This window comes from Euprymna scolopes, chromosome 46 (genome assembly GCF_053919585.1).
Source record: "Euprymna scolopes isolate OS-2025 chromosome 46, ASM5391958v1, whole genome shotgun sequence".
NCBI lineage: Eukaryota > Metazoa > Mollusca > Cephalopoda > Sepiida > Sepiolidae > Euprymna > Euprymna scolopes.
Window position 1 is genome coordinate 38862892 of NC_136527.1, and position 72089 is coordinate 38934980.

The 72089-nt window shown below is 34.3% G+C and overlaps 1 protein-coding gene across 2 annotated transcripts; it reads right to left on the bottom strand.

Moving 5' to 3' along the window:
• Positions 1–22114: 22114 nt before the first annotated feature.
• Positions 22115–42124, bottom strand: LOC145270516 (uncharacterized). 2 transcript variants are annotated; one of them, XM_080126177.1, is made up of 2 exons: positions 42001–42095; positions 22115–27124 (listed from the first exon to the last, which is right to left on the bottom strand). In XM_080126177.1, the coding sequence occupies exon 2, from the start codon at positions 26952–26954 to the stop codon at positions 25902–25904; it is 1053 nt and encodes a 350-aa protein (XP_079982303.1). In that variant the 5' UTR covers positions 26955–27124; positions 42001–42095; the 3' UTR covers positions 22115–25901. The 2 variants fall into 2 exon arrangements, 1 of the variants encoding a protein (XP_079982303.1); XR_013865409.1 differs by lacking the exon at positions 22115–27124 and adding an exon at positions 40046–40231 and having other exon boundaries at positions 42001–42124.
• Between the last annotated feature and the right edge of the window lie 29965 nt (positions 42125–72089).

The window sequence follows — 72089 nt, forward strand, 5'->3', positions numbered from 1 at the left end:
GGCTGATGTGTGTGCACTCAAATTAAGGGAGTGGCGACAGCAGGGATCGAATGTGGCAACTCTGGACCTACGCAGGCCTATCTGCAAATACGCATTCAGAAGAAATTGTGGCCATTGTGGAAATTGGAGGAACCTGATATTGTCTAACCAGGCAAGGGTTCAGTCTAAATGTGGCACCAGGCTTTATGACAGCAATCATGCATGCTATCCGGCAGCAAGATGAGGCAGTGCAACAGGCAACATCCTCATACATCGAAGATATATTCGTCAATGAGAGCCTCATGTCAGCACAATCGGTTAGAATGCACTTTGAGAGCTTTGGACTGACATGTAAGGAATCAGAGCATCTGTGTGATGGAGCAAAAGTTCTCGGCCTGCACGTGTGCAATAGCAAGGAGGGACTTTGCTGGAGAAGAGGAAGTTGTGTCCCCAAGGTCCCATCAAAAATCATTCGATGAACAGTGTTTTCGCTTTGTGGAAAGATGGTAGGCTATTTCCCTGTGTGCGGTTGGCTCAGGGTGGCCGTGTCGTCTGGATGGGATGATGCAGTACACGATGTCACCCTAAGGAGCATGCTGACAGAGACTGTGTCCAGGGTGACCAGTGATGACCCCGTTCAGGGAAAGTGGTGCATCAGCGGGAATGAGTTCACGGTCTGGGTGGATGCTAGTTCACTGGCCCTTGGAGTTGCCCTTGCAGTTAATAATTCCATTATTGAAGATTCCTGTTGGCTTTGGCCAGAGAATGATTCGAGGCACATAAACCTGGTCGAACTTGATGCCACATTGAAGAGCGTTAACTTGGCGCTTCAATGGCAAGTCAAGGTTCTACATATCATGACTAACTTGGCATGCACTCATTGGTGGATAACCGATGCATTAAGTGGAAGAGCACGACTGACGACACAAGCATCGAGTGAGATGTTAATTCGAAGACGGCTTGCCACCTTGGTTGACACCATCACAGAGTATGACCTGACCGTGAACGTAGTGTTGATCAGGTCTGCACTCAACAGAGCAGATGCTCTTACAAGAGTCCCTCAACAGTGGCTTCTGGCTGGTACTCGGAGAGATTCTGACAATCTGCAAAACACATGTTCAGCAGTTATGTGTAATGTGGATGAAGCGCGCATCATGGACATTCATCGACAGTGTGGACATCCTGGCATCAAGCGGACACTGTACTTTGTCAAGATGATTGATCCAGGAGTAAGAAAAAAAGATATTCGAAGAGTGGTGGAAAGTTGCGAGGCCTGCCAATCCATCGACCCAGCTCCAGCACGATGGAAGAAAGGGGAGTTGGGAGTGAGTGGTAAGTGGCAGAAAGTGGGCATGGACATCACACACTACGGTGGTAACCACTTCCTTACCCTCATCGATTGTGGGCCTACACGTTTCACAGTCTGGAGATTCCTCGGGCGCCAGGACTCTTGCAACATCATTCGCCAGCTGTCATCCGTGTTCTGTGAAAGAGGTGCACCCGATGAAGTGCTGACGGTCAGCCTTTTGCAGCCATCAGATGAGGCAGTTCTTACAAGAATGGGATGTGCGACTGCGGCTTAGATGCGCTTATGTGCCTTCTGGCAATGGTATAGCTGAGAGAAGCCATCGCAGCATCAAAACAATTGCAGCCAGGAAAAAAGTGCACCATCGCAGAAGCCGTGTACTGGTATAATCTCATGCCAAAGGATGGCGTCTCTCCAGGAACAGCACCTGCAAACACAATCTATCAGTACCATGTCCGAGAAAAAGGAATCCACCCCAATACAACTGTGGCCACTGAGATAGAATGAAATCGATATGCCAAAGGGGACGCTGTCTGGGTGAAGCCGCCAGGAAACCGATGTACTGACAAGTATAAACAGGGCACAGTCACCAATGTGGTGAGTCAGCAGTGTGTCCAGGTTGATGGCATACCCTGTCACGTTAGGGACCTATGGCCGGCGACACATGTACCACCTCCAGTGGATAGAGAGTGATTCTGACTCTGAGACGAGTGGGCCATCGCTTTGGTTTGCACCATCCCTATCAAGCAGTGACTCTGATATCAGTAGCCTCCACAGAGATGAAGCCTTCCCCGACCATCAGGCGGTGGATGAGAGCGCACGTAAAGACGAGAGCAGCACTGTCCCCCTTCGCAGAAGCACCCGACGGTGGCAATCACCACCCCCCTGCCGTCTCTGTGATCATGAGATCAGGGGGGAGTGTGGAGAAAGAAGTGGCTTACCATTAAAGCGGCTGCGCGTTTGTGCATGCAGAGCACAAATTGAGAATCAAGATGGTGCCCGCATGCGTGTATGTTGAAAAAAAGTCTCGTGGAATCTCGGGGAATCTCAGAGAATCTCGTACCCTGATTCCATAAATAACGAGGAAAGGAAAGCAGGAGGACAGACGATTTTTAGTCACTAAAGTGAACGGACGTGTGTAAAAGAAGAGATAGAAGAAAAGAGTGTGGTGAACGAAACAAACAATGACTCGGTTGAAAGTAGAGTTGTAACGAACACATTTCTTATTAATGAAATTGAAAATAAAATGAGTAAAATTTTAATCAATACTGGTGAATTAACAAATCAATTTGTTTCTATTTTCAAATATTTAACTAAAAATTACATTCATTCATTGCAGAGAGGAGTATGGACTATTCACATTATTTGGATTCTTCAGAATACTGTTCTCATCTTTGATGTTATTTTCACAACGTTTCTATGTAACCTCCGATCTTATTCAGCTGTATTTTGTCGAACTTGGCAATCTTTCTCTTGAACGTACAAATCTATACAAAATGCTGATGTTTATTTGTTTAACCAGAAGATCAACATTATTTGGGTCATTTAATACTATATACACGGGTTAAAATGTTGGGTCATTTAATACTGTATACACGGGTTAAAATGTTGGGGTAAATTTGGAGTCGATTTTCGCTGGGTATATTTGTGTAATGTTTTGGAATAGTTTTTATGATGGCATTTATATTTTATAGTAAACGTTTGCTCTTTTTAGGAAATTTAGAATGGTTTTAGTGTTTTAGGGTTTTCTTTTACGAAAAATTCTTTTAAGTTTGTGGCCTTGTAGTAGTGTTGACGGATTTGTGTGAGGTCATAGCAATCAAGTAAAAGGTGTTGCACTGTATAAGGTTTGTTATATGGTATACATTTGGAAGGTTCCTCACTTTTTGAATGTAGAATGAGTTATGTGTTCTTACAAGAAAAGGTTCCCTTTTCTTGTAAGAAAAATATTAGATAAGTAAAAATGAGATTAGATAGACCTTGTAAGCAATGTTCAGAAATAGAATTTAGCATTGTTCAATTTAACATAAAATAGTTTAGAGATGTTTGTTTAAAAGGAATTTTGATTGTTCAATTTTTTTATAAAAACTGAATTAGAATAAGGTCAGATAGAAAATAAAGAACGAGGAAATTTAAATATGTTGAAAAATGTCAGAAAAAATCGGATAGTAAGTATTCTTTGTCTGCAGAAATGGGTGGACATGTGCTAACCATGCATGTTCAGGCCACGTGGGTTCGATCATGTTTTTTGGACACATGTATGACGTCATAGCAGAAACTGAATTCTCAATATAGTTTGCTAGTTTTAGTGAGATTAACAGACGGACGGGAGATAGAGTTGGAGACGAAGATAGGAGACAGAGCTGACATAGTCAGAGAAGGGTCCCTTTGAAAGCGAAGGAGGAAGTTTTAATCATATAGTCGACTTTGAATTCTTGGATGTTATCAGCATTGCAACCGGTCGAATGTAATAAAAGAACAAATCATATTTTGTAACAGCCGTCTTCTACCGCAAAAGTAATGTGAAATCATTTTATATGGACATTGTTCCACTCATCGTTTTAATGAACTTTGTTTATAACTCATCGTTTTAATGAGCATTGTGTATAACTCATCGTTTTAATGAGCATTGTGTATAACTCATCGTTTTAATGAACTTTGTGTATAACTCATCGTTTTAATGAACATTGTGTATAACTCATCGTTTTAATGAACATTGTGTATAACTCATCGTTTTAATTAACTTTGTGTATAACTCATCGTTTTAATTAACTTTGTGTATAACTCATCGTTTTAATGAACATTGTGTATAACTCATCGTTTTAATGAACTTTGTTTATAACTCATCGTTTTAATGAACATTGTGTATAACTCATCGTTTTAATGAACTTTGTTTATAACTCATCGTTTTAATGAACATTGTGTATAACTCATCGTTTTAATGAACATTGTGTATAACTCATCGTTTTAATGAACTTTGTGTATAACTCATCGTTTTAATGAACATTGTGTATAACTCATCGTTTTAATGAACTTTGTGTATAACTCATCGTTTTAATGAACATTTGTGTATAACTCATCGTTTTAATGAACTTTGTTTATAACTCATCGTTTTAATTAACTTTGTGTATAACTCATCGTTTTAATGAACTTTGTGTATAACTCATCGTTTTAATGAACTTTGTGTATAACTCATCGTTTTAATGAACTTTGTGTATAACTCATCGTTTTAATGAACTTTGTGTATAACTCATCGTTTTAATGAACTTTGTGTATAACTCATCGTTTTAATGAACTTTGTGTATAACTCATCGTTTTAATGAACTTTGTGTATAACTCATCGTTTTAATGAACTTTGTGTATAACTCATCGTTTTAATGAACTTTGTGTATAACTCATCGTTTTAATGAACATTATGTATAACTCATCGTTTTAATGAACTTTGTTTATAACTCATCGTTTTAATGAACTTTGTGTATAACTCATCGTTTTAATGAACTTTGTGTATAACTCATCGTTTTAATGAACATTATGTATAACTCATCGTTTTAATTAACTTTGTGTATAACTCATCGTTTTAATGAACTTTGTGTATAACTCATCGTTTTAATGAACTTTGTGTATAACTCATCGTTTTAATGAACATTGTGTATAACTCATCTAAGTAATGTGTCGCACTCTCTATCATAAGTAATGACTGTCTTCTCCTGTGCCATAAGAACTGATAACTCTCCTCTCTAATATTTGTGTTAAGAAAAATCCACAAACAGTAAAAAGTATAAATGTCTCTCTTCTCTCCCCCTCTCATCATGTATTACATGTTCCCGCCTCGCTTTAAAATGCACCCGATATATCTCTCCAATATGAACACTTAACTATACAATATTCGTCATCTTAAAAAGACCCCCACTATATAACAGTATGTCCTATCCAGGTACGTGGTTAGACTACTTCTTCTTTGCATGATTTTCTGAGATTTAGTAGGGGTTTTTTTAAGTATAGGTATAATTAGAAAGAGTTTGTTGTTTTGACACTTGGTCCAGTCATCGCTAGCAACCCAAGACCATCTTACTCTCATGTACTAAACAAAGGGTTTCATTCAAAAGTCCTACAAATTTTGAAATTCTATTTTAAATCTCAATGTTCAGGAGCATGTACCTATTTACTATGCCTCCCCACGGGACAGAGTTAGACACCAGGGTCGTTTTTACAATTGAATTTTACCAAGTACTCTAACCATAGCATAACGAGGTGCTCTACTACTGAGCCATAGACCCTACTATTAACACTGAGGGATTAATCACATTTATATTTTTTCTGTGATAATTGAAATATATATTAATTAATTGGAATTCATTACTGAGATGAGTTTTATTTATAAATTTATTTATTGCAGAATATTATCCTCATCTAAGACCAAAAACATCCAACCTTGATCGCCTTTCGGGGCCCGTGGCACAGTGGATAGAGATGTTGAATCTCTACAGTTCCAGGTGAGAATTGTCTGAAGATACTGATTTTAATCCTACCCAAAGCCGGCCAGTGGCTTACTTGGCCAAAACCGTGGTGAGACAACAACAACTATGAATGGCAGTAATTGCTGAGAATGCAGTCAGGAGATTAGGAGTTCCTATCCCATCGCGGTTACCATCTGACAAAGGCCAGAGAAACAACAATAAATTAAGAATTGAAAGTATTCAGTTATTTTTATACAAAAGCAGCGCCGCAAGGCTAGGTGGAAAGCATTAGATCTATATCAACAGCAGCAACACCTCAGGGTTTCAGATTTTGAATATTTGGTTTATAAGCTATGCTGATTGCTGCTAAAACTAAACTTCTTTTCTAGCTTACTAAATAAAAGGTAATTTCTAAATGAAGCTGAGCACATGACAAATGCAGAACATCCAGTTATGAAAACCTCATTAATAAGAATTCCAATATTTTCTTCTATCACACTTAATGTTCCTAAAAATACAAAATAGTTTAAATTTAATTTTAATTACAATGTTTGCATAATAAATAACACTCAAGATGAGAACAGTTATCTTAATAATCTAAATAATACAAAAAATTCAGAACCTTTACATTGTAATTTGTTTAAGAATCATGATTATTTTTTTTAATTCAGTCAAAGCTATTTGTAAGGTTTATTGTGTTGGTCAATATCGAGAATATTTCTGAACACCCAAAATCATTTTCAATGACAACTTTTATAAGTTTTCGAGTGTTCTGAAAACGAATATATACTTCAAAAGATGGTGGAGAGAAATAGTTTTAATGATATGAAAAATTTACTGTTTCAAAAAGTGAGGATCACATTTAAATATACATTAAACGTAAAATGAGCACCCAAATGATGGCCACCATGCAAATTCGCACATATATTTGCCATGAACAAGTAGTTTTCCAAATATAAAGCAATGTAATTCATTATGTTATCAGTGGTGGCCAATTCTGTATGTGCAAGTGCATACTTAATTGGCCACCACTGATGACAAAGGATTACATTGTTTAATATCCAGATACTTATTTGCAGGAAATTTAAATGCGATATTCGTTTTCAGCATACCCAAAAACCTATCGAAGTTATAATGTTAAAGATGATTGTTAAGATGAAAAATAAATAACAATTTACCAAAACGGCTTTAAGGCAGGCCAACAAAACAAATAAAGCAAATTATAACCATGTGGCCAGAAAGTGGGTGCTTATTTTACATTAAATTTATATGAAAAACTGATCCCCACTTTTTGAAAAAGTAATTTTCTCATATCATGAAAAATAATTCGCTGCACAACTTTTGAAGTATATATTCGTTTTTAGCACACCCAAAAACCTATAAAATAATGCGCTGAAAAAAAATGAAAAAAAAAGTTGTTTTTACTTTAAACTTGTGAAACAGTTAAACCCATTTAAAATTTGTAAAATTATTTTTTTCTGTGGTAAACGATAAAGAAGTTATCTTTTTTTGTCAGTATTGAAAACAAAAAATCATCGATAGCGAAAATAATAACGACCAACATTTTCATGAGTAAATGTAGTTATCTCCCTTACATTTTTAACTTATTCTGCAAATGCGATTAAGTCGATACTAAATTCATGTAGTAATACTTACGTTTTTGTTTTATAATCTGTTTTCCATCAACTTAATCTGCTTTAATAAAGGAAACAATTTTTCAAATGTGATTGACTTTACAAGCTCAACTTAAAATTCAAGATGACGAACGGAAGAGCAAGTTCGCAGAAAACAAAATTGAATGGAAAAATTAAAAAAAGAAATCATTTCTATTTGGTGAATATCACAGATAAAATTAGTATTATTTTATTTAATATTTTAATATTTACATGAGAGAGAACAGATTACAAGTTTCATCATTATTAATTCTGTAATTCGTTGTATGGTACATGCACTTTAATGGTGGAAACTGAACATAGTTTAGAAAGCCGTCTTATATTTTTATGTCTTGATTGTGTTTGAAAGATTTAAGTCTAAAGTTAGTCTCTATATTGGAAAATATTACACGTGAAAAGGTTTATAATGAAAAATATTTTCATGGCAGCTTCAAAGATAATTAGTAAAGTCTTAAGATATTGAATTTAGAAAAAGGATAGTTTTATTAGCCTCTTCCCCTAAGTGAGGGTTTCGTAACAGATTTAGCTTCGCACAATAAAACAAGAGACAACACGTCGCACATAAGTTCTACAGAAGCCCCAGAATGTAAGAAAGTCGATTGTATTTCATACCTAGTGGGGGAAGGCGAGGCTTTGCCAAGTCCTTAAATATATTTTAAATTTGTCCAGATTTTGTATATATGATTATAGAGTTGTGAAAAATAATAAAAACGTATTTAGCTAGAATCGAAACCAAAAGCAAAACTGTAGCATTCAAAGCTGGTGACGTTACCACTGTACAAACGTAACATGCATATTAACTGATTAAAATAAACTAAGATGAATTTACAAAATGTATAACAACTTTTAAAAAAATTCTGACCCTATAGAACTCATGGACGTGGTGCAAATTTGTAAAAACTGACTGTGGAGTCACTAACTTCTACTGAATTGACTCTGTGTTCACCCATTCATAATTGGGATCTATCAATTTTTAAGACCGAGGTTACAGGTGCATGAATCTCTTGAAGTCGAAAGTAGTAGAGTATCTACAGGACCGTTAAAAGTAAATTTAACGAGATCACCGATTAATAGGTGTCCACCAAGGCACATCCTCACATAGATAAAATAAAAATATAGAAATAACTCTGGAAAATTACGACACTTGACAAAGAACTCGAAATCACTTTATTAAGATGAAATAACATTTATTTATGTGTAAGACATATTAATTTTTATGAACAGAATGCCACACGTGACTTGAAATGAATGTGAATATTTTCTGAGAGAAAAATGGTCATTAAACCAAGTAAGCAAAATTTCTGTGATAATTTTAATCATTAAAACAACATTACATATTTTTTTGAAAATATTAAATGAATACTGCTTATCGTAATGTTCCTGTAATATATTCGAGTAGTATTTCATTCATATAAGAAATAAGGTCCTTCTTTACTATAGCACTCTGATGTAAAAACAAACTCTCACCTGTGACATACGGAAAAGTTAGCACAACATAAATTATGTAAAATGATCGAGCAGTTTCAGCTATATTTTAGAAATGACGTACTTGTACATTATCCTACCCAAGAAATAAGGTACTTGTGCAGTATAGTACTCATATGAAAAACAAAGGAAATCCTACCTGTGACGTGCATAAAAGTTATTAAAACCGAAAATCACGTTATATATTTGGGTAGTATGACTTTTAAATGAAAAATAACGTGCTTCTTCACTATAGCATCCAGATGAAAAAATAAAACAGCTTCTTACACTAGACGCACAGAAAATTCAGCACAACAGAAAATTTCTTAAAAGTATCGAGTTCTTTCATTTTAAAATTAGAAAAAATGTATTTGTACAGTATCCTACCCAGGAAATAAGGTACTTGTACAGTATAGTACTGATATGAAAACCAAAGAACATCTTACCCGTGACCTACAATAGTTATCAAAACCAAAAATCATGTAATACATTCGAGTAGTATAACATTTATAAGACATAAGGAGCTTCTTCACTATAGCACTCTGATGTAAAAACAAACTTCTACCTGTGACACACAGAAACGTTAGCACAACAGAAAAGAATTTAAATTATTTTAAATATGTGTTGTATATTACTCGTCCTAGGTAAGGAATTTTTATCCATATACGTGTTGTAAATGTCCTGTCCTAGGGAAGGTACAATTATTTCATACATATAATACCAGTCCTAGGGTAGGTAAAATATGCTTTTGCTCTAGATGGCAAATGATACATAGGCATCCAAATATTCTATCCTAAAAAATAACAGGTATGTTCAAAATTTTTCTCATTGTCTTATACGGTCCTGAGCAACGCTGGGTGGTCTTGCTAGTTTTTATATAAACACAAATAGAAATTCATGCGTTATTTTTAATTTAAAAAGACAATACTTTGCGATTTTAGTCATCATATCGGTGTCACTGGACACATGTATCCATAAAAATAAAACTGAATTTTTAAAGAAAAGGAAATAATAAAATCCATTTAATAATTGATATTTTAAAGTTTATTATCGATTTTCATATTAAGTTAAATGAAATGACAAAAAAAATAAATAATAAACCACGATAAAATATTTTCATATTAAGTTAAATGAAATGACAAAAAAAAAAATAAATAATAAACCACAATAAAATATTTTCATATTAAGTTAAATGAAATGACAAAAAAAAAAATAATAAACCACGATCAAATATTTTCATATTAAGTTATATGAAATGACAAAAAAAAATAAATAATAAACCACGATAAAATATTTTCATATTAAGTTAAATGAAATGACAAAAAAATAATAAACCACGATAAAATATTTTCATATTAAGTTAAATGAAATGACAAAAAAAATAATAAACCACGATAAAATATTTTCATATTAAGTTAAATGAAATGACAAAAAAATAAATAATAAACCACAATAAAATATTTTCATATTAAGTTAAATGAAATGACAAAAAAAATAAATAATAAACCACGATAAAATATTTTCATATTAAGTTAAATGAAATGACAAAAAAAATAAATAATAAACCACAATAAAATATTTTCATATTAAGTTAAATGAAATGACAAAATAAATAAATAATAAACCACGATAAAATATTTTCACATTAAGTTATATGAAATGACAAAAAAATAAATAATAAACCACAATAAAATATTTTCATATTAAGTTAAATGAAATGACAAAAAAATAAATAATAAACCACAATAAAATATTTTCATATTAAGTTAAATGAAATGACAAAAAAAATAAATAATAAACCACGATAATATATTTCCATATTAAGTTAAATGAAATGACAAAAAAAATAAATAATACACCACGATAAAATATTTTCATATTAAGTTAAATGAAATGACAAAAAAAATAAATAATAAACCACGATAAAATATTTTCATATTAAGTTAAATGAAATGACAAAAAAAATAAATAATAAACCACGATAAAATATTTTCATATTAAGTTAAATGAAATGACAAAAAATAAATAAATAATAAACCACGATAAAATATTTTCATATTAAGTTAAATGAAATGACAAAAAAAAATAAATAATAAACCACGATAAAATATTTTCATATTAAGTTAAATGAAATGACAAAAAAATAAATAATAAACCACAATAAAATATTTTCATATTAAGTTAAATGAAATGACAAAAAAAAAATAATAAACCACGATAAAATATTTTCATATTAAGTTATATGAAATGACAAAAAAATAAATAATAAACCACAATAAAATATTTTCATATTAAGTTAAATGAAATGACAAAAAAATAAATAATAAACCAAGATAAAATATTTTCATATTAAGTTACGAAGTGACTATTCGCAGCCGGATGCGGCTATTCTAAAATGCTATTCGCAGCCGGCCGGCGGCGAAACCGGAAGTTGTCGAGTCGACGGTATTGATCTTAAAATTATATTAAAAAAACCATACCAGAAATTTATATTCACTTTATTGAAAAGAGCATAAAATTTCACATTGAACCTGAAAATTACGTAAAAATTGAACTAATAGAAAAATTTAGATCGATTTTTAAAGTTAAAAAAGTTAAAAAAAAGTGAACTCGTAAAAATCAATGTATTTGTACACGTAAAAAAATGGCTGCTTGTAACATCGGAGAAACGCGCTTAGAAATTTTGTAAACATTGTTTTTAAAAAATAAAAAATAATACTTCTATTATGTTTTAAACGACTGTAATAGTTTATTTTGGAAGTATATTTTATAAGGAAAATAAACAACCCACTTTAAAAACAGAGATTACGAGTTTTATATATTTTATTCGCAGTTTTTTGTTGGGGGTGTCAAAAATTCCGCCTAAAATTCTGATACACCTAGCGGGCGGGCAACGAAGCCTGTAAAATGGCGACAGGTAGAGCCAGTCTCCAGGGGTTAATACCATCTAAACGGTAAATTTGCTGTGGGGTTGATTATCAGATTCGTTGTCAGCGACCCGAAAACCTGTGTAAGAAGGCAGGACTAAAGTGATCGGTGTTATGAAAGAATGGTAATATCGCGGTTCAAAAATATCAGTAAATACGCTAATTTTATTAAAAATAAACTTTGCCAAAAAACACAAATTATTTACTAAAAACAAAAATATTTCGCAACTGAGCAAGTGATAAGCCATGCCCATGCCGTTCTCTGCATGACTGAGTACCCCAAATTCTCCGTTGTGTTAGTAATGAAAAACTAAAACAAATAATTAAAATGAAAAGACATGTTAAATTCTCCGCTCAGAATAAAAAATGGGAGAGAGAAAAATTAAATTCGCCACTGTGTTGTAATTAAAAATTAAAACAACTTATTTTTTACTTGTAAACTGGTTTATTAATTGTAGAAAACAAAAATAAACGGGAGAAAAAAGCAGCTCAAAATGAAAGAAATTGTTAAATTCTATTACAAAAGAAAACAAATTATTTTTACAATTCTAGCCAAGAATTTACTTAAGATTTGTCTGACGTCACTTCCGGTCAGCTGATGCGACCGGCTGCGAATAGCATTTTAGAATAGCCGCAGCCGGCTGCGAATATCAACGGCCTTAAGTTAAATGAAATGACAAAAATAAATAAATCATAAACCACGATAAAATATTTTCATATTAAGTTAAATGAAATGACAAATAAATAAATAAACGTCATTTGATTTACTAGATATTTTTTCCAGCATTCACCGGAAGTTATTATCTCCCCTCGTAATAATAAGTTCGATTTGTTTATATTTTTAACCCTTATATATTTATATATGTTTAGCAAAATACACAACTATTAAAAAAGAAAAATCTTTTATGATTATTGTAAGTTGTCTATATTTCTTTAAATATGTTTTTAAGCGAAAAATTAAATTAACGCATATTGAGAGTCAAAACGATAAAAAAGAAAAGCAAACTGAAAGAAAAAACACAGAAAGTTAAAAAATTGAAAGAAAAAAAAAAAACAAACAAACAAAAAACATTGTTGAGAACACAAAGAGAAAAGATAAGAATCGAGAAGTTATAAGAAGGTTGAATGGGGAGTCGTATGCGTAAGGAAATGAACAACACAGCTAGAAGTAAGGGGGTCGGATATGTGGGTAAAGAAAATTAACAAAGTTCGTAGTTAAGATGAAATAATATTAAAAAAATAACGTTTAAAAATATTAAAAAGTGTCTTTAAGAAGGAAATATATAATGTTTCTTACCGGAGATGACTTAAAATGGCGAAGGACAACAGAAGATAAAAGACAAAGACATGTGGGTCTAGAAAGGCTACTGACTACAATTCGGGAACAAAACACCGGTCAACCTGCCGGTGTCGAGTCAGGGGAAACTCTATAAGAAAAATGATCGGCCAAGGGAGATAACTATTGAAAGGACTCAACTAAGAGACATAATGCATGTAAAACAGACAACTTTTATAATTTATGTTTATATTTTTAAAATGTTTTTTTTTAATCTTGAAACTTAACTCTGATTAAGTAAGCTTCTTTTAATTTATTCGATTTCGAACTTTCCCTTTAAAAAATATACACACAGACAGACACACACACACACACACACACACAAACACACACACACACACACACACACACACACACACAAACACACAAACTTTACAATCTGGTGATGAAACGATACTTTTACTTAAATCGATTTCGACATTTATTTTTAATTTTCTTAAAAAAGCCAAACATTATCGTTAATTTCTGATTATTTATATGGATAATCCGGCATATTCCCATAGATAGGTACTGGCAATTAATGGCTGTTTCGGCAGGGGCGTATGGTTTTTAACGCCGGTTAATCATAATCATTTCTTTTTTAAATTTTCGAGTGCTTTTTTATTGTATTTGAAAGATTATAATTTAAAGTTAATTTCTCAAAGAAAAAAAGTCTGTGAAATCTGAAAAACACTAAATTTAACGTAAAAAATCATCATAACAAAAATCGCGTTTACATTTTTCTGGCAAGTAAAATATAAGTTTTTTGGAATTATTTCCAAGTTAAGTATTAAGTTAAAGTCTTAAGATAATGAATTAATGCAATAAATGTACTTAACTTTTGCAAAAAAGTAATAATTATCCAAAAATGTATCAATGGTAGCAACGAGACTCGTCCATTCGCATCAAATTAAACTCTCGCGGCAAAATTGAAATATGTATGGAAGGACAAATTAGACATAATGTGTGTCTTTATTCCGGCATACCGAGCGACTTTTTTTTCTTTTTTGAGTCCAAGATCCCCTTTTCTTCATTTAAAAATGCATAAAAGTTAATTAAATTTATTAATTATACTACTAGCAATTTGTTCTTTGAAAAAAAGTTAGCACCATTATTTATTAATATTAATACAGACATGCAATTGGTTAAGAAAACAATTTATAATCATTGAAAAAATTACACACTAAAAAATACAGACTTTCGTCAACATTTATCATAATGTTTACGTTAAATTTAAAGTTGATAAGCACAAACAGGCATGTAGTTGAAAAGAGGAGGAGGAGGAGGGTGGACAAAACAGACTGGTTTTCTTTTCAATTCAGCGCATGCGTACTTACCGAGATGGAATGTTCGTATAATTTTTGCCATTTTTTAATTAAATTATTTTTCTATGTTCCTATTTTTCAATTTATTTTTTTTTACTTTATTTTCCACGATTATATGAACATTATTTTACGTTGATAATTATACGCTCTTGCGTGCAATGGAAATATTAGAATCTTACATGTAAAGATTGCGTTAAAAATGTAGAAATAATTTTTGCAATTATATTTTTTGTGAAAATATTCAATAAACGATGCTGAATTGAATGATAATATTGGTAGTTCGAGAAATGGATTTTTCTTCGAGTTATATCGAATTCATTAATACGGATTTCAGGGGCGTTTTTCGTAATGTTCTTGTACAAATTATTTTAATTTTATTTTATTGTTACAAATTACGATGCTTTATTTATAAATTAAAAAAAAAGTATTGCGTTTTTTTTTATTTACTACTGAAAACCATAACTTTAGTCAAGTTTTTTTTGTTCAAACAAAATAATACATTTTTACTAAGATTTAAATAAAAATGATAAGTTCATTATATTCCACGGTCATTATTTGATAAATACTGAGATTTTCACTCAAATTGGTTAATTTCCTGATTTTTGGTGAATTTTTAAGTAAAAGGAGGGGTAAAAATGTTTATACGTTTTGAGCATCGGCATTCATTTTACCCGTACCTACCCATAGACACGATTGGCAAAATACTCTCGAACCCTGATAAAAAAGGACCCAAATTTCCTTAATCACCGGTATGTTACTATGTAAACAGTTTTAAATAAGAAAAACATAACAATATAAGCAGAACATAATAATAATAACATTAATAATAATAATAATAATAATAATAATAATAAACATTTTCTATTAATTTTAAACAATATACATGATTTTTTAACATTTAAAACAATATAATCACATATTTAATAATTAATTATTAATAATTGAATTGTAATTTATTTATTTTAAGAATGATATTTAAAAAAAATAAATATTGTAATTTATTGAAAAAATGACATTATTATTATTATTATTATTATTATTATTATTATTATTAATGTTAATGGACCACTAGGTGTGTCAGAATTTTGGATAAATTTTTGACACTCTTAACACAAAACTGCGAATAAAATCTTTAAAAAAACTCGTAATTTCTCTTGTTAAAAGTGGGTTGTTTATTTTCTTTATGGAATATACTTCCAAAATAAACTATTAAAGTTGTTTAAAAAATAATAGAAATATAATTTTTTATTTAAAAAAAAAACAGTGTTAAAAAATGTGTACAAAATGCCGGCGTGCCTTCATGCAGCCAATTTTTTACGTAATAAAATCAATAGCAGTTTATGAGGTAAATATTTTTAAATTTTTAAAAATCTATCAAAATTTTTCTATTGGTTGAATTGTTACGATATTTTTAGGTTTAAAGTGAAATTTTATGTTCTTTCTAATAACCCAAATATAATATTTTAGAGAAACATGTTTTTCAACCTTCCCCCCATTTTGAAATGTCTATTAAAATTTTGATAATTAATTTTTGTGCCAATGTTTTATATATCACAAATTGAAGATAAAAGATCAATAAAGAAAATATTCTAATTTAAAACAAAAGAAAAAGAATAGATTTTTTTTTTTAATTTACCTGTAAAGTCCAAAGTGTAAAACCTTTTTTTTCAACCACATTGACTTTTTAAATGAAAGCTCATGTTATGCTTACATCGTCAAGTAAATACCAGACTCTGACGGCAATTTTTTCTATTTGATTGAATGTTTTCTTTTTTTTTAGATATTTAAAAAAATTTAATCGGTAAAGAAGTAAAATATATTAATCAAAACTCGTGTATCTCATTAAATTTATTTTTTAAAAGATCGATGAAGCAGACTTTTTGTTCTAGGGAAAAACTTATAAGTGAATGTGCGTTTCCTTTTTAACAACAGAGGATGATGAAAAATACAAATTTTGGTTAACACACGCAATAAAAAAGAGACATTATTTATGTCCTTTGGACCAATCCGTATTTCATAAATTTCATTTTAGCAGCAGCAGTTCTTTACAGTGTCGCGCAAAACATGTTGCGAAAATGTGATTTTCTACAGTCGTCGCTTTTAAAAAATCCTTTTATTTGAAAAATACATGCAATTTAAAATATAAATAATGATAAATTCTTAACAATGAAGAATGAAACTACCCATTTAATAGTATATTTTTTAAGTAAGTGATTTTTTGTAGCATTTAAATATATACATATGTTTATAAGCAAGTCAAAATATGTTGATTTTCTTTATATTTTTTTAAAGAAAACCGATTAAAAAACAAATATTGCATAATTTGCTATTAAACATGTTATTTTTTAAAATTTGGTCTTTGCTCCTTTAATTGAAAAAAAATAGGATTTGAATTACATTTTTCAAGTAGTTATAAGCTTCGAAAGATAGTAAGTTGAATTATTAAAGTTATGATCATCATTTTTAATGGCCACTTTCTGATACACCTAATGGAGTGCCACTAAAATTCAAGTTAAGGAGAGACTTACCAGATCTGTCGGATACCCACAAAATCCTTCATTGTCCAATATTTATTCAAATCAAAGTGACTGGAATGATCATCGCAACTATTGATGTATGACATACGGATCATAGTCCCATCACTGCTGAGACCGATCATCATTGCCAAAATCCACTCCGGTCATCAGAGAATTATCAGGTGCAGACAAAGAGCTCGCCAATCTATATGGTGGCCAGGACTATCTGACCAAATCAAAAGGACTATAGATACGCCGAGCTAAGACATCAATCACCTGAACCCATCATGACAACTGAGCTTCCGACAAGACCATGGCACACTATAGCCTCTGTTTGAGTTGAAAGGTAGCAGATATGTCATAGTTGTCGACTACTTCTCTCGATATGCAGAGATCGCCATGTTTACATCAATGAGTTCCAGTGCAATAATACAGAGCTTCAAACCTATTTTTGCCAGGCATGGGGTATCTGTCATCCTAGGAACAAACCTAGGAAGCCAATACACTTCAAAAAACTTTACCAAGTTCGCAAACGACTGGGGATGCCAACATGTTAAAACAACCCTCGCTACTCCCAAAGGAATGGAGCTACAGAGGCCTGTGTCAAAACAATGAAAAGAATGATAAAAAAACAAAATACCCACATCTTTCTTTGCTTGCACACAGAGCAACACCAATGGACTGTGAACAGTTAATGGGCCGACACTTGAGGAGAAAAGTCCTGACTCACCCGGATCTATTAAACTTCAGATGACCCGATCTTGAACCAGAAGGCCCAACAACGACTCACGCACTGCCTATCACATAAAGCTAAAGAGCTAGAACCACTGGAAAATGGTACACCAGTATGGGTCAGAAGCTTCAAACTCCCAAACCAAGAAGGCATTGTTGTTGAAACAGCAAACACACTACATTCTTATATTTTACAGACCAAAGCAGAAGTGGCAATAATCCGAGGCAATCAACGACACATCATACCCAAACCACCACAAATAGTCGAGGCTCACAAATTGGAATCCCATGAAGACAGTCACCCACCAAGGGAAGAAACCGTCAGAGCAGCATACCCCATCCTCATCTCTGAAGAGTTACACAACAACCAGATCTGGACGTCAGCCAAGACCACCTATCAAGCTAGACCTATAATATATATATATATATATATATATATATATATATTATATATATATATATATATAAGAAATAATTTTAATAGATATTATATCAAAAGAGAGAGAGATCATATACTGAAGGAAATCAAACATTATAAAATGGAAAAAAGGGACATTTGATGTTATTTGCATCGATGAGAGTTACTCCCCTTTGTTCAATGTTTAAAATGTAAACTCTCGGACATAAACGTGAATAAACAAGACTCGGTCGGTCGACCATTTTGGGTCTCAATGATTTGTCCTGTCCTGTTGTTAATGATAGAAACGTTACACTTGTTGTGTGGCGTGCTTAACTCGCCTTGTATATATACTTTTCCACTAACACTATATACTCAGGGATGGCTTCCCGCTTGTGCAACAAAGCTTTTTGAGGAATCTGGCTTTAATGATTGATATTTTGCAAGAAATGTCATAACACAGTAATACTCTCCAAGTAAGAAACAAAACTTTGTTTCGAGAAGAAAACCTCATAAAAATATTTATCAAAGCACTGGAATTGCTGAAAGATAATGTAGATAAACATGAAATGCAAATTCATGAGAAATAGTTGTTTCTGATGACTTCAAAGACATTCAGTTCACTGACAATAGACGATTTGTCTGCCTCATCAAAAGTTACTGAAAGCAGGAATAGATAACATGAAGAAAAAATTCATTGTTGATGAACATCTTAAAGCAACAGTGATCAAGAAAACTTTATTGAACTTTTCAACTTGATTGTTAATGATCATCTTAAACCAACAAAGTGAGCAAGAAAACTTGATTGAACTTTTCAACTTGATTGAGGAAAGCACTTGTAAAGTAGAAGAAATGCAAGTTCCCTGGATTGCAGCTGAACAACGACTTGGCAAACTCGGTCATATCTTGCATCATGAAATCAGTGTGAATGACTTCAGAGACTTTGTGGAAGATGTTCTAAGAAAGATCTGTAATTGCAAGAAAATTAATGCCACAAAGTAAAAAAGAGCAAAGAGCAAAGAACATCACCAATACTTTAGCAATAACAATAATAGTTTTCTTTGCCATTACTTTGGTTATGTGTACATTCGTTTTTCTCTCATGTCTATTATAGTGAAATTACAAAACTGATGGAAATCTTCTTGAGTTTCATATGACTACACTAGATAAGATTCTATTAAGTTTTATTTAATATATATTCTTCAGTAATACTACAGAGGTTAAGATTAATATTATTATCTTTTCTATTAAGTCTTATTTAATATATATTCTTCAATAATACTACAGAGGTTAAGATTAATATTATTATCTTTTCTATTAAGTTTTATTTAATATATATTCTTCAGTAATACTACAGAGGTCAAGATGAATATTATTATCTTTTCTTGCAAATTAAAACAAGAATGGAGTAAGTAAAATAAAATATTTGGTTCTCTATAAGATTTTATTAAGTTTACATAATTTTTATATGTATGCATATGTATATATTTTATATATGTATGCATCTGTATATATTTTTATATGCATGCATATGTATATATTTTTTATATGTATGCATATGTATATATTTTATATATGTAGGCATATATATATATTTTATATATGTATGAATATGTATATATTTTCATCTTTGTTTTCATTTTATAAAATATTGCAACAATAGGTAAAACTTTTTTCTGAAGCAGTGTTACAAAACACGTTTGAGAAAATCAGCAGCAGCTGTAGGATAGCTGACTTATGAAGATATTAGCTGCAGCAGACCTTAAAGCATGTATGCAAATTAGCAAATGTGCACGAGCTTGCATCAGAATGAGAGAAAAATAGGCTTTGCTATCATTAAAAAAGATTGTTTTCGCTTTTAAGGCAAAGCTAATAAAAATGATTTGTTCTCAATGGCCCTTTAGCCTGTTTTTCAGAGACTGCATTTCTTGTTCTCTCTCACTGGAGGAGAAATCCTTCACGACAGAGATATTTTTCCCCCTTTTCTCCACGTTAAAAAAAGACCCTGTGTCTAAATCGGTCCCGTTGGGAGGCATTGTAAATAGGTACTATATTTAATGTAACAAAGTTTTAATATTACAAAGGTAACTGAGAAAAGTAATTTCTGATTTAATTTCAAAATTCCCTGGACATCTCTCCTCTAATTTATTATAAAATGCCCAGGAAATGTCTCTTCTTATTATTATAAGATGCACTGGAAAATGTCGCTGCTGATTATTCTTTGTTGGTTTGTTTACGTGTCTCCCCACGAGGGCAGAATTAGACATGAAGTCGGTGTCAAATTTTGGGAGAAACTAGCTCCTCAAAAGGGGCACTCTGGTCAGTAACAAAAATAAAATTGTATCAGAAATTAAGGATTTCTCCTCCATTAACCGAGACCAGAAAAAAAGGGGGGGGGGTAAAGTCACTGGAATGCTGAGACTGTTACTACACTCATAAATTCATGTTGAAGTAATGGTTGCCTAATACTTAACCGTGTTAATATTTTTTAAGTATTAATTTCGAAAACCTGTTGAAAAAGTTTATGATTTAAACATTACTTTATTTCCTGTATATTTTTACAGTCGGGTGGGGGATATGAAATCAGTCGTGGAAATGGCTGAAACCATTTACGCATTAAACATTATTTTATTTCATCTATATTCTAACAGGTGAGTGGGGGATAGGAAATCAGTCCCGGAAATGGCTACAACCATTTACGTTTTAGACATTACTTTATTTAATGTATATTTTTACAGTGGGGTTAGGATATGAAGTCAGTCCCGGAAATGGCTGAAAAAGTTTACGATTTAGACATTACATTTCATCGTTTTTCATAATTTTTGGATATGTTATTAATTTCGACAATAATTTTTCATAATTTTATCCTAACCCACATTATCATTCCCTCTCCTTACTAAAATAATGACTGATGTATTGCCTGGGCTGATTATTTAATTACAAACACACCAATAAATTCCAGGTATTCTCATAGTATATATATTCCACCTATCTTATCCAATCCCAGGTGACGCTGTGTATTCTTCTAATATATATCTTCCACCTATCTCATTTGATCCCAGGCTATGCTGGGTATTCTGATACTATATGTTTTCCACCTATCTCATTCAATCTTGTACGACACTGGGTATTCTGCTAGTACATATTTGCACTTTTTTCATACAATCCCGAGACTGACTTCATGTCCGCCACATCACTGTTAAAAATATTTATGAAATAAAGTAATGTTTTAATCATAAACTGTTTAAGCCATTTCCTAGACTGACATATCCCAAACCCACTGTTAAAAATATACATGAAATAAAGTAATGTTTAAGATGTAATCGGTTTATTGGAGAGTGCCCTATCAGTGGCATCCATACGTCTGTGCATCCATTAGACTAGGGGCTCAAAAATGCCAAAATGACACATTTGCCCCATAACCTTTGATCCATGCATTAGATTTTTTGAACCTTGGCCAAAATGTGGAGCCCATTGTTCTTAATATAAATCCAGTATAGGTGACCCTGGCAAAAATTTGGTTTGTGTCCCCGGGGACTTTCAGTGCTAAAAACGCCTCTTTTTGTGGCTCTTTTTTCTTATTTTTTACCAAAAACTTAATGTCTGACTATATTTGTTTGTTTTTTTTCACGGTGGTTGTTAAGTGTTGAGACATTATGTTGAACAAAGATGGCGGCAAAGAAACAGTGTAGTACGATTCTGAGTGTAATTACCAGTAACAAAGATGTCGGCGAACTGATTGAATCCAAAATTCAACAATTTTTATAGTAACTTTAGAAGCTTTTCATTGGTTACTCACCATGACTTGTGGTTATAAAAACGATCGTCAAAATAATTGGTTTCATCTCCCCCATCCGGAGTCAAAAACATTTCACACACACCCTTTATGGATATAATAAAAAAATCCTTTCGGATTCAATTTTTGTTTGACTTGAGAAAAGGAAAGAAAAAATAAATAAAAAGAAAAATAAACAAAACAGAACAAATAAAAACAAACCAATAAAATATTTTTTTTTGTTTTGGGGGACTTTGTCTTTATTCTCAGTGGTCAAAAAGAATTATTAATATATTGGTATAATGTGTGTAAAATGAATTATTAATATATTGGTATAATGTCTGTAAAAAAGAATTATTAATATATTGGTATAATGTGTGCAAAAAGAATTATTAATATATTGGTATAATGTGTGCAAACAGAATTATTAATATATTGGTATAATGTGTGCAAAAAGAATTATTAATATATTGGTATAATGTGTGTAAAAAGCAGCCATGTTTTTGTAAATCACATTAACTTTTTTTATAAATATAAAAATACACACTTTTTAAATATATATATAAACATACAAAGAGAATCCTATTCAAATATATATAAACATTCAATAAAAAAAATTCACAAATATACATTAAAAAATTTTTTTTCACAAAAACTGCAAACATTATGTTAGATATTAGTTGGTTAATTTGGTTAGTGAGATAGAAATGGTCGCAGTTTAACCCCGTGTCTGGGGAATTTACAATTTATTTATTTTTTGTAGGGGGGAGCGGTGATCTCGACTGTTCATGCTTCTCTTTTTGGGTTTCTGAAAAGAGATTTATTCATAATTAGATTCCAAAAAGTCCAGTTATAAAATGTTTAATTTTATTCTTTTTATAGGCTTAGTGAAAATGTCGGCTATATTATTCTCAGATGTCACATAACTAAGAGTAATAATTTTTTTTACTTATTTCATTCCGTATGAAATGATATCTTATATAAATATGCTTCGACCTTTGATGAATCATAGAATTATTTGCTAATAAGATACTGCTCTGGTTGTCATAATGGATTACTATAGGTTTTCTACTTAGATCTGGTTTTCAAATAAATTTTAGAAGGCCATTTTTAATTTTTTAGTTAATTTTTTCTTCACATCTTTTAAAGTGTTGTCACAGATTGAGACGAGTAACCCAAAACAAAATCAACAATTCATTTGAAAAAACCCAGCATGAAGAAATTGTATTATTATCTGTTGGTTTTGCCACTATTTCATATGTGTTATTATAAATTTCTGGTGCGCTTTTCAATGAGTAACAGTAATCCACTGTGTAGTCTTGTATCTTTTAAATTTTTAGAAGTCTGGCCTTTTTCGCTCACTTATCAGGTATCAACGTGTCTGGTTAATATTTTCGTCAGTAGTTCTTCTGTAATTGTCGTCATTAATATTTTCATTGTGATTGATTAAGATGCTAGGTAATATTTCTTCGTTTTTCATCCACTGGATCGCCATTTTTTAAATTCAATGAATCACTGAATTTTACACATCTCACCCTTTTTATGGCATTTTGGGTTGGAAAGTAGATTAAATATGCTGGACTGCTTTTATCGTAACCTACGAAATATCTTTTTCGCTTTTAATATTTAGTTTAATGGTATTTTCTATAAATGCAAAAAATCTGAACCAAATATATGCATTCAGCTCATTTTGGGTTTTACACTGCAAAACGCTTCATACGGTGTATTGTCTAATCTTCTGTTGAACAGTCTATTTCTAATATATGCTGCTAGTCATCTTGTCATCTCAAAAAGGGTTCGCCATCATCAATAAAGTTCCAAACATACCTTAGATTATTTCACCCCATCGGGCTGATTGGACCTGCCAAGTCACAATGCACAAGTGAGAGAATTTTCATAGCTTTTTTATCTGCCGTTTGGCTTATATCTTTTGTCATTTTCCACTGTGCACACACATCATTAGGAGATCGTCTGAAGGTATTATTTTCATACCTTCGACTACATTTGGTAATTTTTTAATATCAGCTGTATTGCAGTATCCTAGAATTTTATGCCAGGTTTCCAAGTCGTGACAGGCAGTTTTTGAGGGAACCATACGTTTTTAATAATATAGTTGGCCATTTTCTTTAATGTCAAATACAGTTCCATTAGGGTATATCCATTTTGAGTTGTTTTGTCCAAACTTTATATTTGCCCCTTGTTTAATGGTAGCCTGAATGGAAAATATGTAGATATGATATTGCTTAAATGTAGGTATGAACAGAGCATTTTTTAGAATACAGTTACAGATTTCGCATTTATTTATTATTTTTGAGGATATTTTAGCATCACCTCTTTTCAAGACTATATCATTTATTTGACTACAGTCGGCAAGTTCGAAAAAATGACTTTGTGGATTAAAGGTTGAATCAAAATTAATAAAACCAGATTCCTTGGTGATAACATGTGCTGTAGCACCACAAGTCTACAAGTAGATTTTTACCGTTTGTGGTATTGTCAAAGTTACATGTGAATAGAAATGTATGTTCTTCCTCAAAATTCTCAATGTTTTTTACGGAGTCCATTTTAGAGCGTTTGTATCAACATTGGAAACTTTTGTGATGTGGTCGTCCACCATTATAGCAGATAATTTTATTGTTTTTCTTGGGATAATTACTTTTGGGGAAAACGTTATAGTGAGTTGCGTAATTTGGTAGTGTATGTTTTCGAGAAGCATTTTTGAACTTCATAATATTGCTGGAGATATTATTGTCCACAAGCATTCGATTAGTCTCTTTGCAACTGCGCAAAGCCACTTTAAATTCACTGAAATTTATGGGTCTCTTTTTGCGTTATAACAGTTGTAAATGCTTTAAAATCGGCTGAGGGTCATTGATATAAACAAGCTTTCGCTTATTATTTCACCTGAGAGTTTTAAGGCATTGGCGGTTGTTTCTGCCCTTATAACGTAATCGGTAATAGTTCCATCCTCGTTACATTTCAGAAACGTTAGTTCTGTATATAGTGATATAATTTTCGTTTCTTTTTTGATAAATAATGTCCTCTTAATATGTTCAATGCTTTCCGTCAATCATCCAAGGCATCTCTTCTAATCAGAGACAGACTTCTATCGTCTACGCATTGAATCAGTTATACAAAAACAGTTGCGTTCTTTTCAAGAAATTCGGGGTCGTTAGGATTCTGTGTTGTTTATGTAGTTTCCGAATCCTTACATACCCCAGAAAATTTACCTGCCACAATTCGAATTTAGATTCCGAACAATCAAAGACGATAACTGAGCACAAAACCTGTTAAGTGTTGAGAAATTATGTTGAACAGAGATAGCGACGATTGAATCCAAAATTGGACAAATTTTTATAGTAACTTTAGAAGCTTTTCATTGGTTGCTCATCATGACTTGTGGTTATAAAAAAGATCATCGAAATCATTGGTTTCATCTCCTTCACCCGGAGTAAAAAAAACATTTCACAGCGGTCAAATCAAATTTGCATGTGTTAAGGCCTAAATGTGCACGGTTATCCCTTTACACTGGGATGCGGCGTCCCCAGGGACTCAAAAGAAGTCAAAAATGCCCCAAATGACACTTTTTGCCCAATAGCGTTTGATCCATCCGTTAGATTTTCCTGAAACTTGGCCAAAATGTGGAAGATATTGTTCTTAATATGAATTAATTATGAATGACCCTGGCAAAATTCTGGTTTGCATTCCTCTGGGATTTTTAGGGCTAAAAATTCCTTTTTGGAGCTCTTTCTTCATATTACTCAAGAACTTGATATGTACAGCTATATAGTAGTTTTCCATGGTGCTGAATTAAAATATACATGTCTTAAGGAAAGAAACTGCATCGGTTGTCCATTTTCACTGGGATGCAGCATTACGAGGAGCTGAAAGGGGTCAAAAATGCCCCAAAATTGCACAAAAATTACACTTTTTACTCAAAAACTTCTGATTGGCTTTAATGAAACAATCAGTTCAGGTAAGAATGCCAAGAAATAAATTATATATGAAAAATGCTGCTGTGGAAACAAAAAGAACTCATACTTCACAAGAATTTCGTTTCTCTCCCGTATGTGTTTTCATATGATTAAACAAAGTAAACTTCTGTGCAAAAGAGGAACCACATACTTCACAAGAATGTGGTTTCTTTCCCGTGTGTGATTTCATATGATGCAACAAATTTGACTTCCATGTAAAACAAGAACCACATACTTCACAAGAATGTGGTTTCTCTCCCGTATGGGTTTTAATATGATTCAACAAGCCTGACTTCAATGCAAAGAAAGAACCACATACTTCACAAGAATATCGTTTCTCTCCCGTATGTGTTGGCATATGACGCAACAAAGCTGACTTCTGTGCAAAAGAAGAACCACATATTTCACAAGAATGTGGTTTCTCTCCCGTGTGTGTTTTCATGTGACGCAACAAGTTTGACTTATCTGCAAAAGAATAACCACATACTTCACAAGAATGTGGTTTCTCACCCGTATGTGTTTTCATATGACGCAACAAATATGACTTTTCTGCATAAGAAGAACCACAAACTTCACAAGAATGTGGTTTCTCTTTCGTATGTGTTTTCATGTGACGCAACAAGTGTGACTTATCTGCAAAAGAATAACCACATACTTCACAAGAATGTGGTTTCTCACCCGTATGTGTTTTCATATGACGCAACAAGTTTGACTTACCTGCAAAAGAAGAACCACACACTTCACAAGAATGTGGTTTATCTCCCGTATGTGTTTTCATGTGACACAACAAGTTTGACGTATATGCAAAAGAAGAACCACACACTTCACATGAATATGGTTTCTCTCCCGTATGTGTTTTCATATGACTGAACAAAGCTGACTTCCATGCAAAAGAAGAGCAACATACTTCACAAGAATATGGTTTCTCTCCCGTATGTGTTTTCATATGACTGAACAAAGCTGACTTCTGTGCAAAAGAGGAACCACATACTTCACATGAACATGGTTTCTCTCCCGTGTGTGTTTTCATGTGACGCAACAAGCTTGACGTATATGCAAAAGAAGAACCACATACTTCACAAGAATGTGGTTTCTCTCTCATGTTTGATTGCATCTTATTCAACAAGGATATATTAATGTTATTGTATTATTATATACACGCTAATAAATTTCAACTTTCGAGGATTTTATGAATGTATTTTGAATTATTTTCAAACTTTTTCAATCACCAATGAAGAAAAGTCCTTCTCATCCATTAATGAATTTCTTTTCATTGTTAAAATTCTGAAAATACACAATAAATTTCAAAAAATATAATTAATGTTATAAAATTTAATTTATTATGTAAGTTTTTATTAAAAATATTCACAATATTTATTATTAATTAAATTCAAAATAAAATGAGTATAGTTTTATGCAATATTTATTAACAAAATTAACTTGTTTCTATTGTCAATTATTAAACTAAAAATTTTTAATACTTTTCAGTTTAGATTAGTCATATTATTTCATTCTTCAAAATACTGTTCTCATCTCGTAACATTAGCGAAGCCTGCATTAAAATCCTATGTCACTTGAAATTTTTGTTTTTAATCTTACTGAGGATTTACACTCCAACGTTTACGAGTATTTAAATTACAACTGATTTTTACCAAGTACTCTAACCATAGCACCATGGGTTCTTGCAGAAAGTTCTAGTATAAATTTTAGGAACTATTTTGTTTCTAATAATATCACTATTTTTTATTACAGACACACAAACACACACACACATATATATATATATAGTGACACAAAGAATGTCCGCACTTGTAAATTTTTCCAAAAACTATATATATATATTTTATTTACATGGTAGTCACCATTTATCAAGGCCTGGAAGCCACTCGGAGATAAGGGTTATTGCGTGTACAGTAATCAAGGGGATAGAATCATAGTAATCATTAGTGTTGGAGATTTGATAAACTTTTTTACTTAAGGGGGCGGTTCATCAGTATTTTGCTTATGATAGACCTGAAGATATCCAAGTTGTAGTCAGGTGGGAAGCAGACAAACGGAAAAGAGTTCCACAGGCGTGCACTTTTAAGAAAGAAACTTTGGTCATGGAATCTACGTTTTGATTTAGGCACAGATAAAGAGTGGGGGAAATTATTGACAGTGGTTTCAGTCAGACGGGTGTTTTCATGAAAGATTGGCGAGAGGGGGCAGAGATTAAAGCTCAGACGAGCACTCGCCATGGAAATAACGATAAAACAAAGACAGGCTCGCAATGTCTTCTGCTGGAGAGAGTTTGCAGAGAAGAGAAAAGGGCATCCCCCACTAAAATACGAAGTCTATTTTGTACTCTGTCAAGGCAGGAAATGCTGTGGTGACAGTACTCCATCCTTGGACGTACTTGACTTTATATAGATAGAGGATTGCATCAGTAGTGAGATATCTTCTGGTAGCGGTAGTAGGACCTCACTATTTTCCCATCGCCATTGACAGCAGACTTGATGTAAGTGTTGCACTTCAGGTCAGGGTAAAGGTAAAATCCAGAAGCTTGTCAAAACATGGAGCCTGCCCAAGATGAGAGCCATCCATTTCAAATGATGCCAGATGGGGATCAGAGCGTTGATGATGTAAAGATAGGAGCTTGGTTTTAGATGCATTAAAAGTAACCAGCCACCTCTTCCACCATTGTACCACGTGCTCAAGATCAGAGAGGAGAAAATCAGGGAAAACTTTGTCATTTACGGCCTTTGATGTGTTGCCATAGTTGGCCGTGTTATCAGCATATATGTCAACAAATGATTTAAGTATGTGTTTTAGGAGATCATTAATGTAGATCAGGAAGAGAATTGGGCCCAGGATGGACCCCTGAGGAACTCCAGCATTAATACTTTGGACATCTGATTTCTGCCCGTCATCCACTACTCTTATGAGCCTATCAGAGAGAAACGATTTAATAATTGAAAAAACATTTCCAGTTATGAATTGAGTTGAGCATATTGAGAAGTGATACATGAATTACCATTAACATATAAAGTGATGCTGTTTCTTTAAACAAATAAATCTTACATATTTCGGATGATTATTAATTCATGACTCGCACAGAAGCCACCGATTAGCGTAATGGTTAGAAACCTTGACTGTCGTACAGGCAGTCGGGTTTCGATCCTGGCTTGAGGTAGTTGCCCGTCTATCCGCACTGATGAGCTGTGAAACATTACTGTATATGGATGGCATATATATATATATATATATATATATATATATATATATATATATATATATATACACTTTCACCAAAAAAGCCCGAACTTGTAATTTTTCAAAAACTACAAATTTACTTTAAATTAAATGTAACTGTATAAATAACCTACGCATCATTTGATTCACCTTTTATTCCTCTATAATTTTACCTTTTCATATTTGACTTTAATTGAAATATTCTAGTGTTCACGTCCATTACAAAAATAACTACTAATGAAGAAGGTAAAAAGAAACCTTGTGCAATTAAAAATTGTTGTTTAAATGTAATTGTAGAATATTAATGCAACACAAATACAACAGGAACACAATGAACTAGTTAATATTTAGTAGCAAAGCCCTCTTGCAATTTGACAATCTGCAATTATTTGGGTTTTCCTTGAATTAGTCTGTGGCAATAATCTAGTGAAAAGGCATGCCACTTCTCTTCAATTTTTGTTGAAAAATTTACTTTATTTAAATCTATTGTTTCTATCTGGAAACATCTTGTGTTTTGCTGGTGGAGTTTTTTCTCTTCAGCTCATTTTAATATGTATTGTTATTAGTATTATATTGTTATTAGTACATATTGATTTTGCTCGGTGTTTTAGGAAACAGATATTTAGTTTGTTTACATTATATAGATTGTAAGAATTGAAGTTTTGATACTAGCTCCATATTTAAAGATATATAAAGTGTTACTAGATTATTTTAATGATGGTAACCCGACGTGGCATTACATGACTTGGAAAATAAGAGACAAGAGTTTAATTGGTGTTGCGTGTTGAATGTGCACATATGCAAACACAGGCAGGACAGCCGGTAGCAAACGCACTGAAGGATGGAGTAAGGCTATCAGAATCGATATTGTCATTGTTAAAAGTCAACTATTTCATGGGCATAACTCTCGAAAGTGAGCGCATCTGCTAAAGGCAGGTCACATATACAGCCTAGAGAAAAAGGAAAAAGACGAGAGAGGCCTACACTCAGTTGGCAATCAACATCGCACAAATGTGCAAGTTTAACAAAAACTGACTGCACAACATCCGTTTCATTTGGTGCCGTTTTTTGATCCATTATTCTAACAAAGAATAAGGGAGCCTGAACGAACTGTAAACACACAATAAATAAGGGTTCCGTGAAGTTTAGCAAAATTAAAAAACAAAACAATAAAATATTTGAGTTTTTATCCTCGTTTTGCTGCTCAAATATATATATATATAATATATGTATACATATATAAATACGCATTTATATATATACACATATATAAATATGCATATAAAAATATATATACATATATAAATACGCATGTGACACACATAAGATAACAAAAAAACATATATATGCTCCAAATATTTTAAGCTAATTTTTTTTCTCTCTCTTTCGTGTTTCTTAAAAAATGATTTTGAGTTATTTAATCATCTTGTTCTTTCGTCAGTAGCATACTATTGTTATGATGAAGCAATATCTATTTTCATACTATTGTTATGATGAAGCAATATCTATTTTCATACTATTGTTATGATGAAGCAATATCTATTTTCATACTATTGTTATGATGAAGCAAGATCTATTTTCATACTATTGTTATGATGAAGCAATATCTATTTTCATACTATTGTTATGATGAAGCAAGATCTATTTTCATACTATTGTTATGATGAAGCAAGATCTATTTTCATACTATTGTTATGATGAAACAAGATCTATTTTCATACTATTGTTATGATGAAACAAGATCTATTTTCATACTATTGTTATGATGAAGAAATATCTATTTTCATACTATTGTTATCATGAAGCAAGATCTATTTTCATGCTATTGTTATGATGAAGCAAGATCTATTTTCAAATTTTGTGCAGAGATATGAAAGAAACGAGATATATAATACTCAAATTTTGTTTCAATGCCACATATATTATTCAACTATACACAAACCCGTTCTTGTAATATAACGTGCATGGTAGATGTGTGAGAAAATCAGCAGCTGCTGTAGGATAGCTCACTAGTGAAAATATTAGCAGCAGCCATCTTAGCACATTAAGAAAGATGATTTGAAAGTCTGAATTTTTGAAATGTAATGACACTTTTCGAGTGTAAGAGCCACATTACATACTCTCATCTCTATAAATCATCAGTGAAATTCGAAACCAAGATCTCAGTGACTGTGTCAGTTGCTCTATTACTGAGCCATGACCCAAAAACAGTACCTAAAGACTAGGTGGAAACTATTATTTCTATAGCAGCAGCACCGACACCTCACGGTTTGAAATTTTGAGTTTTTTGTTTATAATCTGTGCTGATTGCTGCTAGCAGTTAACTTCTCTTCTAGCTTACCATATAAAAGGCCATTTCTCAGGCAACTGACAACATTCATAAAACGATTAAACATTGGCAATCCTCTCTTCATTTCCAGCTCTTGGTACTGACAACACACTGGATGGGGCTTCTACTAACTAATTTCCCTGTTTCATTCGCATAGAAATGGCGACAGTTTGCATTGCACAATTGACCATCTATATATATAAAAGCGAAAATGTATGTATGTATGTATGTATGTATGTTTGTGTGTCTGCTAAAACCTTTGACCGACAGAACAAAAATTCACAAACTTGGTATAAAAATGTTATCCATAAATAAAAAATTAACCCGCACACAAGCTTAACTATGAACTTCTACGTTATGACAACGTTACCAAACTTATTAGCACGTTCAAAATAGTTAGATACGATAGTTAAACGAAAAATAACAAGCCAAAAATATGAAGTAAAAAAAATATGCTTACAAAAAATATTAACGATCGAAGTTTTTACAAAAAAAAACAGCCAGACACCATTTTCTTTTTTAGTAACAGTAGAGAGAGAGAGAGAGAGAGATAGAGAGAGAGAGAGAGAGAGAGAGAGAGACGCAAACAAAGAGAGAGAGATAGATAGAAAGAAAAACGTTAACTTTTTCATCCCGAAATCGACAATTTTCGACAGGGGGGATCTCAACAACTTTAAATAGTTGCAAAACCGAACAAATTTCAGATGCGTCGGTTTAGCCCAGGTAGTTAAGGCCTTGGTTCATTATCTAAATGTTTTGGGTTCGAATCGTGGTGTGAGATGTTTTTTTTTTTCGATTTTTAAAATTTAAATATTGAACCCTGTATCATTTAAGCCATTTTTCACATAACGTTCATTTTCCTTCTTTTTTTTTTTTACTTCGCTTATTCTTAGCAACACCAAAAAACACCCGGGTACCCACCGATTTTTTAAATTTTAATATCGGAACAGGCTTATTTAAGTCATTTTTCATGTGTTCGTTTTTCTGTTATCATCATTCGTTTGCCTTACGTTAGTTTTTTTGTGTTTTCTTCGATGTTTTGATTACCCCACTGCTTAATTAAAACGTTGTTTTATTTTCTTACTTCACTTATAACAATGCTTACATCGTCGTCGCTCAACGACTTTCAAACATCTTTCACTTATTCGCTTATAACAATGCTTCATTCTGGCTGGCCGATTTTATTTTCAAACTTCGCCTCAGGGCTTCGGCTTCGATCCTACCCCCTGTTTCTTTTTTATTTAACACCAAACACACCTAAAAACACCCAGGCAGTGGCGGGTACCCCTCGCTAGTCTATATATATAAAAGCAAAAATGTGTGTATGTTTGTTTGTGTGTATGTATGTTTGTGTGTCTGCTAAAAACTTTTGACAGACAACAAAAATTCACAAACTTTGTCTCATATGAAAGCCCCACCTTCTGTACGACAAATATCGGAAAATTGGCCCAAAGTGACCATCAGAAGTGTGTCAACTGATCGATTTTCTGCAGGGGGGACAAAAAAGTGATATTTTAATGTTAAACATTACATATTTTTAAATCGATTTATAACTGCCCCAAAAAAATACGGCCGCCAAGTCTTCTACATAAAGTATACATGCGGCCGTTTATTTCGGGTCAACTTGTATTTAAAACCCGCTGAGTCATGTCACGTGATCTTGACGTCAGCAACCTCTAATGGCGGTCTTAATTTACAATTTAAAAATGTTGTTATCGGTAAAAAAATGTAATTAAAGCTAAACTATGAACTTCTACGCTATGGCAACGTTACCAAAGTTATTACCACATTCAAAATAGTTAGACTCGATACTTAAACGAAAAATAATAAGCCAAACATGTGAAGTAAAAAAAAAAAACGCTTACAAAAAATATTAACGAACAAAGTTTTAAAAAATAAAAACAGCCAGACGCCATTTTTCAGTCTTTAGAGTAAGGCAGACGAAGTGTGTGTGTGTGAGAGAGAGAGAGATATCTAGACAGATTCGACAGGGAGAGGGTTAACAACGCATGTGTCAGATGACGTCATGACCTGATTTACTTCAAATAGTTGATAAACCGAACAAACTTTATATATGCCGCTTTAGCATAGGTAGTTAAGGGTTGGTTCATTATCTAAACGTTTTGGGTTCGAATCGTGGTGTAAAATGCCTTTTTTCCGATTTTTTACATTTAAATATTGAACACTGTATTATTTAAGCCATTTTTCATGTAACGTTCGTTCATTTTTCTGTTTTAATTTGTGTTTTTACCCCCCCCCCCCGCTTAATTAAAACGTTGTTTTCTTTTCTTCTTATAACAATGCTTACATCGTCATCATCCTCGTCGTAATGCTCGACGACTTTCAAACATCTTTCACTTCTGGCTGGCCGATTTTATTTTCAAACTTTGCCTCAGGGGTTCGGCTTCGATCCTACCCCCCCCCCCAGTTTCTTTTTTATTTAACACCACACACCCCTACAAACACCCGGGCAACGCCGGGTACCCCTTGCTAGTCAACAATAAAACCAACAGTTTTGTCATTTTATCTTTTCTTTCCTTTATTTTTTTGTTACACAACCAACTCTTTCAAGCATACACACACAAGTAAGAGATGTTTCCCTACACAAATTCAATCGTTTTCACACACAACCAACTCTTTCAAGCATACACACACACACACACACACACACACACACACAAATTCAATCGTTTTCACACACACACACACAAATTCAATCGTTTTCTCCTTTTCTATACTTTTACTAACAAATAAAATTAATAAAATGTTTTTTAATGTTAGAATGAGACTTTGCCTTTCTATACTACAATCCTTTCAGCAGGTAAATATAAATTAGCAAATTATTATTAAACTAACAATTTCTTGGGTAAATTGGATACACTCCCAACATTTTCCATTATTTGTGACACAGTGGGTTTGCACTGGAAGATGATGCGAACAGTGACCAAACATGGCATATTATATGTTCCATTTTGTGCAAGCATAGCTGGAGTATGATTAGAGATGCCGAGAAAGACAGATGGGATTAAATTGGTCACTCCTGTGAATGAAAAGTCTCAAAATGGAAGCACAGAAGAAATCCCCAATTCAAAGATATAAAATCCTACAGCATCTTTGGTCCTGTCTTGAAGCGTTCCTTTAAACAGATGCGAGCTCCCCAAGGACAATTGACGAACCAACCAGAAGCAGCAGAAACAGGTATGGTGTCATCCTGTTATGTTTATATGTTGACATGCAATCACACACCAACACCTATGATGAATTACGGGCCACTACAGTAGACATTAAAGATCTGATGACAATAGTCCATTACACAACCATTACAACATACAACCTTTCTTTTTTATTACACAACTAACACTTTGATGCACACACACATGCTAGCCAAGTAAGTTATAATTTTCCTTACACAAATTCATTACATCCACTTACGAAAGCCCCATTAATAATAACTCCGACCATTTTCATCTATCACAGTTAATGTTCAACAAAATAGATTTATTTTGTGTTGTCATCACTTTTCAAAACGGAATTAAAGTTAGAGTGTACTATCACAATCTGGTAAGTAAAGTTTTTGACATTTTGTAAAAAATACATGTAAAGAAAAAAACATATTGTGAATTGTTCGTATCATTTGGATTATTTGGACTATTGTGCTCATCTTAAGTGTTATTTTTACAATGTTTGCACAATAAATAACACTCAAGATGAGAACAGTATTCTTAACAATCTAAATAATACAAACAATTCCTCATCTAAAAAATTCAGAACCATAATATTGTAATTTGTTTAAAAATATGATTATTTTTTAATTTAGCCAAAATTGTGTGTAAAGTTTGTTGAATGTATTTTTGAGAAAACTTAAAACTACAACATAAGTTTCCTTAATTACGAGCATTTTTTTAAAAAACGAACAGAGAATTTGATAACTTCATTTCCAAATAAATTAACAGGAAAACTCTTTGGTATATACTTACATGTGTACAGTTTCTAATACATCGATTCTCATATTGAAACCAATCGATTAGAGTACAGACATTTAATTAAAGAAATCAGAAAGCAACAACTGAATGTCATACAGAATTTTACCTCACTTATATAAAAGAATTATATTGCTTAATGTCCGTTTAACTAGTTGTTTGCAACAAATTTTAATTCGATATTCGTTTTCAGCATACCTGAAAACTTATAGAAGTCATCATGTTAAAGGTTAAGGTGGAAAGTAAGAAACAGTTTATCAAAACGGCTTTCAAGCAGCAAAAAAAAAGAAAAAAATTATCACCATTACATTAAATTCATACAGAAAAGTGATCCCCCACTTTTTGGAAAAGTAATTTCATCATATCATGAAAACTAATTATTTGCGCCACTTTTGAAGTATATATTCGTTTTAAGCACCACGGAAAACCTATAAAAGTCGTCATTGCAAAGAAATTTTTAGAGTTGGAAAGACTCTAGACATTGACCATTTTTTTTTTTAATTTATAAAATTATTATATTTTCTTCAATGACGACTTTTAGTTTTCGGGGGTGCTGAAAACGGATATATATATGTGATGTGTAATAAATTGCAAACAGACGGGCTTACTTGACAAACGCTCGAGGTGTGCACTCTGCAAAGCGGGCACGTCCAAAGAAAAATGGCAAGATGGCGGCGGCCGGTTAATATTGCCAAGTAATCACGCAAAATCTCGTGTTCTCTCGCACACACGAGAGTTCAGCTTAGCATAAAAACGGGTCACTGTGAACAAGAAGGGAGAAGGAAAAACGTAGTCAAGACAAAGACGACGCTTCTGACGACTGAGAAGAAAAAAGAAGAAAAAGAGCAAGAAGTAGAAGAGGAAGAAGAGAACGATACATGAGAAGACGAGGTGTGTGCGGTTTTGAGTAAAGCGAAACAGACAGAAAAAAAACTCTGATTACAAGCTATCTCGGCTTTGGTATGGAGAAATTTGACATCAGATTAATTCCGGAATTCGATGGCTCCCCCACTGGTCCCTCGGTGGTCGAATGGCTGGAAAAGGCTGAGTGCGTTTGCCGGTTGTGCAAGATTAAAGACCCAGCTATGGTTATCCCATTGAGACTCACTAAAGGGGCTTATGCCGTGTACCAGCAGCTAGGGGAGGATCCGACCATGGAGCAGATTACACAAGCGCTATACGGGGCATTTGGTACAGACCCTTTTGTCGCCTGGAGGCAGTTTTCCGAACACCGACTTGGGCCGGGGGAGACAGTGGATGTCTACATGGCCGACTTGAAAAAGCTTGCCACTCCCTTCGGCGGTGCAAGTGATCGCATATTGGCATGCGCCTTTTTGTCGGGACTTCCGGATGAGGCAAGTCGACTGCTGCGAGCATCGTCAAGACTCACTGAGATTGGATTGGAGGAGTTATTGGCGAGAGCACGAAACATCTTGAAAGACGATCGAGAACTAGTCTCCGCAGCTGTTGACACTCTGGACTCGCCAACGAAGGGTCTACGATGCTATACCTGTGGTGGCCCCAACCACTTTTCAAGAGACTGCAAAAGCGGTACAAGGTGCACCCCTAATTATGGAGCACGACAAGTAATAAGCCAGGCCACATAGTGCGGAATTGTCCGGGAAACGGGCAAGGGGAGGACGCCGCAGCGCTAGCACCCTCCCCAACACGGCATTGAACAAAGCGCTGCCTGCAGTAACAGTTCAAGTTGATGGATGTGAACGTTCAGCACTGGTTGACACCGGCTCTACCCAAACCCTTCGTCGAAAGGAATATTGCACCACATGGAAGAAACGAAGGATCCCTGTACTTACTGTCGGCCAAGGCTCATTGGTGTGTTGTGGGGTCAGCGTTGTTCATATCAGCATTGGCAATGGCTCTCCGGTTGCTGTGACGGTGTTAGTGGTCAATGGGGAGCTGCTCGGATATGACCTTCTCCTTGGAATGGACGCTATCACACAGCTAGGCGGAATTACTGTGAACGGCGCCGGTGATGTGAGCTTCTCTCGACCAAACAAACAAATGTGTGCAGCAATCACTCTCGATGAGCCCGACTTCCATGCAGAATACGATAAGGGCACAAACACTTGGACAGCGTCCTGGAAATGGGCAGGCGACCAGCCACCAGTGTCATTGCGGAATCGACTTACAGAGTATCCCCCTCCTGCGTGGCTTAGGGGGCAGTACGAGGCAGAATTTCAAGTGTGGCTGGATAATGGCTGGTTAGTTCCATACCCAGAGGATGAGCTCGGGCCCCCGCGGGGGCTAATTCCCCTGATGGCTGTCAGACAAGAGAACAAGCAGAAAGTCCGACCTGTTCTTGATTACCGGGAACTTAATGAATACGTTGACCCACACACTGCGGGGGCTGATGTCTGTGCTCATAAACTACCGGAGTGGCGGCGGCAGGGTGCAGAAGCAGCCATACTGGACTTGCGAAGAGCGTACTTGCAAATACGTGTTGAGAAATCGCTGTGGCCGTTCCAGACGGTGGTGATCAAAGGAACTCGCTATTGCTTGACCAGGCTAGGATTCGGCGTGAATGTAGCCCCTAACATCATGACAGCAATCATGCAGGCGATCCGGCGTCAAGATGAAGCGGTGCAACATGCGACATCGTCGTATATAGACGACATTTTTGTCAATGAGAGCCTCCTGTCTGCCCAGGTGGTCAAAGAACACTTTGAGCACTTCGGATTGTCGTGCAAGGAGCCAGAGCGGCTACAGGACGGGGCGAAAGTGCTCGGACTGCAGGTGAGCGGAAGTGCAGATGGCCTTCAATGGGGAAGGAGTGGTGAAATCCCGAAAATCCCATCTACCATCACACGTCGGAGCACGTTCGCCATTTGCCGAAAAATTGGTAAGTCACTTCCCTGTGTGTGGGTGGCTCCGAGTGGCTGTAGCGGCCATAAAGCGACGGGCAACTTCTATGTCAACTGGATGGGACGATGAGGTGCATGATCCTGCCCTGCGAAGCATGCTGGTGGAAATTGTGGCCAGAGTGACCAATGATGACCCTGTACGGGAGAGCTGGTGCGTCGATGGGAGTGAATTTACAGTTTGGGTAGACGCCAGTTCACTTGCCCTTGGCGTTGCTCTGGCGGTCGACGGAAGGATAATAGAAGATGCCTGCTGGCTTCGGCCGGAGAATGACGGCAAGCATATAAACCTAGCTGAACTCGATGCTACACTGAAAGGAGTCAATCTAGCGCTTCAGTGGCAGGCTAGAATCCTTCACATCATCACAGATTCCACGTGTGTGCATCGGTGGATGACCAATGCCTTGAATGGAAAAGCACGTCTGACAACGAAGGCGTCGGCCGAAATGTTGATCCGGAGGCAGCTTGCTACCCTAACCGAAACCACTAAGGAATACGACTTGGTCATAGATGTGACACTGGTGCAGTCCTGTTTGAATCAGGCGGACTGTCTGACCAGAGTGCCACGCCGTTGGCTAGACCTTCCAAAAGAAGTGAATGAGTCAGCACCTGTAAATTGCGCTGCAGTGGGACATAGACTCAGCCCGGAGCATATTAATGATATCTATTGCCAAAGCGGGCACCCCGGTGTAAACCGAACGCTTTACTTAGCCAGATTGGTTGACCCCTCTGTGTCTCGGAGGGCTGTGAAATCTGTTGTGGGAAGCTGCAACACCTGCCGATCGATCGACCCAGCACATGTCCGGTGGAAGAAGGGAATACTCAGTGTGAAGCGTAATTGGGATAGGATTGCGATGGACATAACGCACTACAACGGGAGGCATTTTTTGACGCTTATCGACTGTGGACCATTCAGGTTTTCATTGTGGCGGCCCCTTCGCCGGCAGGACACGGCTGCCATTATCCATGAGTTGGAAGGTGTGTTCCTCGAGCGTGCCCCTCCTTCTGAGATACTCACCGACAATGGCCCCGCTTTTGTTAGTGAGCCGTTTAAACAGTTTGCAGATGGCTGGAGTGTCCATCTGCGTTTTCGGTGTGCCCATGTTCCCAGTGGAAACGGGATTATTGAGCGCAATCACAGAACTGTTAAGACAATCGCAGCGCGGAAGGGGTGTACGGTACCTGAAGCAGTCTATTGGTACAACATCACCCCTAAGGACGATGTTTCACCCTCCACCGCGCCAGCCAACGCGCTACATACATACCGTGTCAGGGTGAGAGGTTTGGAGAGTAGCTCACTACCTGAACCGGAGCCACAACAAAAGAACATAAAAGAGGGAGATGTCGTCTGGGTTAAAAAAACCCCGAGGCCAGTGCACGACTCGCTACGGAACCGGTCATGTCACTGAAGTGATCAGCCCGCAGGCGGTGGGAGTTGATGGAGTACCTCGTCATATTAAAGACTTAAGATCAGTATTCCAAACGCAGCTGCCGCTTGACGAAGATAGTGAAATTGAATCCGTGACCAGCGACCCATCATTCTGGTTCATGACGGCTTCAACGCACAGTGACACTGAGAGTGGTAGCCTTCAAAGTACTGACCCTCCTGCTGATGATGAAGACCCGGACAGTGATACTGCGATGCTCAGCTTTAGGTTCGCCGACCTTCGTGTCACGGAAGACAGCGCAAACGATGATGAAGCCCCGAATCCCCCTCTCCGAAGAAGCACTCGAAGAAAAAGGCCACCGCCTCCCTGCTCTTTCTGTGATAATGAGATCAGGGAGGAGTGTGTAATAAATTGCGAACAGACGGGCTTACCTGACAAACGCTCGAGGTGTGCACTCTGCAAAGCGGGCACGTCCAAAGAAAAATGGCAAGATGGCGGCGGCCGGTTAATATTGCCAAGTAATCACGCAAAATCTCGTGTTCTCTCGCACACACGAGAGTTCAGCTTAGCATAAAAACGGGTCACTGTGAGCAAGAAGGGAGAAGGAAAAACGTAGTCAAGACAAAGACGACGCTTCTGACGACTGAGAAGAAAAAAGAAGAAAAAGAGCAAGAAGTAGAAGAGGAAGAAGAGAACGATACATGAGAAGACGAGGTGTGTGCGGTTTTGAGTAAATCGAAACAGACAGAAAAAAAACTCTGATTACATGTGACACAGAAAAATAGTGTTCATATGAAAAGTTTACTTTTTTTTAAAAATTGGGGATCACTGTTCATTATAAATTTAATGTAAAATAAGCACCCACATTGTGGCCACCTAGTAATTTTTTTTTTTTTTGCCAACGTTCAGTGAAATACGCATCGGCTCCAATGTTGAACATTGTTCATCATTATTTTTACAAGGAAAGAATTTTTACGCTTTTTAAAAAAATTTTTTTAATTTTTTTGGCTTAAAATTTGCGAATGATTTTATGATTTTATCTGTTTTTTGTTTGTTTGTTTTTTGGGATGGATATTATTATTATTTTTTTTTTTACCGGAATTTATTAACAGGAAAATTAGTGAAAAAAACCTTTACTGGGGGGGGGCGGATTTAATAAACAAACAAAATGAAAGCAAAGCAAAACAAAACAAAAATTTGGTGCTTATACACTTATGTTACCGTTGATTTCAACAATTGAAATTTTTATTTTTGAATAAAAAATAATTATTAAAACAAAAATTTGGTGCTTATGCACTTACGTTACCGTTGATTTAAAATAATATAAAGAATCATTCCTCATCTAAAAAAAATTCAGAATCGTAATATTGTAATTTAAGAATCATAATTATTTTTTAATTTAGTCAAAGTTATTTGTAAGGTTTGTTGAATGTATTTTTGAGAGAACTTAAAAATACAACATAAGTTTCTTTAATTATCAGCATTCTTGAAACAAACGAACAGAAAATTTCATAAATGCAGTTCCAAATAAATTAACAGGAAAACTCTTTGGGGTGTTTGTGCACTTATTGATCCGCACTATTTTTGTAATCCTATTTCCAAGTTTAATTAAAGTTTTATTATATGTTTTTTTATTCAATTGTAAGGTTAAAGTACAGAATAGGTACAAAACACACTCCCCTTCCATGTTAAGAATGGCTTTTTAAATAATAACTTTATTATTTCAGCACGGATCAATAAGTGCACTAGTACCCAGTTTCTAATACATCGATCCTTCATATTGAAACCACTCGACTTAATTTTTAAAAAGGAGAAAACAATAACTGAATGGCAAGAAGGCAAAAAAAAAAAAAAAACTTAATTCGTGAAATTTGGCTAAAAAAGTCGATGTTTCCAAAATGGGAGTTCAATTTACTAGAGTGTTGTATTAGAAAGAGTACATCTTAAAATGGTAAATATTGAATTCTTTTTTTATATATAATCTGATAGATTACTGAGTATTAAACTTAGTTTAAAAAAAAAAACGATGACAATAAAAAATATACATAGTGGGAGGGCATTGTTTTTTATTTTGTTGTTTTTTTCTGATTTCATGTTTCAATAAAGACAAAAGGACATTAAAGAACAAAAAATCAAGAAAAATGTTATCAATTTTGTACGTGAAAACACATACAGAATTGGCCACCACTGATAACATAAAAAAATACGTATTGACCGTTTTTTTTTAATGTTTAAGTCAGTATTGAAAAAAAAATCTTATAGATTAGTAAACATTCGATAATAATCCGATGAAAAAAAGATGAAAATAAAAAATACACATACGTGCGCCACTGCGCCATGTAGTAACACTTACGTTTTTGTTTTATGATCTGCTTTCGATTAACTTTATCTGCTTTTATAAAGGAAACGATGTTTCAAATGTGATTGATTCAAATTAAAATTCAAGATGACGAACGGAAGAGCAATTTCGCAGAAAACAAAATTGCAGAGGAAAAATAAAAAAAGAAATCATTTCGAAATAGAGCCGATCTATTTGGTGAATATCACGGATAAAATTAGTATTATTTTATTTAACATTTTAATATTTACATGAGTGAGAACAGATTACAAATTTCGTTTTTATTAATTTTATAATTCGTTGACGTTGCACGTGCAATTTAATGGCGGAACCCGATAGTTTTTAAAGCCGCCTTTTCGTATTTTTATTTTTATTTTTTTAGATTCTTGATTTTTTTGTGCGTGTTTGAAACATTAAAGCCTAAAGTTAATCTGGTGCTTGTGCAGTTTACGAAACACATTAAAAATTAACATGTTGGTGAACAATAGTTTATCATATTTTTTATAGATTTCTTTTTTTCTTTTTTTTTTTTCGGTGCAATTTAATGGCGGAAACAGATAGGTGAACATAGTTGTGAAAGCTTATCATATTTTTTAATCGATTTCCGATTTTTTTCATCGTGTTTTAAAGATTAAAGCTTAAAGTTAATCGATAATCTTGACTGGTTACTTACCATGGATTTAATTTAGCTTAAGGAAATAATGGGATTGTATTATTGTACACATAGATGCGAAAAAGTTGTCAAAAAACAAATATATAACAAATAAATGTTATCAAAAGCAAGATAAGTTACTTTTCTACCAAACTGGATATATTTTTCGTGTTTTTATTCAGTGTAACATGTTTATTCAGCTCAAAAAATATACATTGTTTACCAATATATTGGAAAATTCAAAATGGCGCCCGACTCTCTCTTCAACACGGTAAGTTCGGGAGAAGGTGTTATAAATAATAAACTAGGCAAAATACTATTAAAAAACCACTGAATATATGTCAACCTATGTCACGGTAATATATATTGAGCGAGTTTCTAACAGTATTTTGTCTAGTTTTATATTTGTAGCACCTTTATCAAACTTACCGTGTTAAAGAGAGAGTCGGGCGCCATTCGGAATTTTTCAATACATCGGTAAACACAGTATGTTTTTCGAGCTGAATAAACATGTTACATTAAGTAAAAACACGGTGCCCGGAAAACTCGTGCCGGGAAAACTCGTCTCGGGAAAACTCGTTTCGGAAAACTCGTCTTTTTTACTTGTTTAATGTTTTTTTGTTTGTTTTTTAAAATAAAATCGATTTTCTAAGTGTCCGTTTTCTACCTAACTGGCTAAGTTCTTAGTGGTTTCACTTATATTAAAGCGTTTATTATGTTCATATAATTACAAATTTTTTTTTGTTCTTATTTTAACGATGTTTTTTGGAGTCATAAAAACAATAATTAAAAACAAAACAAAAAAATTAAAAACTTTTTTGTTTTGGTTTATTATTGTTTTCATGACTCCAAAAAACATCGTTAAAATAAGAACCAAAAAAATTGTAATTAACTTTGTATGAACATAATAAACGCTTTAAAATAAGTGAAACCACTAAGAACTTAGCCAGTTAGGTAGAAAACGGACAATCGATTTTATTAAAAAAAAAAAAAAAACATTAAACAAATAAAAAAAATTTTTTTTTAATATTATGGGGGGGGGGCTATAGTCTATTTTAAAAAGCAATATCTCCTTCAAGAACGATCATAAAATGTGTTTTCAATCGATAAGGGACCAGTTTTCCTACCTAGCGAAAGGGGACGAGTTTTCCGGAGACGAGTTTTCCCGAGACGAGTTTTCCCGGGACGAGTTTTCCTAAATTCAAAAACACTGAACCCATATCCAGTGAGGTAGAAAAGTAACTTATCTTGCCTTTGATAACATTTATTTGTTATATATTTGTTTTTTGACAACTTTTTCGAATCTATGTGTACAGTAATACAAACCCGAAATAATTTACCCCAAATTCGAATTAAGACAGCAAAACATCGAACCGGAAATGTAAATAAGAATCGAAACTTTTTGTTTTTTTTTCGCCATTTTTCTCAGTTTTTTTATTATCAAAATGAAACGAAACAGCTTTATTTGTTTTTGTTTTTTATTTATTTTTTGTCTCTTTCTTTTTTTATCGAAATGAAAATTGTTTTTGTTTTCCTTTTATTTTTTATGTTTATTTTATTTTTATTAGGCTTGGGGGGGGGGTCTTCTATTTTAGGAAAGGTTCCACCCTCAAATTTAAAATGACTATTAGGGTTTTTCTGACCGCTGAAAACGAAAACAACTTTTGAAATTTCAGGAAGCAAATAGTTTTTCAGATATGAAAAAAAATATCGTGTGAAAATGAGGGAGATCACTTTTATATATTGATTTAACGTAAAATGAGCACCCACTTTACGGCCACCTTTTTGGGGGGGGGGATATTTTAAGGGGGCATTTATTTAGTAATTTTGACCAAACAACCAGCGCTTACAACAATGGCCACTAGTTATAACAATGAATTACACTGTAAAAAAAAAAAAATTATTCATGAAAAATAGTAATGAAAAATGTTTTCTGGGACTTAAGATAATGGATTAAAAAAAGACATTGTTTGGACAAAAAAAAAAGACATTGTTTGGACAAAAAAAAAAAGACATTGTTTGGACAACAAAAAAAAAAGACATTGTTTGAACAAAAAAAAAAAAAAGCTTAATTACACGTGCCTCCAAGTAGAAGTTTAATAACATATCTAGCTTTGCACAATCAAAACAAAAAATAACGCGTCGCTCATAAGTTCTACAGAAGCCCGAAAATGTCAGAAAGTACATTTTATTTTATAGCTAGGGCTGTGACAAGAGAATAGTCTTATCATTGTTTTGTACTCTCGAGTATATATCCGACGCAGTTAATCAATCGAGAACCACTAGCAATGTCAGAAACCAACATTACAAATGCGTGAAAAAAAATTGAATAATTCAACCTCCTATATTTCCAAGCTTATAAGTACTTGAAAAATGTGATTCAAACCTTAATTTTCTTTTTCAATTAAAGGGGCAAAGACAGAATTTTCCAAAAATAACAGATTTAATAGCAAATTATGCAATATTTGTTTTAATAGGTTTTCTTGAAAAAAAAAGATTTAAAGAAAATCAACGAATTTACCTTGTTTTGATGAATATATGCATATATAAATTCCAAAAAATCACTTACCTATAAAAAATACTATCCAATGAGTACTTCCATTATTCATTGTTAAGAATTTATCCATATTTATATTTTTAATTCCATGTATTTTTTCATAAAATAATTTTTTAAACGACTATTTGAAAATAGCGCCATTTGCATAAGCATTTTTACGTTTACGTTTATACTGGAAGTAGTGTTTGTTCTTATTTTGAACTACGGATGGACCAAGGAAACTAAACACCACACATTCGCGTTAGCCATCTAGCCTCATGCATGAAGAAATATGGGTTTCCTTAGGTAAAAAATATTGACATATTACTTATAAGTTTTGCATTAAAAAAAAACAGCCGAATATTTTTTTTCTTTTCTCAATGAAACACAAACTTTCTGTGCAGTATAAGAATATTATAAGGTTTTACTTTAAAAAAAAGTCACCATGTTTGTTTTTTTTAAATAAAAGGTTTTAAACTTTGGGCTTTACAGGTAAATTTGCAAATAACTGTATTTTTTGTTTTAAATTGGCTTATTTTATTTATTGATCTTTTATCTTCAATTTGTGATATATAAATTTGAGGCGAGAAAATTAATAATTTTCATTTTAATAGTCATTTCAAAATGGGGGGTATTTTAAAGAAACAGGCTTGTCTAGAACATAATATTCAGTTTATTGGAAAGAGCATCAAATTTCACATTGAATCTGAAAATATCGTAAAAATTGAACCAATAGAAAAATTTTGAAAGATTTTTAAAATGAAAAAATTGAAAAAACATTAACTCGTAAAATTCTATTGATTTCATTACGTAAACAAAATGGTTGCATGAAGGCGCGCAGGCACTTTGTAAACACTGATTTTTTTAAATGAAAATAATATTTCTAATATTTTTTAAACAACTTTAATAATTTATTCTGGAAGTATATTCCATAAAGAAAATAAACAACCCACTTTAAAAGAAGAAATTACGAGTTTTTATATTTTATTTGTAGTTTTATGCTAAGGGTGTCAAAAATTTCCCCAAAATTCTGACACACCAAGAGAACCACATCATTATATCTAAAACATATAAGATATTAACTGATATATACTTGAGAGTCAAACTAATGAAAAGAATATTCTCTTGTCATAGCGCTATTTATAGCTATAACATATATATTCATAACAGCTATATTTATAACTAGCAGATGGGAGGTACCCAGCTTTGTTCTGTCGTTAAATACGCTTAAATATGATATTTTAATTTGCCCAGATTTTGTATAGATTATTATAGAGATAATAAAGTCGTGATTTCAAAAGTAATAAAAAAGTATTTGGGTGTCATCAGCTAGAATCGAAACCAAAAGCAAAACCGTAGCATTCAAAGTTGGTGACGTTACCACTGTACAAGCGTTACACGTATATGAACTGATTAAAAATAAACTAAGATGAATGAACAAAATGTATAACAATTTTTTCAATTTTGATCCCATAGGACTAATTGAACTGGTGCCAATTTTTAGGAAATTACCCTGGTTTCACTAACTTGAAAGGGTGTGGCTCAGTGTTCACCTGTTCATAATTGGGATCTATCAATATTTGAGATCGAGGTTGCAGGTGCAGGAATCTCTTGAAAGTAGTAGAGTATCCACAGGACCGTTAAAAGTAAATTTAACGAGATCACCAATTAATAGAAGCTTTCCACCAAGGCACATCCTCACATACATAAAATAAAAATATAAAAATAACTCCAGAAAATAACGACACTTGACAAAAAACTCAAAATTAATGTATTAAGATGAAATAACATTTATTTACGTGTTAGGAATATTAATTAACATCGTTTCAATGTCATTGTTTTCATGTAACGATTGTTCATTATGCAGGTTTACGTGTTAGGAATATTAATTCAAATCGATCAAACGTAAATGTTTTCTTTTAACGAGTGTTCATTAAGCAGGCTTAACTAAATGAGGATCTCGTGAGAATAGCACTTTTTTCCTTTTTTTCATTTTATAATCTATCTCAGCGTTTTTATTTTATTTTCAATTGACTTTGATAAGTGGTAATAGATTTGACGTTCGTTTAATACTGGAATTTGATGGATCTACTGCTGGGCCATTTGTTGTCGAATGGGTTGAGAAGGCTGAGCCTATTTGCAAATCGTGCAAAATAAAGGAGCCAGTAACAGTCATTCCGTTGAGGTTAACTGGAGAGGTCCTGCAGTGTACCAGCAACTGGAGGATGAACCTGACTGGGAAGAAATTAAGCAGAGTTTGTATACAGCATTTGGTACAGATTCTTTTGTTGCATGGCAACAGTTCACTACCCTGCAGCTATAACCCAATGAAATGATGGACGTTTACTTAGCTGATTTACGGAAGTTATCTGCACCGTTTGGTGGTGCTAACGACAAAATGTTAAGCTGTGCCATTTTTGGTGGGCTGATCTGAGGGTGTCAGTAGACTTTTGCAAGCGTCGTCACATGTTGACAGATTAACAACAGACGAGTTATTGTCTGAAACGTGAAACATCCTTATGGAACCAGAATCAATTACAGCAGCAGCCGGCACTAGTCATGCAATATCTAAACCCTATGGGGACAATGAAGATTCCCTCCTAGCTAACGCTATGCATGAAAGCCCTGTCTGCTATAAATGTAGGGGCTCTAACCATTTTACTAAGGATTGCTCGAGTTAAAGTGGTACGATGAAGGTTTATCCACAATCACACAGAACGCTGCAATACTGCAATAAGTTGGGTCACATATCTCGTAACTGTTCGGGAAACTTAGTCGAGGACAAGATACCGTCACGACCCATGCCCTTGCCAAACAATGAACAGAGCATTGCCTTCCTTGGTGTAAAAATGAAGCACTTTAGACTGGGAACTTCTACTTCGCTGTCGGACATGAAGGAAGTAACAAGTGGAGATCATGACCATTAATGGCTTATCCCAAGCACTGATAAAGGTGACACAGCTGAAGTTGACGTCCTGGTGATGCAAGAAAAATCCCTTGGATACGACTTATTATTTGGAATTGATGCAATAAGAGCTCTAGGATGTGTCATGATTACAGCAGGCAGAGGTATATTGTTTGGTAGAGGGGAAAAAATCTGTGCAGCTCTGTCTATGATCGAATCGCCAGATCGGTTATACAATACTATTCCAGAGTGTGCAGTTACTACTAAGAATCGGCCTTAATCTGAAGAAGAACTTAAGACGTTGATTGATAACGGTTGGTTTACACCATACCCACAAAAACGTCTAGGACCACTCAAAGGATTATTTCCGCTCATGGCTATTGAACAACCGACTAAACACAAAATTCGACTCGTGATGGATTATCGAGAATTGAATCAGCATGTTGGTGCATTTACCGGGAATGCAGATGTGTGCGCTGCTAAACTAGGAGAGTGGCGTCAGGAAGGGAGTAATGTAACACTGCTGGATTTGTAGAGACCGTATAAGCACATAAAGCATGGGACATATGACCAAAGGAAGTAGTTCAGTTCGAGGAATGGGGGCAAGGAGTAAAGGTTATAAAGCCAAGCCTGAGTATTTAGGAACTTCTAAATAGTTTTTACATATTAAATTTAAGTTTCGTGATATATTTTTTTGATTAAATTGCTAGGTGGAAGCACAGAATAGTTACAACACCCCCTTCCATTGTGAAGAATGGCTTTCAAAATAATAACGTTATTATCTCAGCATGATATGTAAAAATACATAAGTACAGTGTTTTTCATCTGAATCAGCACTCCCAGTAATTTTAGCTACGAGTCGCCAGAGTGTTATTATATATTATTTATTGTTGTGTATATAAGTACGGGACAAACATACTAAATAAAACAAATGGTAGAATTTAGACAAATGTAGGTTTAATGCATTAACATTTTTTACTTTTAAATGTGGATTCATTTTTCTTTTTACTTTTTCATGTTTTCCTTTATGTATTCTATATGTTGATAAACTTATTGTGTGATTTTTATCTATTTTTTCTTTTGCGGTCAGATTATCGCTCCTTTTTTGTGAATCCTACTATAAACTGTGCGTAATCTTTCTGCTATGAAATGCATATAAGCAACTCATGTATTAAGCTTATTACCGGATTATATTATTTGTTCATGTTAGGGAAACTATCATCACAAACATTGAATCGATCTTACAGAGTGTGGTTGAGTTTATTGCCTTTAACCTTAATAGCTACTTGTTTTGAAGAACTGATAGAATCCCGACCAGGCTATGTGCATAATTGGAACATATTATGACTTTGCTGTTGTAGAAGCATGTAAAACATCGATCTTCATTTCTGTCAACAAAATTGTTTTATTATTTTTATATTTTGCAACCGAGTTATTACTTTGTTTTACTTTTTTATGATGCTTGTGTTTTGAACGTATATAAATATATGAAGGCGTTGTCAAGCGTCTAAACCATTATTGTGCCATCCGAAAACTTTCATTCTCTCATATCGCATATACCTCCATATCTTCATGAATAAACCGAAAACCAGCAATGGCGACACTAGGACAAATCTGTTCGTAGGCACAACGCAAATGAACACAATAAATACACATGGCAACTTCAAAGCATATTTCTTTGGATACACACATAATTAGAATAACTCGCATCTTACTTCAACAAAGTAAAAGAAAGCCACACAGCAAAAGACAAAACCAAAATACAAAACACAAACATCACAGCAAACGCAACACCTAACATATAAACACTAATATATAATTCACATAAAAATGCAACCGTACAACACCAACTAGATTACATTCACAATTTTATTAACTTTAAATCGATATAACACATGTATACATACACAAAACAGGCGGTTCACTACAACAAATTATAGCACGATAAACAAACACAATTAAGATAGCAAAATATAAGCTAATTATCAATTTGCCCTGTGTCTTCACCTACGTCCGCAACACCACTATAAAAACAGTAGCCGTCGCGACAAAAAGTTAGTCGCCCGCGATCCCGATACAAGCCCCTTTCCTTCTCCGGCTGATACTGAATCATCAGCCCTCCCCAACTCCACTAAGCGATATCAGCTAACAAGGATCGCCGGACACACTAAGCCACATTCCTGCCATCACCGCCCCGCACCCAACCGAATCCAAAAAACTTTGATCGTTGACGAGTTTATCTCAACGCCCGATCGGCCATCATAACAACGACGCCTTAAATCTTTAATTTTTTGAGAAATAAAATATATATTTATTAACCTTACTCGGTCGTCTGTATTTTTCTTGCAGCCATACGCTTGTTTATTATACTGGTGTCAGAAGCGTACAGCAAGTTAAATATGGAGGACTATACAAGCTTTACACAGACCGAACTTTTCACCCTTATCAAAGAGCAGAAAACACTCCTGTTCAATCTGAAGACAGGGGCAGAACAGCCATCCGAACGTGCGATTCGCGAAGTCCAAACCGACATAGACGACATGTTGGCAGCTTTAAAACTAACGACTTCAACAACAACCCATACAAATCAGAACGATTACAGTTTGGTTATCCATCAACAAGCCATCCGGGATGTCATGAAACAGAAGAAATTATTCCGCCCAGGGGATGACGTCAACCAATTCATCATGGCATTGAACAAAACCTACACCATCTACGTCACACCAGAACTGGGTAGATATCCCAGCCTGTCCACATTAAAAAAATACAAAAGGGACAAAAACACGCAATTGACCGTGGATGGGCTTGTATCTATCATAGGCGCATTGCTGATGAGTGAAAAGGTAAAGGTCTGGAATTCAAACCTTTACTCTCACCTCGTCAGAACAATGGACAACCACTACAGCGCAACTGGCATAGCCTGCGAAGCCCAAAGGTACATCGATCGCAGCGTAAAATCCGACGTCAATGCTGCTCTTGAAACCACATACTTCTCGCAAAAACTGAACCAGTCTCGTCACAGAGACTCAAGACAAACCTACCAACCCGATCCAATGGACGGCCCCACCAGTACCAAACAAGCCTCAACAACCAACCAAAACATGGCCGTCATCAAACAACCAAAGACCACCAACACCCGCCACGTACTCCATTGTGCAAAAATTACCTCAGGGGACGACCGTTCTTCCGTGGACAAAACTGCCCATATCGTCACCCACCTCACGCCCAAGCACAGGCCCACATCGCAACAGAGGACGATGACCTACCACGCACAAAAGAGGATTTTCGCTTTGGTCAGTACGAGTTGTGATGTCCCGTCCGCCCTATTCCCCCACCAGCCATCACGTCTTCAACCTACAGGGACTCGCACACCAATCACCACTCGTACAATCCACCTTCGTCAAAAACGACTTACACTTCTCTGGGATCGCGATGCTAGACTCGGGATGCTCCACATGCATCATACCTATATCACAGCTGCCCGGAGAAGCTAAGAAATATATGACCCACACAGATGTACGGGTGAAAGGTATAAATGGCAGCATCACTACCCTCGGTGAACTAACCTGTAACATCACCATCGGCAATCAGAACTCACCCACTTTCGAGGTGAATGTGCTGGTGACGACCCAAGCCACACCGATCCTGATCGGCCAAAATATCTTACACCACAGCACACTCAGCTCATACCTGATTGACAACCGGAATTCCACAGTAGAGTTCAGACGCACACTTACCTCAGGCCATACAACACACACGGCCACTATCAGACCACCAACATCATCAGACCACGACTCTCAACCCGCTCTAACCCAGAATCACCTCACAATGGAGCCTCGGACCAATACCCAAACGCTAGAGGAAAAGCTAACTTGGCTGAAACACAACACCAGGTTATCACTGCCAAATGACCAAAACCGGGATGAATTGGAATCCACAGCAAACCCTCTCATTAAATACGCCGACGTAATTGGCACAGAAAACAACAAGGGCACGTTCATCCGATCCATCTGGATACCAACTGACGGCCGATCTCGCAGCCAGAAGCAAGATTGGCAAGGGCAACACATATTTCGCTTCTCTGGGCCTGTGTAGCGGTTACTGGCAAATTGAGATCGACAAGCAGGACCGACACAAAACGGCATTTACATGGAAGGAGCAATGCTACGAATACACTCGCCTGGCCTTTGGTCTCACCTCTGCTGGGCAGATCTTTTCTCATTGCATAGCAGAAGCATTGGCCAAGGTGACATCACGTGATAACATTTCGGCATACATCGACGACAACTTGGTCTATGCAAGGACATTTAATGAATACATACGTGCGCTGGAGCAGCTCTTTACCGCCCTCTGAAACTTTGGATTCAGATTAAACCCTGACAAATGCTCCTTCCTCACATCAGAGGCAAAGTTCCTCGGACTGATCGTGAACAGTGAGGGTTTCAAACCCGATCCCGAATACGTTCGGGCAATCAGAGAAATGAACCCCCAACGTCAAACTAGTATGGATCAGACAGTTCCTGGAAACACGCTTACAGGAACAAATAAACTCGAACACATTTTCAAAACTAATGGCTCCCATACACGATCTCAACAAGATCAATAGGCCATTCACATGGACAGACACGGCCGATAGAACTTTTAGAAAGATCAAGGAACGACTATCCTCGCCACCCGTCATTTCATTCCCGGACTTCTCGAAACTTTTCACCCTCACCACCAGCGACGTCGCGTGTGGAGCGATCTTGATGCAAGAAGCCGACAACGAGAAGAAAAGCATCATAGCGGTCGCTTCCCAAACATTCAACTCGACAGAACGGAACTGGTCTATGGCGGAACGAGAGGCATACGTGGTAAAATGGGCTATAACGACTATAATTAGTATTATGGTATCTGTTCAGTGCACATTTACCTATAAGTATGGCCAACCACTTATAATTCAGTAATTGTAATTTTTTTGTTAAATAATGAATTATAATAAACAGAACAACTCATAGAAATCTATCTATATTCTTTTTTCATTTTAATATACATTCATAGAAATGTTTCTGTTATATCAAAAAAATATTTTCTTTACGTCACGAGTGTCACGCTCATACATGAATTCCATAGCTAATATAACATACTGGCCCAACGGGTCACGAGTAGTCTAGTCTAGTATATATATATATATATATATATATATATATATTATGTTAATGTTTCATTAATATTCGAGAAATATGTACCAAGTGTCTCAAGAAATGAATGTCCAACTTACAGTCATGTGATACAAAGGATGTGTTCGTAAACAAAAACAGAAAGAAATGGCAACCACAAACATCGGCAAAATCATGAATAGCCGTTTTTGGCATCCTGTGTGTGGAATCCAGCTATATTTGATACCACAGCACACACAAATTTGACCATGAACCACCATGTCTCCAAACAGCTGTCCAACATGCGGACAAAAAAAACCCTTACACTCACAACCATTTATGAACATCACGACAAAAATCCCCCTTGAGGATTATGAACAACTCGGCTTTTGCCCAACTCTCTTTTGTCAGGCTTTAAAACAGCTGTTGTTGCTGCCATGGCTGATATTGGTTGTTAAAGTTTGCTGGCCAATATCAAGGTGATCCATCGATTGGGACTGAGAAAGCATGACCTCATTTCTGTCATCATGTAGATGCACCAAAAATAAAGCTATCAACATCAATAAAGCATCGCATCTGTCTCCGGTCATGAGGAACACATTCCTCATCTGCCACTATTCTTTGACCTCAGCCGCACCATCCTCTCCTCCATATGTCATTATGAGGATGCACCAACAATAAAGCTATCAACATCCTTGGCTCAACCATTCTTCGAGTATCAGGCAAAGACCTTAAAGGCAACAAGATAGAAACACAGCAGATAGTGTATATTGCAGACAAATACTTTATTAGCAGGAAAGCTTGTGTTGCACTTGGTCTGGTTACCGAGAATTTTCCCACAATTAGTGAGGTGACATAGAACAGAAATGATGCCAATTGGTCAGCACAGCTAATCACGATTCCACTAAGTCAGGTCTGTGCCCCGTGGTAAAAAAAAACATTCGATTACTGTGGAAAGACTTATTAGTCTGTGCCCCGTGGTGACCTCAGCCGCACCATCCTCTCCTCCATATGACACATCGGTAAATGTAACACCGATGTGGAAGAGTCTTTCCGGAACTGTGTTCTATCATCCATCAACTCGATACTGTCGATCACTTGGGACAAAATCCGGGTCAAAGTAAGGAAAACATGGTGAAGCTTGTTAAGATTATCGAATCTGCAATGCCAGAATCCCGCAGTAACCAACCGACACCAACCGTCTATCCAGCCTACCCCGGTGTTTATGTGCTGACTTCTTCTACTTTAAAGCTATCAGTGATTGTTTACAAATACTCTGATTGGCCCATAGTTGAAAGGACCTCAGGTGTGGCTTATGGTCTAATAGACTCTCTCAGACGAACATTCATCATATTTGATACACCAGGCGAGGTGTCTTCTGACAGAAATATCCAAGTTGGGGTGTACATCTTGCCTATCATCCGTTGCTTTCCCACACAGCAATTGCTGGGTCGGGATTGTCGGCAAAACCGTCAAACGATTGCTCATTGATAATACTGGCTCAGAATGAGAACTCAACCCTGGTGAATCCCAGCATGCAATACTGCAATACAGGAAAGGAAACCAAACTATCTCCTGCAATGTGAATTTTTACAATCTACAATCAGTCCTTGTCCCATCCCTCGGGGATTGTACCAATGATTTAGGGGAGATAGAGAAATATGTGCCACAGCTATACTTGTTATGTTATGTGACTGTAAATATTCCGTTTACTTAGTTCTACCAATTTGTCTATTTCTAATATTCATCATTTGTGATGTCATCCTGAAATGATATCAAAGTAGTGTATACTCATCTAAATATGAGTGATTCCTTAATTTTCGGTTACGTCTGTTTTTTTTTCGTGTAGGGGAATCTATTCCGCTTTAAAAGTATATTGTATTATTTCCCTTACATATTATAATTATTTTATTTATTTATTTTATTTTATGAATTTTAACTACAAAATTAAAGGTTGTATTTCACTAATTTAACGTTTTTCAACTTCACCTCCATTTATATTTATTTTTTATTTATGTAAGCCGGAATATTATAAACCACTTTCAATGTAAACTAATATATATGTTATCCGATCGTGCAAGTCCTTGTAAAGATTTGTACTACTGTTCTCCTGGCAGAATTTATAATTCCTGTTCTTCTTGCTATTTGTCAGTCAATTAATTAAAACAAAAAATATAAAACGTTATCACTATCATTGGACTGATGGATTGTAACTTAAAGTTAAACTATAACAAAACTATCATAAGTAACGGATGAATTTTACATTACTAAAGTTAAAATACATAACCGACACTTTCAGATGCCATATTGGTTATAATTGTGGTCGTATATTTCAACCGATTTTAAATGTTTCCTTGCCCGGTTAGTTGCAATAACTCGCAAATATCGTTGTCAAAATTTGCTCAGGCTTCCTTGTTGGCAGGCGGCCAATTGATGCGTTTTCTTGACTCCATGCCTAAAGGAGGAGAAACTTCAGTTTGGTGTGACTGGACACTGTGGTGTGACTCCTGACCGTGCTCCTCTGTCGTTTTACAAGGTCTTGCAACTTCACATTGTTTCTATCCCTCTCCCTGCAAGCATTTCTTCCTGTCTTGGTGGATTCTTAAGCATCGCTGGTTTTTTCACAACTTCCTACAAATGCTTTCATTTTTGCTTCATGGTTTACCAAGCTCAACCACACCATGGTTTCACTATCATAAAAAAGGTACTGTCATAAGTGCGTGACTTAATTGTAGTTCCACCTGGATCAGTTACATAAGACCTTTTTACGGCACAATTGATTAAATGAAAGTCCGATTGACAAAAAAAATGCGGCTCTGGAATAGGAGCAAGGCCATAGGATGCTGTATCAACTCTTGAAAACGATGAAGCATCTACTAAGCGAAAACCTACTTGAAGCGATATTTTGAAGCAACTATTCACCAATAGACTGCCAGAGTTCAAATGATACTCACATCCAATCGGGAGATGACACCGGTCAAAGGATTGGCCAACCTTGCTGACAAAATAATTGAGGTCACAACATCGGCCTCCTCAGTCAACCAACCTCAAACCCTGCCAACAGTTGACAAAGACAACACAGATGTCAAAGAGATGCTTAAAATAAAGCTAAACTTTAGCAAGAGTTAATCAATCAGATGCGGAATCTAATCACGATGCAGCAAACGCATTTACACAAACATCTAAATCAATGAGAAACAGCATAGCTAAGAGATACTGACATCCTTGGCTGGCTTTGTACGCATTGAACTTTCTACGTTACTGACAAGAATTACAGCATACATTTTCTCATCGATACAGGAGCAGAAGTGAGCGTTATCCCAAGCAAACTAATAAAGACACACAAACAGACACCGGTCTTTCTACAATGTGGCAAAGCTCTAGGTGTGTCAGAATTTTTTGGGAATTATTGACATCCTTAACACAAAACTGCGAACAAAATATACAAAACTCGTAATTTCTCTTTTTAAAGTGGTTTGTTTAATTTCTTTATGGAATATACTTCCAAAATAAACTATAAAAGTTTTTTGGAAGAATAAAAGAAATATTTTTTTTATTTAAAAAAAACAGTGTTTACAAAGTGCCTTCGCGCGCTTATGCAGCCATTTTTTTTACATAATAAAATGAAATGAACCGTGAATGTGGCAAAGCTCACATTCACGGTTCTAAGGGCAGATTTCCAACACTGTTTTGGTGTACTTGTCGACGTCAAATGAGGTAGAATAATGGATAACAATAGCAGACTATAATTACAAGACAGAATCAGCGAAAAAAAGCTCAGTCATATTTAAAAACACAGAAGACACAAACACAAAAATACTTCGACATTTTCCAAAGATTGCGCAACATGAACATAAACGATACTGTCAAACATGACGTCACACATCATATATCAACGTCCGCCCGTGCAGACTCTAACCCAATCGTTAAAGACAGCAAAACAAGAGTTCCAACACATGCTGGATTTAGGCATCATTCGTCCGTCTCAAAGTAACTAATTGTCACCACTCCACATTGTTCCCTAGAAGACATTGGGTGATTGGCGCCCTTATGGGGATTATAAGGCAATTAACAGCCAAACAATACCGGATAACTATCCAATACCACACTTGCATCATTTTTTAATTAGCTCAATGTGAAAATCAATTTTCTCCAAAATCGGCCACTTGATCCTGAAGACATCGTCAAGACCGTCATCACATTCGGATTTTCGGAATGCATTAGAATACCTATCAGACTGAGAAACGCGACCAAGGCTTTTCAGTGGTTCATAGAAAAAGTCACTCGTGGATTGCCTTTAAGGTATGCATACATTGACGACTTATTAGTGGCAAGTTCGTCTACATAGGAACACATTAAAAATTTCAACCAATTATTTCAGAGACTATCGGAATACAGCGTGTTCATCATTCCTAACAAATGTGGCGAACTAAAAAGAACAAGGTAAACACACACACATACACAATGTCATGTACTCACATACATATATTATTTACATGTAAATATTATTCACACTATGAACATATTGACTTATACATCTCTAAGCTTTGTGATTACTTTTAATAAAGAACTTTACTTATTGAAATGACTATCATATTCTTAGAAAATTGTAGATATAAACATGTTTTGTTATAAAATTTTGATTTATTTAATTTTTTATTTTAAAATATTTTGTTTACGTTTTTAATTAATAATTGGAAACTGGTGGCCGCAATATAAATTAATGCTTACCTTTTTCCTTTATAATAAATATGCACAATTTATTTTCTCCAACTAATCTAGCAATGTTCATTGGAAAAATGAAACACAGTTTTAATCCCAAATTAAGTGTACATGGAAAAAAAATAAAAAATGCAAAATAAAACTAATTAATCCAAAGTTAAATTAATGAAAATGTCAATTCTAACATTTTGTTAACTTTATTTCACGGTGTCGCTCCTCTAACAAAAGAAAGAAGTTAAGAAATAATTGAACAAATGTTATATCACTGGTGACTTGAATAAGAGCGTCATGCGGCCGGTTTTGTTGATGTTAAAATGGTTTAATTTCTCAAATAAGTAGAACAATGAAAATTAGCACAGTTATTAGTTTTTTCTAGATAAGAACATCACAAATTTTCATATTTCTAGCATCGTTTAATGCATATCGGGATATTTTGTAGAAGATGCGGAAATTCAGGAATCAAGATATATCATCTGGAAAACGCTTTCAAAAACAAATTTCTGGCTTGCTGAGCTAAAAATTGGAAGTAAAAATCAGACGGTGCAAGGTATTGCGAAGTGTTTGCGAGAGAATTCCATGGACGTCTGCGCTATCTGATCTCACACATAAGCTTTTTTTTAAATGATTTTATAGTTTACATATATTTCCAGAAAACTGAAGCATAATAAGCTTCTGTAAATCGTGGAAGCCGGTTTAACACATCTAGAGTGAATCTTGCTTCGGTACAGTATGGTAATCGACGCGTTTTTCTTCTGGAAATTTGTGAGCAACCTAGAAATACATCAGATAATTTCCACAGGCCCTGTACTAATCATGACCTTTTAGGCGAATAGTAAAGCATGGATTTTCAAAAAAGATAGTCTCATCATGGCTGAGAGTCGCCTCATCAATGACAGATGGAGGGCAACCAAGTCTATGTGGCTACAGATTTCATGACATTGGAATTCACAAAGACAACGATTTATGAGAATATGATGTGACATTGTTTCTTGTAATTTCATCAAAAGTTTCCTGTGGTGTGCGTGATTTCAAATAAGACAATTGATCACTGCATGACACTTGATAGGCTCTATTTAACACTTAATTAATTTCAAACACTTATAAATCAAGAACGACAATTAGTTCAGAGTTGTAATTTGCCACATGATTAATAAAGATATAAATCATTGCATATGCAAAATTACTAGATCAGCCAAATGGAAGTGGGTCAAGGTCATTACTTATTGAACGTTCCTTGTATTAAAAAATCATGCATAATATACATATATATATATTAAAACAACAATGATAAAAGGCTTAAACCATAACTTGATATAAAATAAACGTTTATTGAGATGTATTAATTAAAAAACATTTAAAACTGTTAAAACGTTTTATTGAGATGTATTACATTTTACAAAACTAAAACTGTTAAAACGTTTTATTGAGATGTATTACATTTTACAAAACTAAAAACTGTTAAAACGTTTTATTGAGATGTATTAAATTTTACAAAACTAAAAGCTGTTAAAACGTTTTATTGAGATGTATTAAATTTTACAAAACTAAAACTGTTAAAACGTTTTATTGAGATGTATTAAATAAAAAAACTGTTAAAATGTTTTATTGAGATGTATTACACTTAAAAGAAATAAAAACTGTTAAAAGGTAAACTCGGCATAAAGGCTGTATGTTCTGTTTAATGGCTTTTAACATTTACGTAAGAATAAAAAATTTGTTTTTAAAAGTAAATTATTAACATAATCAAAGTATCAGAATCGTTTCTATCGTTGTTGCGTGAGAAAGTTACACACATTTTTAACACAACACAAACATATAACAAGAATACTAACACACACATAATAAGAATACCAAAATATGTTTTTTTTAATTTTATCATTTGTGAATGGAACATACTAGCAGATGCCAGACATTCACAAAATCTCAAAACAGTACAATTGTGTGTTCACATGTTTGTCTAAATCTGATTTCATATAAACAGAAGAGCTACATTACAAAAAATATTTTCAGTTTTTCTCATTTTTCTTTGAAGCAAAAATCAAAACTTACTTGGTTTGCATGTGTGCGTGCTTTAAAGGGTCGGTTGTGTAGCAAAAATATGGAAAGAAAGCTTAAAGTGGTTACATCCAATTGATTTTATGAGCAACGGTCATGACCGTGATGCAGAATGTCGCCATTTCTATGCAAAAAAAACAGGTGAATTAAAAAAGACGCATACAGAATAGAGGATGAGTTAAAAGGAATTTGTGTTGTTTGTATGTAGGCATGTGCAAGTAAACTTGAAATATGTCGAGTTCTGGAGTAAATAGTTTTGACAAAAGGGTGTTTAGTGGATTTGGACGTTTTAAAAACAAAGTGTAAAGTTTTGGAGTTGCAAGTTTTGATAACAGAATGTTAAATTTTTTAATTGTAAGTTTTAAAAATGTCGAAGTATTCGAAAATCAAAGGGCTCCTTACCTTGAACTCTATATGAGATACATAGATATTTGTATGTTCTATTAAAGTTCTTTTGTATTCAGTATATTTTTGCATGACAACAAATGTTCCTTTTATGCAAATCTCTATTGTACTTGGTTCACCAGGTATATTTTCTAGGTAGTTTTTAAAATTCTTTTGTCTGTTCTGATATTAGTGGCACTACCCTCTTTTAAGCCAGTCTATAAAGCCTTCCTTATTTATAAAGTCCTGGGTGAATAAGCCCAGAAAATATTTGTCATGCTATTATTTGGCTCATTTGTACAAATTTTCTGTAATGGAAGTTCTGGAGTATTTTTAAAAATTAGTTTTAGCGATTTCAGGCATATGTGACGAGGTCACGTTAAGGATACATGTGCCTTTTAATCATGAGGTAACAAAACTGAGGTTAAGAGATCGGGAGTTTTAGTCAGTTGAAGGGTTGGGCAGATGAATAGACGTACTCCAAGCCAGGAAGTAAGAACAATCATGTAGACAAGTAAGTAGACTCTTTGTGAAGACCATTGGAAACAACAGGAATAAATTTATACTATAAAAATATAAAGACTCTTTGTGAAGACCATTGGAAACAAGAGGAATAAATTTATACTATAAAAATATAAAGAGTTGTTCTATGGTTTCACAAATGAAGAAAGAACAGATGTCTAAATTGGATGATGTTTCGTCACGGAGCTCAGCAGGAAGATAGAAGAACTCTTGAAGAAAGAAGGTATGAAGCATATTTTATTCTTCTTATATATGAACTGTAATATATACCCGGGTGATAATTCTCTGATACAACATGACTCAGTTTATACGTCAATATCTAATCCCTTCCCTAAACAAGATACACACGATCTATACATTTATCTGATCCTGTTATAAGAAAATATCTTCCTATTGTTCAATATTATATAACTGTTTTAATATCAAATTCACCTCACCTTCCTCCCTATACAATAGCTCTTGCTCCGTGATGCTGGCATACAACTTTGATGTATGGATTTTGAAAGATCATCAGATATTGTTTCCTATATGTGTTAGCATATGATGCAATAAATCTGACTTCCAAAGGAACCACGTACTTCATAAGAATGTAGTTTGTCTCTTTGGTTTTAATTTTGTTATCACTTTGTTTTTCCTGGGGATGGGGCATTCTACCAGATGCCAAACATTCTACATTAGTTCACTTACTCCAACTGAGATTTTTTAAAAGATTTTAACCGTCCCTTAAGTGTTACTGTGTGCATTTCTTTTGCACTTGATTCATCGAGTATATTCGCCAGAATGTTTTTGAAATTCTTTCCATTAGCCCGGTTGCTCCTATGATGACTGGGATGGTGGATATATTCTAAAGATTTCAGGTTCTTTTCATGTTGTACACAAGTCCTTGGTATTTTGTTATTTCCCCCCCTCTGCTCTATTAAGGCCAACATCATTAGGGATGCTTACTTCACATTCTCCTTCTTGTCCCATATCACTATGTCAGGCTTAATAGCGACATTTTCTAAGTATGTAGCCGTGGGAATTTCGTAATTAAAGTAGATAGTATATGACTTATCTCCAACTGTTCTTTCTGGAACATGTTTCCAAGATTGGCTACTACATGGGATATTCAGGTGTTGTCTCTCGTATGTGTATCATATGATTCAACAAATTTGACATGAGTGCAAAAAAGACCACATACTTACCAATAATATGGTTTCTATGCCGTATGCTTTTTCATATGACTCAACAAACTTGACTTCCATTTAAAAAAAGAACCACATACGCCACAAGAATGTGGTTTATCTCCCATATGTGTTTTCATATGACTCAACAAATTTGACTTCTGTGCAAAACAGGAGCCACATACTTCACAAGAATGTGGTTTGTCTCCCGTATGTGTTTTCATATGACTCAACAAAGTTGACTTCTGTGCAAAACAGGAGACACATACTTCACAAGAATGTGGTTTATCTCCCGTATGTGTTTTGATATGATTCAACAAAGTTGACCTCTGTGCAAAAGAAGAGCCACATACTTCACAAGAATGTGGTTTTTCTCCCGTATGTGTTTTCATATGACTCAACAAATTTACCTTCTGTGCAAAAGAAGAGCCACATACTCCACAAGAATGTGGTTTCTCTCCCGTATGTGTTTTCATGTGACTCGACAAACTTGACTTCCATGCAAAAGAAGAACCACATACTTCACAAGAATGCGATTTCTCTCCTGTATGTCTTTTCACGTGACTCAACAAATTTGACTTCTGTGCAAAAGAAGAACCACATACTTCACAAGAATGTGGTTTATCTCCCGTATGTGTTTTGATATGATGCAACAAAGTTGTCTTCCGTGCAAAAGAGAAGCCACATACTCCACAAGTATGTGGTTTGTCTCCTGTATGCCTTTTCATATGATCCAACAAATGTGACTTCCGTGCAAATGAGGAACTACATACTTCACAAGAATGTGGTTTCTCTCCCGTATGTGTTTTCATATGACTCAATAAATTTGACTTCCATGCAAAAGAATAACCACATACGTCACAAAAGTTAGGTTTGTCTCCCATATTTGCTCGCATCTAATTTCACAAAAAATATATGCAATGACTAGTATGATGAGACGCTAATAAATTTCGGCTTTAGAAAATGTCTTTGAAGAAATTTTATTATTATAAACTTATATAAATCACCAATGACGTTAGGTCTTTCTTATCCATTAATGGATTTGTTTTCACTCTTGCAAATTCTGAAAATATAAAGTAAATTTGAAAAAATACAGTTCATTTAGTAAAACTGAATTTATTATGTTAATTTTTATAAATATAAATTTATTATTAATGAACTTCAAAATAAAATATGTATAGTTTTAATCAATATGGTTTTTTAACAAAAATAATTTGTTTCTATTTTAAGTAAATTTTTTTACATTCATTCATGAGGATTGATTATTCATATTATTTGGATTCTTCAGAATACTGTTCTAATCTTGGGTGTTCTTTTCACGCTTCTCTAGTACCTCCGATCTTATTTCGGTGTATTTTGTAAAACTTGGAATCTTTCTCTTGAATGCAGGAATCTATACAAAATTCTGATAGGTCAGTTAACGCTGTATATAATGTTTAAAATTTTTTGATACTTTCAGAGTCGAATTTCACTGGGTATATTCGGGTAATGTTTTGGGATAGTTTGTTATTTGATAGTATTTATATTTTATGGTAAACGTTTGCTCTTTTTAGGAAATTTAGAATAGTTTAGAATTTTTTTTTTCAAAGAGTTCTTTTAAGTTTGTGGCCTTGTAGTAGTTTTTCTTGATTTGTGTCAGGTCATAGCAGTCAAGTAAAAAGTGTTTCACTGTATAAGGTTTGTGACATGGTATACATTTGAGAGGTTCTTCACTTTTTAGAATGTAGGAGTGAGTTATGTATGTGTGTTCTATCCGAATACGTAATAAGACTACTCTTTGCATGATTTTCTGGAATTTAGTTGGGGGGTCTTAAGTATAGGTATAGTTTGTTGTTTTAGCAATTGTTCACAACAACACAAGAGCATGATACTCTCATGTACTAAACAAACGTTCAGGAGTATGTAACTTTCAACTGAATTTTACTGTTTTCATAAGTCAGATTGGTTTTCACTATTCTTCTCCATCTATAATTTTTACTTCATCCCATAAAGGTAGATGGTTTCCCGTTTCCATCCATATACATTCCGCCATAACTGATTTTTATATCTTTCCACATATTACAGCTTTTCAGTGTTTTTTTTTATTTCACATATTATAGATTTTCATTGGTTTTATTATTTCACTATTACATGGCTCACATTTGTATATATTTACATGGAATCTCTGTGTCATGATTCTTTCCCATATTCTGGAGAGTCAAACATGTCTTGATTCTTATCCTGACGTTTTATAGATTTTTCATTTTTTTCTGACAAGTCCTTCATGTATGGTGTACAAACTGTTATCCACATAACATGACAGCAACATTCAGGAGCGATTTTTCATATGTATTGTTATTAGTACATATTGTTTTTGTTCAGTGTTGCAAGAAACAGATTGTTACTTTCTTTACATAATCTACACTGTGAGAATTGAAGTTTTGATATTGGTTACATATTTAAAGATATTATATATGATTATTGTTGTGTTATGAGAGTTTTCTAAAGATGTTAACCCTATGTGGCATCACATGACTTGAAAAATAAAAAGAACAAGAGTTTAATTCTTTTGTGTCACTGTTGAAGATGCACACATGCATGACAGCTGGTAGCAAATGCACTGAACGATGGGGTCAGGTTGTCACAATTAGTATTGTCCATGGTAAATGGTCAACTTTTACATATGCAGCTGTTAAAGGTAAGCGATCCTGCAAAATGCAGATCACATATATAACCCAGAGAAAAATGCAAAAGACAAGGGAGGTCTACCATCAGCCATCAATTAAAATATCACAAGTGGCTCCATCTACCCACTTCCTTGTCCACACTCTGTATCTTTAGCAGCGCACCCACATATGATGCAGTAAAGAAACAGAAAATAATCAAAATGAAGTGTATAATTTTTTCAGTGTTGACGAAAAATCCACTGCAGAATTGGTGCCGTTTTTTAACACAGAGGAACTGTGCACACATGATAAAGAAAGGTCATGTGAAGTTGAGGAAAACAAAAAACAAAACCAACTCTTTTTACCCTCGTGTTTCTGCTCATATATATATATATATATACAAGTGAACGTATCTGTGTGTCTGTGTATCTGTGTGTCTGTGTGTATACATTTCCCTATGCAATAACTATGTCAATTTTAAGTTTACAAACTCGAATTTTGATATACAAATTTGATTTGGGAAAATCTTTTTGATCGGTTTTCGGCAGCAATTTGGCTGCTAAGGGGTCAAAATTCAATGAGTTGACCTTTGAGAACTCTACCAAACTCATCTGACAATTTTGGGTATAAACAATTGAAATTTTAGATATAGGTTCCTTGGACATGTATCTAACTTAACTTGATTTGAGCCCAAAACAATAAATATTTAGGGGTCATAATAGGGGTAAAACTTTTTTTAAAATTGACCTCTGCGGTCTCTACCAAATTACTCAGACAATTTCTGGTCTAAACATTTGAAATTTTACATAAAGGGTATTCAGAGATAGGGCAAGCTTTTTAATCGGTTTGGGTCGAAAATTTTCAGTTACCAATATATACATGTATGTATGTATGTTTGCATGTCTACCTAAAATTTTCGACAGAGGCGAAGGATTTTACCAAGATCTGTATCGTTTTGAAGTTCAACCTTTCAGACGACAAATATAAAAAATTTGATAATAACATTATTTTCACCTTCAACTGGGAACTTTTCTACAGGGGGACACTTTTCTACAGGGGGTTGGTCACTTTTTTCACCAATATTTTTTAAAGTTATCATCTCCTTTCGATTGTCTAGCCTTAATTTTAACATAAATTACTTCCGGTTTGGCAGTGGTTGTAATTAGCAAAGACGTCAGGCTTTTCCTCCTTTGTGGTACGGGTTCGAGCCTGCTTTTCTACTACCACTTTTTTGTGCTCAACAGACACATCCAAACACCAGGGCAATGCCGGGCTGAAATGCTAGTATATATATATATATATATATATATATATATATATATATATATATATATATATATATATATATATATGTGTGTGTGTGTGTGTGAGCATATGATAACAAAAAATCAGATGTATAAGTTAAAACTTTTTAAGCTTATTTTCTCTCTCTTTCGTGTTTTTTTACAAATATTGATTTTGACTTGTTCTTTCATCAGTAGCATTGTTATGATGGAGTTGCAGCTATTTTCAAATTGTGTGCAGGGACTGAATTCAGAGGGGGCAGTAATAAGATCGATAAGAGGAAAATAGTGTCGTTGCAATGTAGAAGGAAATGTGGATACAGGAAGTGGGTGGATGATGTAGAGCAATATTTTAGGGTGACACTACCAGTCGAGGAAGAAAAATGTCAGTGATCCTGCCATTAGATAATATATTATTACCTCGCAGAGTATACTATGGCGATCAGCAACACAAGATAACTCTACAAGAGATGCATCAATCTTTTACTTTTGTAAGGAATCACATTTGGAAAGCAAGAAAACAACTGATAGAAAACTCGGATATGAAAACAAAGTCCATAAATTTTAAGATTGGAGATCTGATTTATTATAAGAACCACCAGAGATGGGGAAAGCTAGATGTATGTTGGAATCCATATTAGGTAATTATAGATAAAAAAGGCCTTAGCTCATATAGAATTAACGATCAATTGCTTGGCTCCATGATAAAGGTGCATGCGGAACATCTGACTACATCGATTGAGGAAGGGAACATTAACAGGATAGAAAGACCACATTGGTTTCTCTATGGGAGTCCAATGAGTCAGATAGCAATTCATGGAACGAACTGATATCACAATATGAAGGAGTCGACATCAACAGGAAAAGCAGGATGAAGAGTCTGACATACTATTGATGGGGATTAGAGTATTAACTCGATGCATGATTTCATGTTATCCCCTATTTGCATCATGTCAATGTCAAAGACGATAATAGGATCCATTCAAAAAAGCTTAAAGTAGATTTGGAGTTTTGAAGTGGGGAAGAGTAAGAAGTGAGACGGAATTGTTTAGGTTGGGTAAGATCTATATTCTGTGTTTTCATTAATCAGGCGACTAGCAATCATCAGTTTAAGCTGAGCATTTTCAAATGTTTAAACACAAAATCGATTTTTTTATTTATTTTTATTTCTTTTTTATGTAATGTTTTTATTATTCTGCAATGAGGTTAAGGAGTCAGCAGTTTTTCTGATTGCTTTTTTTTAATTGGCTGGCCGTTTGATTAGCTGATAAAAAAGCGCTATTGAAATGGAAGCAAATGACTTTTAAATTGGAAGAAAATGAATAAACAAAAAAACTAACAAAAAATTTAGTTTTAAACTCGCCAAACAGAAAAAGGCAGGCACAGAAATAAATTTATGTATGTTAGAAAAAGAAATTAAAACAGCAATGCATATTGTCAGAAAAAGAAACTGCCATCAAAACAAATGCTTACTGAAAAATGATTGTGTGTTAAGGATGGTTTCTCCTGTAGATGCACAAATATACAGTGTAGACAATTGATTATCTTGCGAACAGGATCGTTTTTTACACAATCCAAGTTGGAGATTCCCACAATAATAAAAATCATTTATTTGTTGGCTACCCTAAAAACATGGGAAATGGATGTGGTGTTGTTTCACTACTTTTAAAAAAAACAACTTATCATTAGAAAGAAAAACCAAATAAAAATAAGAAAACTGTAATGACTTAAGCTAACAAGATAGAAACGACTTGGAATATTGTTTATCATGATTAATATTTATATAGACAGCAGCTTGCAGAAAAGAGATAATTTTTTCAAGCAGGTGTTTTGTATCGAACTGGGGAACCATTTGTTACTATCCACCAGACATGTTAATAGTATAAGAGAGGAGAATGAAACCCAAAAACCTCCAACAGTCTACTTACCATACATACGAGGCATCTCCGAAAAGATTCAGAGAATATGTGCCCCCTACAACATCAGCAGTTGCAGAAAGGTTTACAAGGGTGAAACATGCTGCCCCCTTAAGGTAAGGGTGGGAGAACACCGAAAAGCGGTAACTAAAGGGGAAACGAAAAAATCGGGTATAGCCAACCATGTCTGGAGAGGGGGGGGCATCGCCTCCTATGGGATGAAGTAAAAATAATAAACAGGAAAGGGAGAAAACTTAAAGAAACAGCTCACATGCTCGGACATAAAAACCTACTGAGCAAACCAAGCATAGAGCTGAATGCAATTTGGACACCTCTGTTAGAGAGAGAAAACCTTGAATAACAACGTAGGTTTAACATCAACAAAAACCAACTAAGAATTGTCCTAGTGAAATATGGCCGAGTGGTCCTAGACGTTGTATCAAAGTTTAGTTACCCAAAGGTGCTGAGTTTAATCCTGAACGAAGGCAGTGAAAAGTAACATTCAAAACAGAGAATCAGCAACTATGTCCCAAAGCCTAGCTGGAGTACGAACACAGTACCCCCATAATAATAATAATGGGTTGAGTTTGAGACTCCTAACAAATGGTTCCCCAGTTCGATACAAAACACCTGATGAAGGCCGGAGGGCAAAACGGCCAAAACGTTGTGACTATAACAACCAAGATGAGGAAGTCAGTCCGACAATCTCAATCAATGAAAACACCTCATCTCAAAAATACAGACAATTACTATGGTTATGTTAATCTAAATAAAAAAGGAATATATTCGACAAATTTGATTTTAAATATTTTACAATGTTTGTTGTTGGTTATTTTGTTATAATTGTGTTTTGTTTATTTGCAAAAGAATATATATATATATATATATATATATATATATATATATATATATATATATATATATATATATATATATAATAGAGATGGAGGAGGAATGGAAAAAATATATGTGAATACTTTTTTGAAAATAGAGAGGAGAGGCATGTCGTGGATTGAATATGCACACACAAAGTAACATATGACAGCTCGTAAAAAACGCATAGAATAATGGAGTCAGGTTGTCAGGATTGATATTGCCAGAGATAGAAAGCAAAATTACAAAAAACAGGTCACATATATAGCCCAGAGGAAAAGGCAACGGAAAAAAAGAAGCTTACACTCAGCCGGCAATCAACATTGCACATGTGTGGCTCAATCCATATTAGCTAAGAATATTAAGAGCATATCTCACAGAATATTGGCCCGTTTTAACAGTGATCATATCACTCTAGGACTGACCACTAATACCCAGAAGGATGTCAATTTTAAAGTTTTGAAAAAGTAGTTAAGTATTTTAATTAGAACTGTGTTAATTTATTTTCTTATTTTTAATCACATAATTTTGGTGATGGCTAAGAGAGGTGAAATATGAAAGGAGTCGGCATTCATAGACTTTTAGACTCCATCCAAAACCTCATCACTAGAACCAATCATGCAGGACATTAAGTAAGTAACTCGATTGCGAGATGATTGATCTTTCGTATGGTCAAGAAAATTGTTCAGTTTGCATGTTTGATTGCATATCCTTAATTGTCTTTTTTTCTCTTGTTCTTCCTATATGGACAAAGGAGAGTTTTACCTATGCAGGTATAGAAGAGAAGGAATTTTTGTTAGTTTCATATGATTGTAGGGAATTTTTCAGTTGAAATCATTCACATGTCAGGAAATGATCAGCTTTTTTAATGCTACTCTGAGAAATGTCCTTTTAGCGACCAATGAATATCTAAATAGAACTAACAAGCACGTCTCATCCTTGTGACAATCACTAGGAGTTTATCGTCTCTGATCTCAAGATGAGGAAGGAAAATAAAAGTTTACTTGCTTTCATCCTCCCAGATGATTATCATAGGTAACATTTGAAACGTATCCAAATTTCATAACAAACACATGGTTTGGGATCTAAAAGATAGACACAAAGGTTATTTTACTCATAGTCGAAAGAAAAATAAAAGTTCGTACAAATTACAAGAAGGCAATAACGGTTCCTTATTTAACTTCCATGGACAAAAGGCTACCTTCAGTCATAACCGGAAGAAAAAATAAAAGTCCATAACAATAGCAAAGGGGGGAGTAAAAGCAGCAGTAATAAATAACAAGAAGAATTAACAATAAAACATATAATCCAACACCAAAAAAAAATTAATAATGAATCACACTTATTGAAAAACTAAAATAAATTTTTTAAACAACTTTCAAAATCCCTGAATTAAACAACTTTCCAAAAGGGTCTTAGCAGCTGAAATAAATTATGAAAGAAATTAGAGATATAATACTCAGATTTTATTTGAATGCTGCATATATAATTCAGCTATCCAAAAACACATGTTCTTGTAATATACCGTGCATGATGCAAGAGAAAAAGGCAGAAAAAAAAGGATACACAGCAGTAGTAATAAATAACAAGAAAAGACAGCACACGATGAGAAAAGCAGCAATCGGACGTATTTCGACTCATATGCAATGAAAAATGTGATGCATGGTTGAAAAAGTGGAAACGCAGGTGAGGAAAATGAAACATACAAAAATGGCATTTCTGACAGACATGTATAAAACGGAAGTGATATTTTTAAACACAGTGAAGAGCGTTGTTGGAAATCACTGTATTAAGATTATTACTATCACATGATTAAATGCTAAATTATATTTTAATGTCTTTCCTTCTGCGATGGTATCAGACAATGTGCAGGTGCGAAGGTTTTTTAACTGCATGGTTTTAGTGCAAAAGCCACATGAATACTCTCATCTCAATAACTGATCAGTGACATTCGAAACCAAAACCCCAGTCTTTTCATCTATCACAGTTAATATCTCCCAAAATACGAAATAGTGTAATTTTATGTCACCTTTACTTTTCGAAACAGAATAAAAGTTAAAATGTACTATCATAGTCTGGTACGTAAATATTCATCATTCATTATTTTTACAATGTTTGCACAATAAATAACACTCAAGATGAGAACAATAGTCTTAATAATCTAAATAATACAAAGATTTCTCATCTAAAAAATTCAGAAACGCAATATTGTAATTTGTTTAAGAATCATGATTATTTTTTAATTCATTAATTTGTAAGGTTTTTGATTCATTAATTTGTTGCTTTGTTTAATGTCTAGAATCTCCCCCCCCCCCAATCCTTTACAATGACGACTTTTATAAGTTTTTTCGAGAGTGCTGAAAACGAATATATACTTCAAAAAATGGTGCAGAGAAATAGTTTTCTTGATATGGAAAATTTACATTTTCATAAAGTGAAAGATCAGATTTAAATATTAATTAAACGTAAAATTAGCACCCATTTTATGGCCACCTAGGGAAGGCTCATTTTTGCCTTTGTTTTTTGGGTGAAAGAGATTTTTTATTTCATTTTCTGATTTCCTCTTTCAATAAAGACACTAGGATATTTAAAAACAAAAATAGTATAATCTGTATATGTGTCATTCCTTATGTAATCAGTAGTAACCATTTTTGTATGTGCAAGTGCACACATATGCTATAAACAAGTAGCTTTCCAAATATTAAGTAATGTAATTCCTTATGTTATCGTGGTGGCCAATTCTGTATGTGCAAGGGCATATTTAATTGGCTACCACTGATAACAAACAATTACATTTTTTAATATCCAGATACTTGTTTGCAACAAATTTAAATGCGATATTCATTTTCAGCATACCTAAAAAGCTATCGAAGTTATAATGTTAAAGATGACAGTTAAGATGGAAAGTAAATAAAAATAAACTAAAACGGCTTTCAGGCAGGCCAACAAAACAAATAAAATAATTAGTTCCATGTGGCCAGAAAATGGGTGCATATTTTATATTAAATTTATATAGAAAATGTGAGAAAAATAAGTTAAACTCACCTGACTTGAGGAGGTTGATGATCGGACTAAACACTGGTGACGTGTGACTTATATCTACTGCTGCTGCTGCTTCTGATGGAAGTGTTTGCATATGAATGACTGTTACTAACTATTTAAATGATTGCTTCCATTGCGACAGGGTGTGCTTAGATGACGGAAATTTTCAGTGGACGTTATTTATTACCGATAATAAGAGTACAGATGCACAGGTTGGTCTCAAAGCCTCGTGTTTCTTGACTCCTGATCAGAGCTGGGGATCACAATC

Bases quoted from the DNA above. Each gene is read 5' to 3' on its own strand.
- LOC145270516 (XM_080126177.1), bottom strand. From the start codon at position 26,954: ATGCAATCAAACATGAGAGAGAAACCACATTCTTGTGAAGTATGTGGT.